Source organism: Macrobrachium nipponense, chromosome 16, assembly GCF_015104395.2.
Source record: "Macrobrachium nipponense isolate FS-2020 chromosome 16, ASM1510439v2, whole genome shotgun sequence".
Classification (NCBI taxonomy): Eukaryota; Metazoa; Arthropoda; class Malacostraca; order Decapoda; family Palaemonidae; genus Macrobrachium; species Macrobrachium nipponense.
In genome coordinates, this window is record NC_087209.1 from 13,831,493 (window position 1) to 13,894,561 (window position 63,069).

The 63,069-nt window shown below is 39.9% G+C and overlaps 1 protein-coding gene across 1 annotated transcript; it reads left to right on the top strand.

Annotated features, from left to right (window-relative positions):
- The first annotated feature begins 16,363 nt into the window (after positions 1 to 16,363).
- Positions 16,364 to 60,748, top strand: LOC135195576 (transmembrane protein 53-like). The gene is made up of 6 exons (XM_064221877.1): positions 16,364 to 16,899; positions 36,616 to 36,744; positions 40,864 to 41,129; positions 42,819 to 42,979; positions 43,193 to 43,347; positions 56,645 to 60,748. Exons 1-6 carry the CDS (start codon positions 16,826 to 16,828, stop codon positions 56,772 to 56,774), a joined length of 915 nt encoding a protein of 304 aa, XP_064077947.1. The 5' UTR covers positions 16,364 to 16,825; the 3' UTR covers positions 56,775 to 60,748.
- Positions 60,749 to 63,069: the final 2,321 nt, after the last annotated feature.

The window sequence follows — 63,069 nt, forward strand, 5'->3', positions numbered from 1 at the left end:
ATGAAGCTAAACGTCATGTAGTTGCAAAGCTTTGGTTAAGGGAGATAATGCGATTACAAACCTCTCATACCTTAAGAAAATTTAATTGAACACCTCAGGAATATATAAAACTACAAGACATACTTTACATAGTATTGAATAGCGTCATTCCACCTGTTGAAGAGATTTTGCGGTCGTGGTACATTCCACTTACGCCTGATAAGTGGATGTCATCAGAAAAAAAATTCTTGAGAGGGATATTAAGAATTAAGTGGTCGGAGAAAGCAACTAACGAGAGTTGAAGAGAATCAACTAAAGGGGAATCCTTTGTCCAGGAGGAAATGATCGGAGCATATTCGCAGGAAGAATAGACTATTGGAACAGGAAGTAACAGGTGGTAAAGGTAGGAACGTAAGGAGGGCAATTGAAAATAACGAAGGGGGAAGCGAATGAGTAATGTTTGCGTAACTGTAGGGAACTGGCTCAGTAGCCAAACATTGGTGCACCAGGAATTGGTTAGCTGATCAGTCAAACTATGAATACTGTTGTAAAATGGTGCGGCTATAACCACTTTATCATTGACATAACAGTACTTGGAAAAAAAAAAACCACAAGTTTATTGAGTATAACTTGTTTACTTGAATTTACATAGTATTTTTTTTAACACTCGAGTGTTACCAAAATACTATGTGAATACTTACAAGTAAACAAGTTATACTCAATAATCTTGGGGGTTTATTTTTCCATCTTCAGAAGAAAACTGAAAGAAGTTTTCATTACAGTACTTGCTACATTCTTATTTCTGTGTCGCACCTTCTCTCTCGCATATTATTTATTCAGTGTTTGTTCTTCTCTCTCTCTCTCTCTCTCTCTCTCTCTCTCTCTCTCTCTCCAACTCCTATTAACTACTGTGTTCGTACCCTTAAAACTAACTTCTTTAATGAGACTACGACCGTCCTCCCGACGTATTCTCTCTCTCTCTCTCTCTCTCTCTCTCTCTCACACACACACACACACACACACACACACACACACACACACCCATACCCACACACACACACACACACACACACACACACACACAACTTATTTACTGAATAAAAAGAAACAAAACGAATTCACTTCGTTTTTTATTAAAATGGAAATATAAAATCTTGGGACTTTTCATTTGTGCTGCACATTTTATCTCGGGAACGACCAGTTTAAAAGACCGTTTCTTCCAAAGCTGGTTCTCATTTCGTGTACGGCAAAGTAAACGAAATGGTCAGAGCTCCAGGCTTTTATATTTTTATTCGTTTTTAGCCAGAGTCTTCATCCACATAAAAAAAAAAAAGATCCACGGACCCAACTCTTGAGTACATATATATATGTAAATCGACACGCTCCCATTATTGCCAGGGCCTAGGAAGAAGATACAAAAAAAAAAAAAAAAAAAAAAAAAAAAAAAAAACTACAGCGAAGGCTTAACGGATACAGAATATTTTTTATGTGAGGGGAAGCATCTCTGTAAGGCGCCGTTTCATCTGGTACTCTTTGTTAGTCTATTCCTGTTTCCCAAACTGCTGTCAGTGTAGATCTATCATTTTCTGTGGATAAATACTATCCATTTGTCTTTTATCTCGCCACATAGCCGTCAAGTAAAGTCTTTTTAGATATATGTTTAGAGTTCTCATTGATAGTTCCCATCTATTTATTCGTATGCTTTCCCTAGAATCCAATCTTCTTATTCGTTTGAAAGTTGATCTATTCTCTTTACGAAACTCATCTTTTTATTGTCTTGCTTCACCACGAAGCGGTATAGTTGCCATTCTTAGTTCCTCGTTGGACGAGTGGTATACGTGATCCCCTACCGATTCGGTAGTCGCGAGTTCGATTCCCGGTTTGCCAACGTGGAATCAGAGGAATTTATTTCTGGTGATTAGAAATTAATATCTCGATATAATGTGGTTTGGATCCCACAATAAGAAGCTGTAGGTCCCGTTGTTGGGTAACCAATCGGTTCCTAGCCACGTAAAAATATCTAATCCTTCGGGGCAGCCCTAGGAGAGCTGTTCATCAGCTCAGTGGTCTGTTAAACTAAGATACACTTAACTTTGCGTTTATAAAAATAGCCATTACTTTGTTCTCTCACCACGAAGCCATCCTCAGTATTCCCATTTAGAGGCGATCTGATTTTTCTTCTATAAAAAGCCCCCAAGTTATCTCTTTAGTTCATCATTACTGTTCGAATATTCTTTTCATCTTGACTTAAAACAAAAAACAGGAGAGAAAACTAAGACCAAATATCACAAATCACATTAAGAAGTTTTCACTAAGTTTTCCATCACTCTGGACTTGATAGTTTTAAGGTCTAAGCAAAATGAAAATCTTGAGATAGAGTAAATACTAAAAGAAGAAAAACACGAATATATAGCGGAGAAGGATTACCAAATTCAATTGTAGATTCACATCAATCGTGGCTCTGATGTCTAGGCCCGTCCCTTACGACGCTCGTGATTGGCTGTTGATAAGCCAGTCACAGTGCTGGAAACTCTGTCTCTCTCGAGAGTTCACATAGGCAGGATGTATGTTCCACCTCTCCTGAGGGATGCGTCTTTAAAAGTATCACTCAGGAGAGGTGGAACATACACCCTGCCTATGTGAACTCACGAGAGAGAGTTTCCAGCCCCGTGATTCGCTGATCAACAGCCATCAGGAGCGACGTAAGGGACTGGCCTAGACATCAGATGCACAGGTGATGTGACTCTACTATAGTAGCCTAGCTGTAGCTTCTTTCATTCCTTTAGATGTACCTCCGTTTATATTCTCTTCTGTCGTCTAACTTTCCACCCTGTCCTAACAGTTGATTCATAGTGCAACTGCGAGGTTTTCCTCCTGTTATACCTTTCAAATCTTCTTTCTGGCAGTTTCCCTTTCAGCGTTGAATGACCTCATAGGTCCCAGCGCTTGGCCTTTAGCCTAATTTCTGGTGTTATTCTATTCTATTCTGTTCTACTAGCAAGAAACATAATGAACGTAATGAAAATCGATTCTTAATTTAAGTCGGATAAACTCGATAGAGTAAGTATTTAACTGTCAGTGGACCTCATGCGGTGCACTGTAGGCATTACTTGAGGTTCTTTGCAGCGTGCCTTCGGCCCCTAGCTGCAACCACTTTCGTTCCTTTTACTGTACTTCCTTTCATACTCAGTTTCTTGATACATAGTGCAACTACTTTGAGGTTTTCCTCCTGTTACACCTTTCAAACCTTATCACTGTTAATTTCCATTTCAGGGCTGAATGACCTCATATGTCCCAGTGCTTGGCCTTTGGCCTAAATTCTATATTCAGCTCAACTCGTTTAACTGTAACCTCTCCCAATTCAGTTTGGAGGGTCGAGTCACAGTTGGTAATGGGGTAATTTAGTGTCGATTTTGCATTGCCTCAACGAATTGTTTCCGTGTTACTTTGAACTTCTTCGTAGATTGGATTGAGGCACACGGCGAGTTTCGAAGAATCTAAGCACGTTATATCAAATTGAATGGGATGGAAAGGGTTTCATTCTATTCTCCAGTTTCTTTTCCAGTACAGAATATCTATGAAGTTTTGAAACAGTTTATCGTCTTTTCAATTGAAAGTCATTATAGCATCTACATCATTTATCAATATCTCATAAAACCGAAAAATAAAGTTGGGATTAAATGATTAACTTCAAAGCCGGAATGAAAGGCGCGCGTGTCTAATTTTAAGTTCAGGGTCTAAAAAAGGAATATTTGCAGCATCAAAAATTCATGAACTGTTGCAGGATTTGCTATTGCAAATAGAATTATTTGTGTTTGGGAATTGTTCTATTTCCGGAAGGTATTTATATCTGGAAATGATGGTCATATCGAATACGGCACATTGATCTCTTTTTTTTTTTTTTTTTTTTTTTTTTCTCTCCGAGACTATTTTTTAAAGAGCGATGAAATAAAATACTGACTGAATAATTACACCGTTTATATCAATGCTTCAGTTTTGTTATCATTTCCTTAACATGTTTCCTTTCAAATAAATTGAAGTATCTTTTATCCAGTAAAAATACCCATTGCAATTACATCGTTCCGTGATGCATTAACAAATATAAAAGAACCAAAAGAATAAACATAGAATGCAAATAATTATCCATTTGATATATGAAAATCTTGCTGCCATTAACCATTTTGGGTTTGCTTTTCATTTACTACGTAATTAATGTAAACGAAGGTCACCCCTCCAGGTTCAGTTTTCAATCAAATTTCGTTAATTTTTCCCGTTGAGTTTTCTATACTAAAAATGTCGTGAAATATAGCTACCAGCCAGTTTCATTTTTTCTTAAATTAGACTTTGTTTATGTATGAACTTAACAATTTAAGACTGAAATCTGTCGAGAGGCCACAGAAATATCCCGAATAAACATATCGTTTGAATCGTGAATCGAAATTTTCTCCGATGAACTCAGGAACGATCCCTCAGCTGCCAAGTAACTGTTGCTTACTCATTACTTTTCCGAGCAGATTCCTTCAGTTTCATGACAAGCAACGGTACTATAGTAGATTCACATCAACCGTGCATCTGATGTCTAGGCCCGTCCCTTTCGACGCTCCTGATCGGCTGTTGATAAGCCAGCCACAGGGCATTGAAACTCTCAGTCTCTCGAGAGAGTTCACAGAGGCAGGATGTATGTTCCACCTCTCCTTGGGGATACGTTTGAAAGATGTATCCCTCAGGAGAGGCGGAACATACATCCTGCCTGTGTGAACTCTCTCGAGAGACGGAGAGTTTCCAGCTCTGTGATTGGCTTATCAACAGCCAATCAGGAGCGTCGTAAGGGACGGGCCTAGACAGATGCACGGTTGATGTGAATCTACTATAGCATTTATGACAACGTATTTTTATTCCGGAGAGTATTTTGTAATTGTTCTGTTCACATCAGTCTTGTATATTCGTGCGTTTTTGTAGACTGTTCTTTTCGAACCTCTTCGTCATGGAACAAAATGTCTTCTTGTAAATAAATAAATAAATGAATATAAATATATATATATATAATATATATATATATATATATATATATATATATATATATATATATATATATATTTGAATGTGTGCATTCATGAGAATACGTGGTCTTGACTGTGTATATTAGAACGTGTGTATATTAGATAGAGAAGTAAACAAAACAGAATTAAACTGAAAAAGCTTTTTAGCAGTGCAACTATCGTAGATTGTGAAATATGGAGAGTTCCAACATTGTTCTTCCCTTTTCTCTCTCTCTCTCTCTCTCTCTCTCTCTCTCTCTCTCTCTCTCTCTCTCTCTCTCTCACTAGGTAAGGGATTCCTAGCAAGTTTTAATGGAAATGGAAGTTTCCTTTATTCTATTGGTGGACCGCAAGAAAAATCTGTCCTGCGTATAATTATGAACCTAGGGGCGCTTCCGGCCCCCCACCTCCCCTCTACCCTCTCTCCCCCCCCCCCCCTCTCTCTCTCTCTCTCTCTCTCTCTCTCTCTCTCTCTCTCTTCTCTCTCCTCCTCCTCCTCCTCCTCCTCTACCTTCTGTTTTCGTACCCCTCTGCTTTGTCTTTTGATTTCTATATTTAACTACATTTTTTCCATGATTTTCCTCCTCCTCCTCCTCCTCCTCCTCCTCCTGTTTTCGTACCACTTTACTTTGTATTTGGATTTCTATATTTAACTAAATTTTTCCCACGAGTTTCCATCTACACAGGAGCCCAGAGTTTAGGCTATGGACAGATAATGGCTGTCTATCTCTCATGCTTGAAATAGCTTGGATTACTGCCGTTTCAATGTTGCCTTTTTTCATTTGGAAACCGGTTGCTCAGTCATAGTGCCCCTGCTATTAGCTGGCTTCGAAAGTTAAGAAATGCATGTTGTTGTTTTTATAAAATTCAGTGTCCGAGTTTTATGGAAACGAGAAGAGGAAGGGAAAAAAATAGGGACTGAAATACGAGAAACTCGAAGCGCCTCAGTGGCGTGGTCGGTATGGTGTTGGCGTACCACCTCTGTGGCCGCGAGTTCGATTCTCGGGCATTCCATTGAGATGTGAGAGATGTGTATTTCTGGGGATAGAAGTTCACTCTCGACGTGGTTCGGATGTCACGTAAAGCCGTTGGGCCCGTCGCTGAATGACCACTGGTTCCAAGCAACGTAAAAACACCATACAAACAAACAAACAAAACAAAACAAACGAGGAACTCGATCGAACTTCTTTATGGAAGGAAACGTCGTCTTACGATCGAACTTCGAACTTCCTCTGGCTGACAAATGACGTTTCGTTGTGTTCCTAAATGGACTGAGATTACAAACTGACGTCTATGATACGTGGTCAAATAGACTGGGGGAATTCTTGTTGGTTTATATCAGACTTCTTTAAGCTAATTTTTTTTTCGAATATTATGGCCTAAAATCGATTTTATGATCAAGGGAAAAAATTCAAGGTAACATTCTTCTGAGCTGAGACAGACTCTTGCTGTAGTAGATTCACATCAGCCGTGCATTTGATGTCTAGGCCAGTCCCTTACGATGCTCCTGATTGGCTGCTGATAAGCCAATCACAGGGCTGGAAACTCTCAGTCTCTCTCGAGAGTTCACATAGGCAGGATGTATGTTCCACCTCTCCTGAAAGAAGTATACCTTAGGAGAGGTGGAACATAGATCCTACCCATGTGAACTCTCGAGAGAGACTAAGAATTTCCAGCCCCGTGAGTGGCTTATCAACAGCCAATCAGGAGCGTCGTAAGGGACTGGCCCTAGACATCAAATGCACGGTTGATGTGAATCTACTATAGTTTCTGATTCTACAAGTTCCCCGAAATATGATTACGATCTGTGACTCATCACAGTTCATATGTGATTGATAATGTAAATGTGAATTTTATTTTCTATGATATACCTACAATTTAAGTTTTATTTCAAAGGGAGTTTTTCCTATAAAACGATTAGGCACAATCTTGGCAAAAAATTATACAAGCACTGGAATATTTTGGGTTTGTTTTCTACTAATAACACCGAAGGTATTAAGAAAGTCAGAAGTGTAAGGGATTCGAATTCAGTTTCTTTAACGAACGTGAAATATAATTTGATATGTTCAGTAGGTTCATTTTTTGTCACGTGCCAGGTATACATAAAGGACGATTGTCCTTCGTCAGTAATCTTGAACACCTCATCAAGGAACCCTGCAAACAAAACTCAGAACATCACTGTTGATAAAGCGCCTCAGTGGCGTGGTCGGTATGGTGTTGGCGTGCCACCCCCCATTGGCCGCGAGTTCCATTCTCGGGCATTCCATAGAGGTGTGAGATATGTGTATTTCTGGTGATAGTAGTTCACTCTCGACTTGGTTCGGAAGTTACGTAAAGCTGTTGGTCCGGTTGCTGAATAACCACTGGTTCCATGCGACGTAAAAACACTATACTACTACTACATTACTGTTAATCACAATGAAAACAAGCGGATTTTCCTACTAACAGCAAAGATTATTTCTGGAAATAACCCTTAATTCGGAAGCCACGACAAACTATTTCTTATTTTTACGATCTATATTTTTATATATTTATTTATTTTTTGTATTGACCTCAAGTCTTTTAAAAGAGATATGCAGGAAAGTTCCATATCCCATCCACAGCATTTTAACATAATCTACAGTAAATAAAACGTAACCTAAAGTAAGTAAAAGCAACAAACAAACAAACAAACAATTCTGAGACTCATGGGCCATTAGCCCATTACCCAGCAGCTCTAAGCGAGACTCTCCATCAATCACCACTGGAGATGAAGGCGAAGGAGAAATAACGCCTGGTGGATGACGGATGGGTGAGTGAGCTGAAAGAAGAAAGGAATTGGATGAAGTGGCCAGGTGTCGATAGGAAATTGAAGGAACACGTCGATGGTACGAAAAAAAGGGAGACAAAAACAGATCAATGGGAGGGAGGAAAGGAAAGAAATGGGAATAAATGAAATGGAGAGGAAAACCGAATGAGTCGGCTACAGAGGGAAAGACATTGGATAAATGAATAGAAAAGGAAAAGTAAATGATTGGGTTAAGGGAAGGAAACAAAAAAGCTGATGAATGGAATGGAATAGTAGAGAGGAGAGAGGAATGAACGTGTGAGGTAAATGAAAGAAGATGAATAAAGGGTTGGGGACAGTAACATGACCGAGCGAGTTCAGAGATAAAAACAAAAATTGATAATTGGATCAAAAGAGAAAAATGAATTAATAGTTTCAAACGAAGGAAATGGATTGGAGGAAGGGAAAATGGATTGTATAAGTTGAGTGAAGAGAAGAGGATGGATAAGAGATAAAACGATTGAAGGTGAATTTTGCACGCCATACCCGTTTCGCCTTACGTTTCTTACTGTGAATCTCTCCTTTAACGTTGTACTAAGTGTATTTTTCACTTTTTATCATGAATCTTTCTCATTGGCCATTGTGTTGAAGAAATAACTTTTCAGAATTTCTTCCATATTTTGGCTGCTTCTTTGCCCTTCAGTTTCTCTTATTCTTATTATATTATATCCGCTCGTAATTTTTTATAATCTCTTATGTATGTATACGCTTTTACAAGAAAAAAGTAGTACTTACGCAAAATGAATTAAAGACGACAACTATTGTTCTGAAACATATATATATATATATATATATATATATATATATATATATATATATATATATATATATATATATGTATGTATGTATGTATATATATATATATATATATATATATATATATATATATATATATATATATGTATGTATGTGGTATATATATATATATATATATGATATATATATAAATGCATCGTTTTACGTTTACTATATATACAATGCTTTCTTGAATTAGGTAATAACCTTGAGAGGGCTTTTATATTTTTATGCTTTATGGTCATGGTTCCAGAGGAAAATATTCTTATTTTTCTTCCTTGCCTTTGTGTAAATTTTGACCTCATCCTTTCATTTGAAAAATGACATTTTGTTTTTCTAACAGAAAAACTTCATAATTACAGTGTATACAGTAACGTATAAAAACTTCGTTTATGGCGCACGCCATTTCAGCTTCCAGAACAATAATTGTCGTCTTTAATTCATTTTGCGTAAGTACTACTTTTTTCTTGTAAAAGCGTATACATACATAAGAGATTATCAAAAATTACGAGCGGATATATATTATAATAAGAATAAGGTTATTACTTAATTCAAGAAAGCATCATATATACACTAACGAATCACGATGCATTTATATATATATATATATATATATATATATATATATATATATATAGTGTATATATATATATATATATATATATATATATATATATATATAATATAAATGCATCGTATTACGTTAGTGTATATATGATGCTTTCTTGAATTAAGTAATAACCTTGAGAGATTTTTATATTTTTATGCTTTATGGTCATGGTTCCAGAGGAAAATATTCTTATTTTTCTTCCTTGCCTTTGTGTAAAATTTTGACCTCATCCTTTCATTTGAAAAATTACATTTTTTTTTTCTAACAGAAAAACTTTATAATTACAGTGTATACCGTAACGTATAAAAACTTTGTTTATGGCGCACGCCATTTCAGCTTCCAGGATAAGAAGCTGTAATGACTTTTTAGTAAGTTTGTAATGGATGCTGCATTGACAGGTTACTGATGCTATCGAGAGAGAGAGAGAGAGAGAGAGAGAGAGAGAGAGAGAGAGAGAGAGAGAGAGAGAGAACTATGGAACAACGTTTTTTTCTTTTTCTTTTTTGGTATGGGAAAAGATGAATGGTTTCTAGCTTAGGTTTTGACCAAACGAGGGAAGGAAACAAAAATAATTTTTAGGATTACAGGTGGATTACCGAGAAATCAAGTGGAAAATATTGTCCATTAAGAACTAGTAATTAAACAAATCAGTGGGTTTATTCCTTCATGAATTTATTATAGCAGAGGTAAGATTTTGGAATGGAAACAAATAAAAAAGCAAATAAGTTTTAATCATCAGTTTCTTTGCAACAACAACAGCAACAAAATCTAACATCTTGTCTCATGTGGCAATATAGTCAAGTCTGCCTCGCAATCATCCGATAAAGGAAAACGAACGTTTTCTCTGGTTTTGGTGCACAACTCTTATGTGATCGGGAAACGTAACTTTTGATAGCGTTTTGATTTACACTATGCTGGCCTCTCGTTTATTTGATTAAATAATTATTGTTATTTCCCTGTGATTATATTAGTCATGTTTGTTAGATTCCTGGTCGCGATGACGTTTGAAATTATATATATCCAATACTGCAAGTAACTTAAAAATGCTTATCATGCAGCGCTGGCGAATCTCAGAGATGTATGTGTGAGTGCTTAGTAATGACTTGCAAAGTTCTCATTTGGTTGTTTGATACACGCCATTTTGATCAGCGGAGTTTCTAGTTCCATTTAGAAGTCCTTCGGGTCAATGACCTTATAGGCTTGATCTTGATACTAATTATATGCGATTATATATTAACATTTATAGAGGTAACAATCTTATGTTATTTAATATAATAAGATGCAACGGTAGTCTACGGAAAATAAACTTCACATTTAGATATGCCATAGTCCAGCCTGAGAACAGATATTCTCTAATTCCACAGCCTCCTATAACGGGTATAAGTAATCCGAGATTCAGGACAGTTCTTAGTTCATAACGTACTTGGAATCTGGAACTGATGCCTCGACCCTCTCTGTCGTTGCCTTCATTTTTAACTGTATGGGTACGCTAGTTTTTCATTTTACCGATAGGAACGTCGTAAGTTCAATTTCTAATAAGCTATTTTTCTGGTAAATCGTATGCAGATGTGTTCAAAGAACTATTCGATGTTTTATTTACTGTGGTTATTACGATATTCCTCATACTAAGGTCACAAGGATAAATGTAGCAAGGAGAAGGGCATCTACAGTATATTGAAAATGCAAAATAAATATAAATGCATTATACATGACCCATCATAATGATATTTATAGTAACTCATTGTGCGTCAGCGTACTCCTATTTACCTTCATACCTTAACAAATATTTTGACTTAACAATTATCAATTATGCAAAGATTCCGTATCCGCAGTTTCGATCAGTTTATAGTACAAATAATAATAATAATAATAATAATAATAATAATAATAATAATAATAATAATAATAATAATAAAATGAAGGAATTGAGATGTCTTAGCCAGGTTCGAATGATTCGTCACCAAATCCTTTTAATAGCATTTTTCTCCATTACTTCCCAGAGCGCCTACGTGGCGTGATCGGTATGGTGTTAGCCTCTCACCTCGGTGGCCGCGAGTTCGAGTCTCGGTCATTCCACTGAGGGGTCAGAGATGTGTATTTCTGGTGATAGAAGTTCACTCTCGACGTGGTTCGGAAGTCACGCAAAGCCGTTGGTCCCGTTGCTGAATAACCAATGGTTCCATGCACCGTAAAAACGCCATCCAAACAAACAAACCCATATCTTCCCATCAGGAACTTTCTTAGTACAACTACTGAGAGTGCTGCCATCTGCATTCTGGTTCTTGTAGTTTTTTAAATGGTGTTAGAATAAGCCGGACCTGGCTTGGCCAAAGCCAGTGGCATCTTCAGCCACTTGTTTCAGAACTTTGCAAACGATTATGTAAGTGAATTTTATTCTCGACACCAAATATATATATATATATATATATATATATATATATATATATATATATATATATATATATATATCACCTTACGCAGTACCCTCCGTGCTCGACCCCGTTAGAAGGACGCATGGTGAAGAATAAAGGTAAATATGTCGATAGACAGGTATAAACAGATAGATAAAATAAATCCAGATAACAGAATGTGATAAGTAAAATCTACTCTTGACACCATTAGTGATATTAACTGAAAAATAATTCGTGTAATATCGTTTATCTATTTGTGTATCAATAATACAATGGAAACAGTAAGAGGAAAAACAATATAAAAGCATTTCGTACGCTAAAGTGTAGTAAAGTCGATACCTACAACCACAACGTTGCATTGTAATTAACTCCAACGACTTTGCTTGCAATGTCAGACACAAAACAATTAAATGGGAATAATAAAATTTAAACAACGTTAATCTCTGCTGGTGCAAAGAAACTATTCCATTCTGAATAGGTTTTACCTCTTTTTATGTTTGTCTCGTTTATAGCTGGATGAAAAGAAAACGGGCGTCATGTTATTGAACATCTTTTGTCTTTTGAGAGAATTTTTGTGCGCTGGCATTCTGCTGGACAAAAGTTGTAAGATATTTGGCAATGGCCGCTGTCATTATATTTTTTTTTCTTTTTTATAATTTTTTATGAGGAAAATATGAGTGTCGTGCGAAAGCAGTGCAACTTCTTGTGTTATTTAATATGCTTTCATTTAAAAAAAAATGTTATATCGGGATTATAACATAGACGATAATGAAAGAAATAAATTATTGTTTATGAATTTCTTAAGGCAATGTTTTGTCCTTATAGTTTTGCGTACTTAGAGGAAAAAGAGAAATAAAAAATTAAATGCTGCAGAAAAATTATAATTCGACATTGCGTTTTTGGCATTTAACCTCTTTCAGGAAGAAAAACGAGTTTGGTTAAAATTGTTTAGCCTAACATTAGGTTCTTAGCTGACAAGTTGCTATAACTTCTAGTTGGATTTACAGATTATAAAAAAATCGTGGGTAAATAGCAATACGGCGTCTATAAAGCTACATAACTTTAAAGTATTTGCGGTGATGTCTAATTAGATTCGTTGTTAATGAAATGATAGCTGGAATCTGCATCTTAATTCCTGAATGATTCCAAGAACGAAAATGTTTATATTTTATTCAAGTGATGAATGCCAATAAAGAAAAAAGAATTGGGGCTGTTAAGATTAATTATATAATAATACACGTAAAGATGGAAAAGTCCTAACATGTAGAAATAGGAAGTTTAAAAAAAACAAAGTAATTGTCTGCTAATTAACATGCACCACACTGTTTTAAGCTGGTATGGTCAGGTAAGGAGAATAGGTAAATTAGAGTGGTAAAAAAAATATTTTTCTAGTGTGGTGGGAGAAAGTAGAGTGGGACTTAACAAAACTGCTGGTTGGAAAGAGAGGTAGGGGAAATGTTAACGAAGGGACTTAATATCAGTTAGCACGAGCGCGCGTATGTGCGTGTGCAATGCAGATGTGATGATGCATTATGTGTATTGGGTGTTTGACATCCCGATAATGACCCATTTATATAGATGTGTAAATCAGTTGAAGGATGACTGTGGCAGTAAATATTTTTTAGTCACCTCCTATAATGGAAACATGTATATATATATATATATATTATATATATATATATATGATATATGTGTGATTATATATATATATATATAATATATATATATATATATATATATATCTATGTATGTATGTATTGTTCAAGATTTTAAGCCAGAACCAAGGATGACTGTGGCAGTAATATTTTTTAGTCACCTCCTATAATGGAAACATATATATATATATATATATCTATATATATATATATATGTGTGTGTGTGTGTGTGTGTGTGTGTGTGTGTGTGTGTGTGTGTGTGTGTGTGTGTTTTTCCATTATAGGGGTGACTAAAAAATATTTACTGCCACAGTCATCCTTAGTTCTGGCTTAAAATCTTGAACAATATATATATATATATATATATATATATATATATATATATGTGTGTGTGTGTGTGTGTGTGTGTGTGTGTGTGTGTGTGTGTGCGTGTGTGTGTTCATTATATTTTGAAGCCTCACATATCGGAAATCAATGAAGTTTTCATGCATCGAATGTGGTACCTTGTATCATACTAAACAACCAACTGTCATTAATTCATTCCTCCTGCAAGGAAAAAGTTGTGCATATACATACACACACACACAGATATATATATATAGATATATATATATTATGATAATATAATATGTGTGTGTGTGTGTATGTATGTATATACACAACTTTTTCCTTGCAGGAGGAATGAATTAATTAATGACAGTTTGGTTAGTATGATGCAAGGTACCACATTCGATGCATGAAAACTTCATTGATTTCCGATAGTGAGGCTTCAAAATAAAATATAATGAACACACACACACACACACACACACACACACACACACACACACATATATATATATATATATATATATATATATATATATATATTATATTGTTCAGATTTTAAGCCAGAACCAAGGAAAGTTAAGATTTCTTATAACAAGATTCATTCATCCCTGTCTATATGCAAGTTGCCCCCTTGAACTGAAAGCCTCCGTTCTCTAGACAAACTCTCTGCTCCCATTGGCTGTCCTGAATTTATCCCCCACAGGGAAAATCCGGATTTGGGCAGCGCAAACCGGGAGAAGTTTTAAAAGGGCAGGGACACACCAGTTCGTCCTCAGAAGCACCTCAGAACTAGTAGAGCTGGGGAGCTCCTGTTACCTCACCCTGCAGACACCACTTCACCCCTTTCTGCTCCCCACTGCCTCCTCTTGGGAAATCCCAAGTATTTTTATACTTCCATAGTGCACAGGAATATCAGCAGATAAGAAGACTACCAAGCCCAGGATTTCCAGGCACTGTGAGAGTAAATTCCAGTTCAGCCAGGGAATTGTTTTGCCTTTTGTCTGTATTTCATTTCCATTCTTCCAAGGCGACTTTCCCCCTCCTTTGTTTAGCTTCTCACTCCCCCCAATTTTGATTCAATGCTGTGATTGTGCCCCTTGTAATGCTAGCAAACATCCCCTAGTTAATTCAAGCAACGTAACAGCTCCTTCTGTAAACTCCCAGTCATTTCCATTCCTTCGGAGTGGGTTGTAAATTTTTTTATTGAAAGAAAGTAGTGTGCAACGCTCCCCCACGTGTTCCCTCGCCTCAGTACTCATGCTAGGATGCAATCTCTTTGCAGACAAACACCGTGACTGATTGTGGGAGACATTGGGAACCCCTTGGAATAAGTCTTGCATTACAATAATGTTTGCGCAAAATTCTGAACTCCGTGTCTGGTTGCCTGGCCACGTGTTTCCTGTGGATCGTCAATCAACCACCTTATTAGTTCCTGGACCTCTGTAAATTAATGTAAATATAGTGCATTTAAACTTAAGTCCAGCTTTTGCGTAAATTCCCCCTTTATCAGTAAAATCGGCCTTCTCCCACAGTTTTTTTTTTTTTTTTCTTTGTTGTGACCTCTCGTTCCTCCATTCAAGGCCAATTTTTTTTAGTGATAGATTAAATTTTCCAGGAGTGAACGAGCTGTTCAGAACAATATATATATATATATATATATATATATATATATATATATATATATATAACTTTTTTCTTATGGGAGGAATTATTTAATGGAAATCGGTTATGATACAAGACACTTTGTATTTGATACATGAAAATGTCATTTGTTTCCGATATGAGACTTCAAAATATGTAATGAACACTATCTGTGTGTGTGTGTGTGTGTGTGTGTGTGAGGCCTGTACCGAGACGGGGGTGGCGTCGGGGTGGTCGAACGACCCCCCCCCAAAAAAAAAAAAAAAAAACAATTTGGAGATCCATATACTCTTTGACTATCCTTTTCATTGAACTGTACTTACAAAGTAATAAATAACAATCTTTTGTTTTTTGGCAAGTCTTTTTTTTTATATAAATTTTATTATTAAACATTAACATCATTCTTTAGTAGTAGGAAATACAAGAGTGATAATAGGAATGTGTTATATACCTATATGTGCAATGGCATTTATAGAAGAAAAGGTCCAGTTTTGGAAAAAATAAAAGACCCCATAAAAAAAACTCTGGGTATGGCCTGTGTGTGTGTGTGTGTGTGTGTGTGTGTGTGTGTGTGTGTGTGTGTGTGTGTGTTCGTTACATGTTTTGAAGTCTCACATATCGGAAATCGATGACGTTCTCATGTATCAAATGTAAAGTATCTTGTATCTTATTAACTAGTTGTTATTAAATCATTCTGGTTTTAGATTGTTTTTTAAAGATATTTTGAATGTTCGTCCTTCCCCGTAACGATACAAGAAACAACACAAATGATTAAAGAATACGCGTGCAACGTATATCGCGACCGAGACCTTATACGAGTTACACCAACACCAGTTCATACCAGCTGAATGGTAAAGTCTACGTAACTAAAAAGTTAAATATAACCTTTTAGTTATTAGTATATGGTTTTTTAAAGCGGAAGTTCTATTCGCATAGCTGTCTTAGAGTAACTGACGATGGCAGGTTTATAAGGGGAATCAAAATTAAAATATAACGATAGTGCGTCATATCCCCCTCCCTAAAATCACCTTGGACACGGTCATTAATTTATCAAAAGCCGTACTGGAATGATGCAGTGACAGCTAATTCATTCACGATGATATTTTATGTGTTTCAGTGGTAATACAGTAATCTCGATAAACCTGTAGCCTTCAATCCGTAAATTCTCTTAAAGGGGATATATAAGATATAACCCAGCCAAACAACAAACAGCAACGCCAATATTGAATGAACTGACGTGCGCACACGTTGATTCATTTGTTCATGAAGACATACCAAAAAGTAAACAAACAGACGACAAACTTTTCGTTCCCGTTTTATGTTGTGAACTTCACATATTTGTGGGCTCAGTATCGGCATGGATAGCTGAAAAAATTCGAAGGAGGATTAAAAGACTGGAAAAAAGATAATTTCGAAGGAAACAAGAAATCTGAAGAGATTCAAGCAAGAAATCCGATAGGATTTAAACAAGTTAATCTGAGGAGATTTGGGGTCTAGCGAAGTACCTAGTATAGTAGGTATAGGCTACATAGGACGACATGGAGGACGATTTGGAATATTACATAACTTTTCCAACACCGACCCCAAAGGAAACGTATCCCGATGAATCCAAGTAAGTATTCCAAGAGATCATTTCAAGGTCACAACAGATTTACAAATCACTGGTTAGATTTTGATATTAGCCTAACGTCAGTTGGCTGTGTTCATTTACGGTAAGCTAGGCTAGGCGAGAACTAGGGTAAACAACCGCTTGGACTGGCCAACCCAACTCATCGACTACCACGGCTAGGCCACCCTCCGAAAAAGTACTTTAACACGTCCTGACAACGGAGGTGGTCATCAGTCACGAGTTGGTGGTGAGAGAAGGAGCTGAAGACCTCTACTCTCCTTTTGAAGTATAAGTATTTTCTCCAAAGTTAGAAATTACTAATGTCATATTTTAAGATTTAAACAAAGGGTAATGAAAGTTTGGCCAACGCAGTGCCCACAACCCCAAAACGCTTTCGAAATTTGGTAATTCTTCAGAAGCAATCCGCACTGGATATTAAAATAAATAATCACCTACATGGAAAGAGCATGTGAAAAGCAATATAAAAAGTATAGTCATTATATGAGAGATTGAACGGGGTGGAATTAAATGAGCTTGATAAGTTTTTACCTCGAATTTTTCCTAAGTCGGGAGAGGTGTTTCCTCTACGGTAATGTTTACTTTTAATGAGCCCTCTAACTTACTTTCTTACGGAAACAAAAGCAGTTCCAGTTACTCATTATTGGCTGAGAGGTGTGACATCGTTATGACGTCATGGGTTTCATAACCAATTACGAACGACTTTAGTCGAAAACTAAGTTTCACTAGCATTTCAGCGGAGTAATAAAGTTAGCTGTCCAGTGTCCACTGGTATCCTTGTTTGACTGAATACTCGAAAAATGAAGCAAAAACTAGCATTTTGTCTTCCTGTAGCTATGGCAGAGGTAGTGGCTGGCCCTTCTGGCATTAATTTTGACAGAGACCTTCGATTTCCTACCGATTGTTTGCAGTGCAATGTGGGTTACGGTGAATTTTATCGTTATTTTGTCTAGTGGTGGTGGTAAAGAAGTTGTGATTGAATATGTTCAGAGACATAATTTAAATCTTCAGCCAAAAAAACTGCGAGTGTTGTGGAGCTATTTGTCGGATCGACTACAACAGGAACGCCATTTGGGTGTGATCGCTCTGTAGTGACGAAAGGACTTGCGTAGGGCGGCCGTAAGCGATGCGACACCCAAATCTATCTGCACGGTAAGTAGCCTTACTGTAAACCCTGTGGGTAGCGCGCGCAGCGCAACATTACCTCTTGCCGTACATGCCGTGCTTGCCAAGAATCTTTAAATTTGCGGATAAGGCGCGAAGCGCCGTTCCGCTACGGCCTTACTGACAGCACACATAAATCGATGGTCGCCGATATGTAGTCGCTCCTTACTTTGTTTGTTGTTGTTTTGGTATCGCCGCCATATTGGCTTTGGTGTTCTTCCGCCGATTTCGGTCGGCGGTCGAGTGGGCCCGCGAATCAGTAGGTGCTCCCAATTATTATTATTGCTGCAAAGCACTCCTTTCTGGTTGTTTTGCGTAAGAAAATAAGTTAGAGGGCTCATTAAAAGTAAACATTACCGTAGAGGAAACACCTCTCCCGACTTAGGAAAAATTCGAGGTAAAAACTTATCAAGCTCATTTAATTCCACCCCGTTCCATCTCTCATATAATGACTATGCTTTTTATATTGCTTTTCACATGCTCTTTCCATGTAGGTGATTATTTATTTTAATATTCAGTGCGGACTGCTTCTGAAGAATTACCCGAAATTTTTACTTACAATTCAAAAAGTTTAGAAGATTGACACCATCTCGATATTTGCGGAGTTGCTTGTGTCAACAAACTTCCCATTTCCTGTGCTTAATCCGCTTACCACTTGTACCCATAGACACTTGGGCACTTTCATCACAACAATCGTAACCCTGACCTCTTACCAGCACTTATTCGTACTTATTCAAGGGGACTAAGGCATTCTTTGCGGCATTTATCAGTGTTGTCAATTGGTATGTGTTTACCCTCCAAACTGGGTATAAGACTTACAAAACCGGGGAAATATAAGTGAAATTAGCGTATCTATTTGTAGTAGGGTAAAAAACCGCATGGTACAGGGGTGGACCATGTACGATCAATGTGTACAACCCCAAGAAAAGTACACTATAACGCGTCCTGACACCGGAGTAGAGGTCTTTAGCTCCGTTTCTCACCAACAACAAGTCGCGTCTGGTGCCCATCTCCGATGTCAGGACGCGTTATAATGTACTTTTATTGGGGTTGTACACATTGATCGTACATGGTCCACCCCTGTACCATGCGGTTTTTTACCCAATATATACATATTACAGCAATTGTATCATTACTGCATTACTATGACAACTAGAATTCATGGAAACAGTTTGTCAATGCATCGGTGTATGTGTGATGCTCCACTAGATTGGCAACGATGAGTCATTTTTCGTTACGTCGTCTGCTCGTATGTTTACATCCGAAATATATTTGTAATTTTTTGGGTTAATTTGGTTGCAAAAAAGGGATAATAGACATGAATTAAATAAACATTTTGAAGTAAAGTTAAACTAAATAATGAGTAAAAGTAAAAATTAAGGGAATAAAGCTTTGCACCTCATAAAGTGTAGTCGTCTGCTGCTCATAACTGTGTTTGCAGAGTGAGTGCTTAGGAACCAGGAATAGCAACGTGGTTCAAGTGCAATGTGGAGTGAATTAAGACCAAAATGTGTATAATTACAATCAAATAAGCACTGTGAAGTTTCAGTTGTGATGGCTGTAGGGATAAAACCACTGATTACAAGGTCAAAATGAATTCAGTTCGAACCATGACCCCGGGAATAAAAAGTTGTTCCGACACGGCATACAAACCTTCGGTCCTTTTACAATAGGAAGGTTACTAGCGGCAGCTGGATAGGTCGTAAGCTTTCGAACAAGGGGTTCGGTAGTTAACTGCTTGTCCGACAGGTGCGCGCGCACGACTGGGAGGTAAACAACCACTTTTGCTTTCGGCCTGCTGGCGTGTAGACGTGTATCATCGCTCTCTGCCCGCTTCATCGTCGTTGCTTTCGCATGGTTGTTTTTCTTTTTCTATTTATCTAGTGAAACTGAATTGTAAGTACAATCATTTCATCTTTATTTCAATTGAATTCAATTGTGAATTAAAGGATCTTGGTTTCTCCACGCCCTCCGATTACCCGAGTGCCGGGACTGAAGGGCGAAAGTGCGGGAATTCATTTTTCCCAGAAATGATCCTCGTATTGTGTATGCTCGGTGCCGAGGGCAGGAGAGCGCTCGCTCCGAGCTTATATTTTGGTTGGAAATGTGTAGATGAAAATCGTAAGTAAGTGCCCTTTTCATTTATATTTTCGACCTGTATGCTCGTTGCCGAGCGAAATGCGCTCGGCACGAAAACTTATTTCTGTATGGAAGTGGGAATCGCAAGTACAGTATTCTTTTTCATTTTCATATATTTATTTTGATTGTAGCAATACTCATTTTGGATCAGTTTCCGCTCTTACCCGGAAACTGATCCTTTCCCCTTTTTATTTGAATGAAGTGAAATCGCAAGTGCAGTTCTTTTTCATTTTCATATTTTATTGAGATTGCATTATTTACTTGGATCAATGTTTCCGCTCTTACCCGGGAATTGATCCTTCCCCTTTTATTTTGTATGAAGTGAAAATCGCAAGCGCAGTATTCTTTTCATTTTTCATATATATTTTGATTGCATCAATTCATTATGGATCAAGGTTTCCGTTCATAATCGGGAATGGATCCTTTTACCCTTGCGCTCGGTACCGAAGGCGCAAATGCGCTCGCTCCGAGCCCTTATTCATTGTGAAGTGAATCGTAATGCAAGATTCTTTTTCATTTTATTCCTTTTATTATTGATTGCATCAATATTTATTTTGGTTCAAGTTCCGCTCAGTCAGGGAATTGATCCTTATGCCCTTGCATTCGGTGCCGAGGGCACGATTGCTCTCGGGCTCTTATTATTATTGTTGGGTACATGGGTGCTGTGCGGGGGTGGGGAACGAGAATCCCCCCCCGCTCAGCTCCCACAGATGGCCCTTCCCCTTCGGGGGGGAGGTTATCTGGGTTCTTCTCCTCGCCCGATCCGTCGAGCGCGGGGGAGGGCACTCGGTGCCCGATGTACAATTGTATTCGGGGTCTTCCGCTTGTTCGGTGTGGGGCTCACCCCCCCCGCGCGAGGGGACTTCCCCCCCACTAATCACTACTACTGTTATTTCCGCAGGTGCTACTGCCACGAGGGTGGACCTTGGTGAGGTATGGGCGTCCTTCGATTTGCAGGGCGTGCCTAGTGTCCAGGGGCGGCGGTTCTATGTCTGGGCCTGCTGCGGTCACCCATGGAGTGGTGACCACGACAACGATATCAACTCCAGGTGACGACGTCCCTCCTCACCTGGTGTACTCGCCTCACGTGGTAACAGTCTTGCCTACAGCCGCTGTGAAGTGCCGTTCGCCGTACCTAGAGGGGGCGTGCCGCCGCCGTCGTGGTTGCCGCGCTGCCCGCGACCACACTTCCCGCTGCCCTAGATCTCGCCCCTGGACCTGCCCCCGGTACCAGGATGTTGCTGGCTGCTGCTCCACCTCCTGTGTTTCCGGTGCTGCCTGCCGTACCTGCCGATTCTGTGCTGACTGTCCATGCAGTTGCTGCGCTGGCTGTCGGTGCTGTTTGCTGCGCTGGCTGTCCCTGCCGTTGCTGTGCGCTGGCTGTCCCTGCCGATGCTGTGCTGGCTGTGCCTGCTGTTCCTGAGATGCCCATACCTGCTGACGTCGTCCCTGTTTGTGGTGGTACTACCCAGACTTTGGTCTGTCCGTACAGGTGCGTCCGGTGGGCCCTGTGGCTTCGGCTACAGCAGCCCCGGCTCCGCCCTGGATGGCAGATCTTACGTCTGTCCTGAGGAAGCTGACGAAGAAGAGGAGGAAGGTGTCATCGTCGTCGTCTTCATCTTCTTCATCGTCGTCGGCTGCCGCCTCTTCCCCTTCGACTTCTAAGGCTTCACAGCTGAGGAAGAAGAAGGTTGCCTCCTCCCTCCTAAGAAGTCTCCCTCGGGAGCTTCTCAGGACCCGTCTCACCTCGGTGGGACGGGAGGGTTCCTTCCGCTGGTCCTCCTGCTCCTTCGGGAGCGGGGCCCGTCTCTTCTTTTCCGCAAGGAAGAAGACTACGGGGACCAGGTAGGGTACCGGCTAACACCGGTACTTCCTCGCCTGGTGTCAGTGGTTCTGCCACTGCATCAGGGTCCGTCTCGGCCTCTCGTTCGCGGGAGGTACCGAGTGTACGGTCGCCTACCAGCGACCGTGCAGCCAGGAACCAGACCTCTGAGCCCACTCAGCGTCAGGTTCACGGCACGGAGCGGAAGACAGGTGACAGCCGCTCACGGGACTCTCACCAGACCAGCTCTCGCTCTCGCGGCGACCAGCTGGCTACCCGGGCTGACGTGACGGTCCACGACCGGCCACAGGCTGAGGCTGGGAAGAGGTCCCCCCGTTCGCCGGTGCCAGCCACGGCTGGAACCCGCGACGTGACGTGCCGTGAGGACAAGCAACCGTCTCCCTCACCGTGACAGTGGAGCCTGTAGGTCGCCTGACCGTCGCTCTCACCAGCTCTTCTGACACTCGAGATCGGGCCGCTGTGCTAGTCCAGCCGTTCTCCACAGCGAGACGGTTCGACCAGGCCTGCAGCTCGATCGCCACCGCGGGTTGACGATCGCCTGCAGCCCTCCAAGCCTGCTGGTTCTGCCAGCGAGCGAGGAGGGAGCGTCAGGTCTGCCTCTCCCGTACCTTCAACCTCCTCGGGTTACACCAGGAGGAGCGAGGTATTGAGGAGTGATCGTGAGGGGTGCGCCCCTCATGATCCCACCACGACGCCCTACGTGCCAGGCACGGTTCTTGGACCGGCCAGGACGTATGCGCAAGTGGCTGGAGGAGACCGAGAGGGCTGTCGCTGTTCCCCCTTCTTAGGAGGAAGGTTCTCGGAATATGCTCTTGTTCGAAGGGCTTAACGGTCCTACTCTGCAAGATGCTGTGGCTTCCGAGATCCAGAGGAACTTTGCCGAGGTTATGGCGCTGATTCGTCAGCACAACGACCTCAGAGAAGGATCGCCGCTCCCACCAGCAGAGCCACGTCTCGGCTCGAGTCGTTTTGGGGCCCGAGAGGGAACCCAAATCGACGGTGGGTCTGCCGCGATCAGAGCTTGCCGACTGTGTTGAACCAGGTAGTCTCTCGTCTCCGGACAAGAAGGCTCTCTCGTTCTGGCCGATCGAACAAGCTACTTCACCTCCTCTCTACTGCGACAGAGGCGTTTCTACGTGTCTTCGGACACCGTATTTTGAACTACCCCTTCGGTCCTCCTGAGAGGTTTTCGACCTCGACGAGGACTGGAATGAGTCGGAGGATGGTATCGGCTCTCTCCTGTCAGGTGTCGATCAGCCCCACCCAGACGACGTTCACAGTGGCGGCAGACCCTTACCTACAGTGCGAGTTCGTAACCCTCCTCGGGAAAACGTTTTCTCCTGACGATACGTTTTCCCAGGCTCTGAGAGGCCATCGCCGTAAGGCGATGGCTGCTCCTTTTCTTCTCCAACTGCTAGTTTCCGCTGGGAAGGCGAGCCAGTATCCAATTCCTCCCCCATTCCCTCTCTCCTTACGGCTACGAGGGAAAGGGGAGGGATCCTACAGAGATTTCTCTGTAAGATCCCACCTTAGGGACTGCGCTACCAGGGGGACCTTCGGGTCCTACCTGACGTAAGCCCCGGTTGTTGAGGAGGGATCCTGCCCCTTTCTCGATTTCTACGGGAATCGAGAGGAGACCACCAGCCGATATCGTTTGACGAATTCGATGGGGTTTGTTTCGCAGAGTGCTTAGAATTTTACGGAATTTCTAGCGCACTCAGAGTGTTCGAGTTTTTTACGATCTCCAAATACTTAGGCGAGACCCACGGTCCAAAGTGAGCGAGAATCCCCGATAATTGTTACACGATAATCGGGAACCTCGCTTATGCTCGAATTCCTGTAATTTCTAGCATTTGGAAGAAGACTGCTGCTGAAAGAAGAGTATCTCACCGTAGGCGATTAACCTGGAATAGAGAAGAACAGACGGGAACTTCCAGTTTGGCTTGAACTATCGTCTTCGGTATTCTGTTCACCATTGAAGCTTTCCTTTGGGAAAGACTTCTCCTTCACTCTCTTGACTAGAGAACGAAGGCGGTCGATCTCCAATCCTTATTCTCATTCCTCGAGGGAAAAGAAATTTAGGATGGAGGTCGTGGTACAGAACCTACAAATATACTACGTATATTACCCTCGCGACATGATTCTTTTAACAGTTGAATTGTCCGGGGGGTAGGCGCATACCGTAGTTACTCTACGGTTTGTGACCGAGACGAATTGTATCTTAATTGAACTGCAACTCGGGGTTGCCTGCAACCTCCCAGCAGTTATCAGTTTCGATTTTAGATACTTGGTATTGTCACGACAACACCAAATCAGCTTTTGTATTTACCGAAATCCGTTTCGTTTAAATATAATTGCTCGAGCGTATTCTTTATGCTCGATGGTTCTAGCCGAACGCATTCCTTCGTGGAAGGGATTACCTGCAACTCAGGATGAACGAGTCACCGAGAGCTACTGCGTATTGAACTGCCTGATAGCAGCTCAGTATCAGCTAGGTCTCCGAGATGCACGGTCGGTCACGTCTCTCTATCCCCTGGTTTGATTGACTACCGAACCGTATCTCTACCCAACAATCATGGACTTAGGTCTCTGATTAACGGGGATTCTCGCAATAATGAAGGACCATCTACTGCTGTGACGCTCGATTTCATCGCCTTCGACAGTTCGAGAATTTTCAACAGAGATATCTCTTGGACTCTTTCATCTTTCTGTTTACCGCACGGTAACAGAAGTCTGTACTAGTCTCCGCTGCATCGCACCGCGATAATGCGAATGATTTTTGCAGACATCTGAGTTTGTCTTCAAAATATCTCGTATTCGTAGGTGTGCAATTATGCATTGTTCGCCCCGAATTAACAGATGTGTCAGAAGACATCGCCTACTCTCCGACCTGACAGCTCTACTTCCAAATGTTCAGCCCATGAGAAGCAGTTCTTCAGGCAGTATTTCCCTGTGTCTTCATTACTGAAAAGCGCTCCGCTTTTTATTGCAACTACGATCCTCACCGGACAGCAATGAATAGCGGTTAGCGTTCTCAGTCTTTGTAGCATAGGTTCAGAATCTTGAGAATCCTCTCGATTCAGCTGTGAAGATGTAGGTTGCATTTTCTGTACACCTTCGTCTTCAACGAAACATAGTGTTGTTTCTCCTTAGCTGAGAATCAACTATACTATGAGATCTTGCCATCAGGGACCTCGGTCTCTAGAAGGCAATTGACTTTCGCCTGTTGGGCACATGCCTTAAGAGAAATCATCACTCGCCTTCTGGCATCGGTGACGAACAAATTATTTGTTTAGTCTCTTGGCATAACCCTTTTAATGGCGAAGGTCACGTGACTTGCTCGGGTGCTTGGACAACTTGCCTCCTACCGAACGCAGTCAGTCGGCAGCTGTCAGAGCGCCCAAGTCAGTTACGAACTTCGCTGTGGACTTAGTTCGGTTGTTCCATAACAGTCTTTTCTTCGTCCTAACGGCTTGTCACGTACCCATACCATCGCACCCACCATTGAGTGTCGGTGTCCTATCCACTACCGAGAAGAAGAACTTCACTGCATGGGGATAGGAGAATGTGAGACACTTCGCTGCAGACGGATAGACCAGTATGGGTACAGGACATCACCGAAGTCGAGAAGAGGGATAGGTCATACAACCATTCCCTTCTTTTCCTCTGAGGTAATTGCATGACTTTTTCCTGCGAAGTCAAGCATCCAGGGGATGGGGATTCGTGACGCTCAATTTCGTACCGGAAACTTCGTAGCGAGAACTTCAGAACCCTTCGGTTCCTGACGATCGTTTTAGAGTCCTTCCAATCCCCTCCCTAATGGACTTCACCGCCTTCGATGCGAAAGAGATGCTGCTTTGTCCTGTGAAAGCGCGACCGCGCTTTCTGAAGAAACTCGACATCCAGGCTGAGTGTTGAAGACTCTTCGTCAGCACAAGATGACCTAGAAGTACACTCCCTCGAGTTACACAAGAACTTCTCCGTGGCGCAGGTACTGAAGGCAGGGGTCTAGTACAACCAGACCACTGGCACCTCCTTCTACCTTTTGGATATTGCCCACAGGTCCTTGGATCGTTTTCCTTTGGGACCCGTGGTGGCTGCTCAACATTGTGTAGCTAACCCGAGACCCTAGCAGGCTGAACAGCATCGAGTCCTGGTATGACTGTAAGAATAGATAGTGAATGAGAGAGTGACTGGCTTCTCTTCCTATCTTTTTCTCCCCCTCTACCTGTGGGTAGAGGGATACGGTCATCACCTTGCTGGATAAGGACGAGATGCAGGTGAGCTACTCGACAGAGCCCCATCCTATCCCTTTCACTAGGGATGGGAGCGAATATCCACCACTTCCTCCTACAAGGGGGGGGGAAGTGGATGCCAACAAGAGACAAACCATAACTTTATGTTGCCTCTTGCAAATAGGAACTTGTTCTTGCTTGCTGGTACGAAGAGATACGCTTGCCTCTCTCTTAGTACTTGGTCCAGAGGTCTGACCATTGATCCTGCGGTGCACACCCCGATCAATCGGACAGAGGCTTGGATCCCTCCCTCGCTCTTACGACCAGGGAGTCATTCCAAGGTTGGGCGAACACCAGTCTGTTCACAAAAGACTCAGATTCCTCCCACCAAGAAGTGAGTCTTCCTATTGTAAAAGGACCGAAGGTTTGTATGCCGTGTCGGAACAAATGACAATTTGTCCAAAATTGCATTTTTCCTAACTATACAAACCTGAGGTCCTTTTACACATAGTCCCACCTCATGCCACCCCTCACTCTGCAGTTTTTGCTTGGGCCAAAAGCAAAAGTGATTGTTTACCTCCCAGTCGCGCGCACGTCTGTCAGACAAGCAGGTAACTACCGAACTCCTTGTTCGAAAGCTTACGACCTATCCAGCTGCCGCTAGTAACCTTCCTATTGTAAAAGGACCTCAGGTTTGTATAGTTAGAAAAAATGCAATTTTGGACAAATTGTCATTTTCATACATTCACTAATATAAGCAACCAAATGTTGTTTTATTGTGCTGATTACAAATGCAATCTTGAGGAAGATCAATAAACGTTACATATATACGCTAACATTGTTCAAATGAGTGCTGGGAAGGCTGGGAAAGATGGTGGATTGTCTTTGGTTAGACCGGCCAGCCACATGATTGCCGCCATATTGGATTTCAAAACTGCCTTGAAAACATATTTTACGAAGACCTCACATGTTTATTTTAGTTTGTATGGGGCTTTCATATATCACATTATGTTGAAGAAACTTCAATCTTTTGAATGGTATGCTTAAAGTTGTAATTGTATTCTTGTTTCACAAATTAAATATCGAGTGAATAAGGCCTGGCCAGCGTGATGACGATGGATCGTCCGCGGTTGTTTACCCTATTCCTATTCACAACGTCTATAAATTGCTTGCATATAGATTTAAGGATAGATCTGATTTAAGTATAAGTGATTAAAACCAAACCTAATTTAGTCTAGTTAATGTTATGTTAGTGCCTATTCTCACTACATTAGGCTAGATTGTATCATAGATTAGGCTAGTTGATTATTAAGGAGACCCAATCAGTTTCTGGTAAAACTATGGATTAACGTTAATTTAAAGGAGACAGCCTCACAAAGACATCTTATATTTATGTAATTTTGGTTGTATTAATGCAATACAGGTGAGATTAGGGTAAACAACCGACTGGACTGGCCAACTCACTGACTACCGAGCATTTGGCCACCCTCCGAAAAAGTACTTTGTTCATGCCACTTACCTGACGAGATATATATAGCTGTATTTTCTGACGTCCGACAGAAATTTCAAAACTCGCGGCACACGCAGTGGGCGGCCAGGTGGTAGTACCCATTCCCGCCGCTGGGAGGCGGATATCAGGAACCATTCCCATTTTCTATTCATATTTTTTTCTGTCGCCAGTCGGTAAACATCTGTTTACAGACCTCTGCTCAGGATTTTTTGGAATTGACTCGCTTTTAAGTATCTGATTGATTTTTTTTGGTATTGAATTGGATTGTTGAATTGGCATGCGCGATAGTGGACCGTTTTTTGATTTTGGATTGACTTTTCTATATAAGATATGTCTGGATCAAGTGTTGTGAGTTTCAGAGTGTGTGTGAGGGCTGATTGTAAGGTGAGGCTACCGAAAGCATCGGTAGACCCCCACACAGTATGTATGAGTTGTAGGGGGCTTAATTGTTTGATTGATAATCGGTGCAATGAATGTGAGAAATTGACCGATGATGATTGGAGAGTATATGAGTCCTATCGCCTTAAATTGGAGCGCGATAGATCAGGAGGTCTTCCTCCAGGAGTGGTTTCTTCCAAGGTAAGGCTAACATCTATCTCCTGCATTAACACCTGTAGTGTTTACAACCCCTAAACCTGTGTTGCCTTCGGGCTCTGATTCTGTGTCGGGAGAAGCGAATGCTCTCTCTCTGATTTTGGAGTCTCTTCGCACTCTGGAGACCAAAGTGAAAGCCTTAGAAACTGGCTCGGTGCAAGTGTGTGATCGTGCCCCCAGTGTTGTGGAGGGGGCGTCAGATCGGCCCCATAATGCCTCTAGGCCTAGACCTCTATCAGACTCCCAAGACCCAGGGAGTAGGTATGTCGAAAGCCGCAAGAGGGTTACGGGGGCTTCCCACCGATCTGGCGTCCCTTCGGCAGGCCTGTAGCAAAGACCCAGGCTGCCAAGGAGCGTGCACGAGCGCGCGTCCTGAAAGAGTGCTTTTCGTCCTCCGAAGCGTCCTCCCGCGCAAGGGGTGGAGCGCTCGGAGAGACTCTCGTCCTTTGAAAAGGACGTTTCGTGCGGAGGACGCTCACGCCTCTTTCGCCGCTTTCGTCGGAGGACGCTTATGACGTGTTTCCCGCCTCAGAAGAGAGGTAGGATCTCCTCCGATGAGGACGCTAGGTTGCGTGCACAGGCGCGTATACCTGAGAAGCAGGTAGCTGTACCTGTGAGAAGGAAGGCGGCGTCCCCTCGCCCCTCGTCTTCTCACAGGATCAGTCCTGCTTCCTCTGTTCATTCTTCCCCAACGAAGAACATTCTTTTGTCCCTTCAGGACCAGCTATCCTCGCTTATGGCTCAGAGGACTCGCCCAGCAGCAGTCGAGCCTAAGCGGAGGAAGGACCTTAGACTGCCTGTCAAGAGGTCTAAGCAGTCTTCTTCTCCTTCGCCGACTTCGTCTCGCTCGCCGATCGCTTCTCCTTCGGCGATTCGCCGATCTCGTTCGTCCTCTCGAGGACTTACGTCAGGACGCTTTTGAGGAGGACGCTCTGTACGAGGACGTTCGGCAGGACGCTCGTCAGGACGCTTGTCTAGACGCTCGTCAGACGCTTGCAGGACGCTAGGCAGGACGTTCGTCAGGACGCTTGGCAGGACGCTAGGCAGGACGTTCGTCAGGACGCTCGCCAGGACGCTCGGCAGGACGCTCACCAGGACGCTCGGCAGGACGCTTGGCAGGAAGCTCGCCAGGACGTTCAGGCCGCCTTTCAAGACGTTTTTGGGGATTCTGACCAAGAAGTCGTAGTTTACGCGCTAGTTTACGCGCACAGGCACGTATGCCAGCGAAGAAGAAAATGTAAGGACGCTTCTCGGGCGGGAGGTGAGACTGCTGCGGAAGGCGCTGAGGACGCTCGTCCTCCTCAGGACGCTCTACCTTCATCGAGCAGTAAGCGTCATAAAGGAAGACAGCCGAAAATAAGGCTGCCTCTAGCAAGGATAGGGGTCCTTTGATCAAGCCAAGACCTGACATTAGGACGCCCTCTCCTGACAGACGGTCTCCTCGTTCCGTTTTAGAGAAGAAGGAGAGCTAAGTGGTTCGGCTGAATCGGTTGAAGAGGACCTGCTGCAGCCCCGTCTATCTCGGACTATAAAGTCCTCGTACGACTCTTGCGTTCTTCTTTTGAAGACAAATTTCAGCCCGCAGCTCCCAAGTCTCCTCCTTCGCAGTTTTCTTCATCTAAAACTGGAAAAACCCCGGAGTTTGTAGAGATGAAAACTTCTCTCTCAACGAAACGTGCTTTTAAAAGCTCCAGGATTGGATGGTACGAAGGAGAGACCAAGGCAAGACGACCTTCGCCTTGCCTCCAACTAGACTTAGTGGAAAAGGGGGCATTTGGTATAGAACCAAAGATGAAGTGGGAGTTCGTATCCCTTCTTCGGCTCAAGGAGATTTCTCCAGCCTAGTGGATTTGCAGAGGAGGTCGCTTTTACCCTCTGCTAAGGTAACCTGGACCTCGTCGGAGACTGACCATCATTTGAAGGGTCTGCTCAGGACGCTGGAAGTGTTCAACTTCCTTGACTGGTGTTTGGGAGTTCTGGATCTGCAAGCGAGAAGCCCAGAATCTCTCAGTCTGGGGGAGCTGGTCCCGCGTGTTAGCATGTATGGACAAAGCCGTCAAGGGATGGTTCGGAGGAGCTCGTATCTCATTTTGGAACGGCTTTATTAAAAAAGAGAGCTTTGCTGTGCAACTTCACAGCTCGTTCGGTGACTCCAGCTCAGAAAGCGGATTTGCTGTTTTCGCCTCTTTTGAACCATCTCTTCCCCCAGACTTTAGTAAAGGACCTGACGAACAGCTTACAAGAGAAGGCAACTCAGACCTTTTGGCCCAGTCTACAAGACGGTCAGCCGTACCTTCAACCTCTTCAGCTGCGGTTAGACCGCCGAAGAAAGTTAAGCCCTTTCGTGGGGCTCCCCCCTCGAGAGCAGCTCCTCGAGGGAGAGGGTTTTCACGAGGAAGAGCTTCCTTTAAGCCAAAGCCTTCCAAGTGAGAAGCATGTCCTTCAGACACCAGTCGGAGCCAGACTGAAAGTTTTTGCGGGAGCGTGGAGAGTGAGAGAGACACGGACTCTTGGTCCCTCAAGATCGTGGAGCAGGGGTACAAGATCCCCTTTTTTAGATCTTCCTCCTCTTTGCTCTTTCCTACGACTCCCAGAGACCTTTCTCCATCCTATCAGGGAGAAAGAAGAAAGTATTGTTCGATCTCCTTCAGCAGATGATCGATAAAAAGAGCGGTGGAACAAGTCGCGGACCTGAGGGTGGGGTCTCCAGGTTTTTACAACAGAATCTTCCTAGTACCGAAGCAGTCGTCAGGTTGGCGTCCAGTTCTAGATGTAAGCAGGCTCAATCTTTTCGTGGAAAAGAACAAATTCACGATGGAGACGCCTCATTCTGTTCTGGGAGCATTGAGACCGGGCGACTGGATGGGGTGTCCCCCTTAGACTTGCAGGACGCGTACTTTCACATCCCGATCACCCTCTTTCAAGAAAGTATCTAAGGTTTGTCTTAGACAACAAAGTATGGCAGTTCAGAGCTATGTGCTTCGGACTGACCACGGCTCCGATGGTGTTCACAGTAGTAATGAAGAACGTAGCGAGGTGGCTACACTCTTCGGGAATAAGTTTCCCTGTACCTCGACGACTGGCTGATCAGAGCGTCGTCGAGAGAGAAGTGTCTGAAGGACTTGCAGTTCACTTTAGCCTTAGCGAAGTCCCTGGGACTTCTGGTCAACCTCGAAAAGTCGCATCTGACCCCAACACAGTCCATCGTGTATCTGGGGATTCAAGATGGATTCAGTTGGCTTTTCGAGCGTTTCCGTCCCAGGAACGTCAGCGGCTAGGCTTAGAAAAGATCTCAGCCTTTCTAAGGAAAGAGACTTGCTCGGCGAGGGAATGGATGAGTCTGCTGGGGACCATTTCCTCTCTAGAATGGTTTTGTTTCCTTGGGAAGACTGCACATCAGGCCTCTCCAATTTTTCCTTGCGGACGAGTGGAAGGCCAAGGACGATCTCAATGCCATATTGAGAATATCGCTTCCAATCAAGAACCACCTAAGATGGTGGCTGGACCCTCAGAAGCTTCAAGAGGGCGTGTCCCTAAGTCTTCTGAGCCCCGACCTAGTGTTGTTTTCAGACGCTTCCATCACAGGATGGGGAGCAACACTAGGGGGAAGGAAGTGTCAGGCTCCTGGAGAGGGGAACAGGTAGCCTGGCATATAAAGTCAAAGAACTGCAGCAGTTTTTCTGTCCCTGCAGTTCTTCGAAAAGAGTTTGGAGAACAAGATTGTTCAGATAAACTCGGACAATACCACAGCACTCGCTTATTTAAAAAACCAGGGAGGAACACACTCCAGAACGTTGTTTTCCCTAGCGAGAGAGATTCTGCTGTGGCCAAAGAGAAAAAAGGTGACTATCCTGACGAGATTCATTGCAGGAGTGCAAAACGTCAGGGCAGAACCTTCTCAGTCGTCGGGACCAAGTCCTACCGACGGAATGGACCTTGAACGAAGACGTTTGTCGAGACCTGTGGACGTTGTGGGGACGTCCACTGGTCGACTTATTCGCAACGTCAAGGACCAAGAGACTTCCTCTTTACTGCTCCCCGGTCCTGGATCCAGAAGCAATCGCGGTAGACGCTTTGCTTTGGAATTGGACGGGCCTAGACTTATACGCCTTCCCACCATTCAAGATTCTGGGGGAAGTCATGAGGAAGTTCGCGGCCTCGGAAGGGACGAGGTTAACCCTGATCGCTCCGATGTGGCCAGCGAGAGAATGGTTCACAGAGGTCATGTCTTTCCTTGTAGACTTTCCAAGGACATTGCCCTGGAGGAAAGATCTACTCAAACAGCCTCACTTCGAAAGGTTTCACCAAAACCCTCTCCGCTCTGGGTCTGACTGCGTTCAGACTATCGAAAAGTTGGCCAGAGCGAGAGGTTTTTCGAAAGCAGCTGCGAGAGCAATCGCACATGCGAGACGTGCTTCCACAAGAGCTGTTTACCAATCGAAGTGGGCTTCCTTCAGGGCATGGTGTAAAAAGGAGGGAGTTTCCTCTTCCTCGACCTCTGTGAACCAGATAGCTGATTTTCTGCTCTTTCTCAGGAATGTGCAGAAATTAGCGGTCCCTACCATCAAGGGATATAAAAGCATGTTGTCAGCGGTTTTTTAGGCACAGAGGCCTCGACCTGTCTGACAACAAGGATATTCATGACATTTTAAAGTCTTTCGAGACCTCGAAGGTTCCTCAAATGAGACCTCCATCATGGAACCTGGATGTAGTCCTTAAATTCCTTATGTCAAGCACTTTCGAACCGCTTCAGACAGCGTCTCTTCGAAACCTGACAAGGAAGGCTCTTTTCCTAACTTCTCTTGCGACGGCTAAGAGAGTTAGTGAAATCCAAGCGTTTAGCAAGTTAATGGGATTCAAAGGGGACAATGCTGTCTGCTCGTTGAACCCAACTTTCTTGGCGAAGAATGAAAATCCTTCGAACCCTTGGCCGAAGACTTTCGAGATCAAGGGTACGTCAAGTCTGGTGGGCCAAGAACCAGAGAGAGTCCTGTGCCCGGTCAGGGCTCTCAAGTTCTACGTGCATAGAACGAAAGAGGTAAGAGGTCCCTCAGGTAACCTCTGGTGCTCTGTGAAGACCAGAGTTACCTTTATCGAAGAATGCTGTTGCTTTCTTTCTAAGGGACACCATTCGGGAGGCTCATTCATCTTTCCAGAAGACTGATTTGAGCCTCTTCCGAGTAAAAGCGCACGAAGTACGAGCCGTCGCTACCTCTCTTGCCTTCCAAAAGAACATGTCAATCAAGGACATCCTTGATTGCACCTTTTGGAGGAGTAACTCCGTCTTCGCCTCACATTACCTAAGGGATGTGAGAACGATTTATGACGATTGTAATGCACTGGGGCCATACGTTCTGCGGACACAGTATTGGGTCCGGAAGTAGCTCTTTCCCTATCCCTTAGTTAGGTTTAGTTAGGTTGTTGTGTTTTTAGTTGTGTGAGTCTTATGTGAAGATCTCCATCCTTTAGTTAGTTTTAAGGGGTTTTTGTGAATAGTTGGTCAGGTGTGGTCAGTTGCTTCGTTGCCCTCATTTGTATGGCCTCGATGGTCTTGTCACGCTGAGGTCTCGCACCCGTTGACAGATCATCCAGAGCGCACCAGCACTACAGGTCTCCACCTGGCTGGCAACACTGTAGGTGTGCCTTTATCTCCACTGGAATGGGAAAAACGTCCGACAGTTGTCCGTTTTTCCAGCTCCAAGACTTCTTGAGGAAGAATTGAAGTGGACGGATATGAAGTCTTCCGAGAGGGAAGAATTGTTCCAGCGAGGAAAGCGTCCCAGAAGGCTCAACCATTCCCTCGCTGACGTTTGTTGCTTCTCTAAGAGAGAGAGATTATCCTCAACCTTTTGCGGTTCTCTCTTGCGAAGGAAAAAACTCGAAAACCGAGAATCCATCCGAATCCCCGATAGACTAGGTCTTGTCTGGGGGTCAGTAGGAAAGTATGGTTTATGGGCAGATTCAAACCAGATACTGTAACTGGAGGATATTGAATATGGTTGTTATGGTTTAACTTGGCCACTTATTGCCTTCCTTCATTTTTTATCTGTTGCTAACGTAACTTTTTCTGTGAAATTCTACATTTACTCCATGTACACAGGTCTGTCCCATCTTATTTAGTAGTCATTTAATTTGTGATGAATATCAACTAATTTTTAGTATGTACTGTCAATTGCATCTTCATCACCCGTATTGCTTTTCATTCATCAGACCTTGGAGTTAAAAAGCTACCAAAAGTCCAATTCATACTTTCATTTTGATATTCAGCACTAGTAAAACTGGTTTGAAAATACATATGAGCATACTGTCATGTATATAAAATATAGGGAAAGTCAGTTTTTATAGTACATGTATGCAAACTTTAGTATTTTGTACTTTACTACAATACCCTTTCAATTAAGATTGTATTTTTTATATGCAATAAGGAACTGAAGTTTCTTTATATGTGCTTTCCCCCCTCTGCATTATGCATTATGTCTGTGAGTAGCAACATAGAACTTAGGTTCAGTTGTTTATAGTTTTTTTATTTATCCCAATCTCATTGTCAGGTGAAGAATGGAGTGAACAAATGCAGTACCAGGGTTTGGATTCTGTGATACAGTACAGTATTACCTCAGGATACGAAATTAATCTGTTCCAAAGCGGCCTGCGTAACCTGGTTTTTTTGTATCTTGAACCACATTTTACATGTAAATTGCCCAATTCGTTCCAAGGCCTACAAAAACACCACAGTAATTTTTATAATAAACCTAAATTGACCAATAAACAATGAAATACAACAATTTAGACCATTCAATACCTAACATAACCTTTATTGTAGTACAGGCAGTCCCCAGGTTACAACGGGGGTTCCGTTTTTGAGACGCGTCGTAAGCTGAAAATCGTCGTAAGCCAGAACAACGTGAAAAACCCTAAGAAAACCTTACTTTTAATGCTTTGGGTGCATTCAAAGCTATGTAAACTGCATTCTTATTGCATTTTTCATCAAAAAAGCCTTCAAATATTGATTATTTTGCATTTTTGGTGTCATATTTCTTCTGCCAGATGAGTGTTGTAGGTGTCGTAACCCTGGAACATGCGTCGTAATCCTGGAAATAGTTTCTGATGAATATAATTGAAAAGCGCCTTAACCTCGGAACGTCATAAGCTGAACCCGTCGTAACCCGGGGACTGCCTGTACGTACCTGTAAATAAAGTGTATTAGTGTACATGGTATAAGAAATACTTTACGTACATGTACGTACATATGTAGTAAAATGTGGAACCTAACCTTATCTTTCGAGTAAGGCAATCTCCGAAAGTGGCGACAGAGGAGGAGGACAAATGGCAGAAAACATGAACACTTAACTTTACGAAACACATTAAAAAATGGCAGAAAACATTAACACTAAACTTTACCAAACACATTAACAAATGGCAGAAAACATTAAAACTCCTTCATTATCTCCATCTTCGTTCTTCATAGAAAGCATCCTCTTCTTTCCGTGAACTTCAGCAACATTCTTGGGACCCATGGCTAATAATTAAGTTCACACACAAGACAATAAAGTAACTTACAGTACAACAAAAGCGAAATCACTAACACGAATTTACGTTAACAAACGAAATATGTATATGTGAAGGAATGAATTCCAGTGTTTACGATAATGCTGTCGCAAAAAATGGTCAAGGAATGCCTTTACATAAAGGCATGATGCTGACCAATAGGAGAGCAGGATCTTATGGCGGTGACTAGCATCAGGAACCATTGGGAGAGCGGGAGGATGGTGGCAAGTCTACTTAATTGGCGGCGCGCGAGTTTTAAAATTGTTCTCAGTGGTCCGGGCAAATCTCGGGACTTTACAGTAACACCCTTTCGTAACCTGAATTATTTTAGTATGCAGAGGCAAATAAATCTTCGTATTCGCTTTCGCAACTTGAATTTTTCGTAAGTTGTGACTTTTGTATGTCAAGGTTCCAATGTATATTGAAATATTTAATGGTTGAATCGATATGGTGTTAATTTTGTTTGAAAACTGATGTTCTGTATCTCCAAACAAGTAAGATATCTTAGATTTATGTTTGCAATACTTCAGTTCTGTAACTTTTTATTCATAAATTGAGGTGAAATATTAACATACTCACCATAACCTTTCAGATGTTATTCAGCCATGTGTACTGTATATGAACTCAGCAAAATCAAGTACTGATTTTTATGCTTTAACTTCAATTCACAGGGAAGATGATGATTATGTGTTCGTGAATGGAGCAAATGGAGAGAAGGAACCTGTAGTCTTCCTCTTGGGATGGTTGGGTGCCAAAGACCAACATCTAGCCAAGTACAGCAGCATTTATAATCAGCGAGGGTTAGTGCTACTTTAGAAATTTTAAAACCTCTACATTTTATATAATTTTATAAGTAATAGACTGTGAAATGTATGAAGTAGTATTAAAGAATTACTTACTAGGGTTACAAAAATTTGTAGTTGCATATCAGTTTTATTTTAAAATTCACAATATGTTTTAGCATCATGTGTAACAGACTGGATATTATTTCGGAATATATGTAGGGTGAATCTACTTTTCTTACAGTTTTTTTCAGTAGTCTTACTGACAGACTGTATACGTAGTATACAGTTTTATTATGGAAAATTGCAAATAGTGTTTAATCCTCAAATATGCTTCCTAGTTTTGCAATAACCTTTAGTATTGCCAGTGCTAGTGAGGAATGTCAGGAACAGAAGTCAATACCATTGTTAATGATGCCAAGCACAATACCTAAATGTTACCCTGTTGCATTTATTTAAAAATCAATTAGATGGTTTTGGAAGTACGTATTTTGTTCAGTTTTACTTTTATAATCGCTGCTTTGCTATTTTATGAGAGATAATTCCAATCTAGTCTTAAATTGTGTACCATTTAAATATGCTGCTGTAAGGAAGAAAATGCTCATATTGTGGCAGGATAACAAGCTTAAAAGTAAGCGGGCAAATCCCCCCCACATAAACTTAATCAATCCAGCTGCCCAACTCACCCTCAGTCACACTTTCCTCTTTACATTACGGAATGTGGAGGACAATTGACCTACCTACACACAGAACAAAATAAACACAAACACATGTACTCACCCAACGCTGGTCGAGGTCACTGAGCCACTTAACAACAGCAAGATATGCTGCTGTAAGGAAGAAAATGCTCATATTTTTGTGGGAAGTATGTCCCATGTTTATGTCATCTGAAGAGGAATCACAGAAAACAGGTTTTGTGGCTTCAACCTAATGTAACTAATGCTCATGTTATCTTCTAAGCTTTTTACTTAGGAGGAGATAATACTCAGAGAATAGGCTTTTGGTTCAAGGAAGTTGACTCATCATATGAGAAATAAAATTTTTTACTTAATGATCATGTTAAACTATTTAACAAAATCAAATCCTGCTTCTTCTGCCACTATGGAGACCCTAAGTACTCCGCTAAAATATAGCCTAGTAGTTCAGACATGATAGCTAATGTGTCATTCAGTTTTTCAGAAATATGTTGTGAATATGAAGAACATTTTGTAACACATTGCAGTTGGTACTATAACATAACAAACCTGTATTGTACTATAACAGTGTTTGGTAACATTGGCGGCCTGGCCATTCTAGTCTTACAAGTACGTACTGTTTTGATAAGTCATCAGCCTTTGGATGTGACATAGTATCTTGTATCGTGTCCCTATTTCACTTTAATATGGGGCCAATGATAAATTACAGAGGTGCCTTCAGAATGATGATGACCTTTCATACCATGTCAGTCTAATGCCCTCATGACATCAGAATATCTGTCAGAAGATAGTACCTGTTTCATCTCTCAATTCCCTATGAAGAAGCTTCTGTGGTTTGGCTTTTGTGTCTAGTATAACAGTAAGTTACTTACCAGTGTGTTATTATATTCTGTATTGTCAGATTTAAAAACTTAAACCCTGATATTGGCTGCAGATAGTCCATCTAGCCTAAGCAGGTAACCAAGTAGTGGTATGGAGCACTAATCAAGATTTTTGAGAGCCAATTTTCCTCTCAACAGCACAATTTATGTTGCTCCCACTCAACATGTAATTTCCCCTTAATCATCAGAAAATGCTATAAAGCCTGGGGAAAGAAACAGGCTATCTCCCTTCCCTATAGGGGGGGACCTCCTTTTGATTAACCCTCCCAGTGGCTACAGCTTCCTAAACTGGTTTTCTCACCTCGTTATAGCGAAGCGATTTTTTGATGAAAATAATTGAAAAAGCGCCATTAGTCAGAACTGCCATAACCTGGGGACTTGCAGTACTTTCCTGTTTGGCCTTGGCTATTGTACAATGGCTTTGCAGTGATAACCAAACATTAGCCAGACTAGGAAATGAACTGGATGCAGTTCTTTAAAGTTATTAAGAGAGAAACTCAAGCATAACTGTAAGAAGTTAGGATTGATAGTTAATATAGATATAGTCACATCCCTATTAAAGAACTTTAGCTGTTTCAGAAGGCTTTCCTATAACTTAAGATTCTTTCCTCATGAGAAGTAATGGGAATAGGATTAATCCATTCCAGACCTCCTTAAGTACAACAGATAAAAGCATTTTAACTCAAATTTAACAAGTTTAGCATGCAGAAATTATATCAATAGATGAGATAAATGCAAATTTGTTCTTAGTTTTGCTGTAATTGGGAGAGTTGATGGCCTATGTGGCAAGTTGTGAGAAAAATAAAAAGGATGAGAGAGGTTATTGTTTGGAAAGGGAGTCCCCTTTCATAAAAATGGCAGGCAGCCATACTTTTTGGGTTGTTTTTCTTTTGTCTCTGCATACTGCTTTCATGTTGAGGTTCACCATGTTTATCTTACTATAACCTCTCGTGGTATATGTTTGCCGACATTTTAAAATGTTCTTAAAGTGAGAGATAGCATGGTATTCAGGAAGTTTGTAACATAATTTGTTTCTGGTTTTTCATGGCAATTTTTTCAAGGAAGCTGTGTATTAACCCCCTCCCTGAAGAGCATATATTTCTTTTATTAATGAACTCAGGATATTCTCCCTTTCTGCTGCCTTCTTCTCTGTAGACACTTCCTCAGTTTTTTGTTAATGCTCCCTCTGAAGTCCTGCAGTTCTTCTGGTGCGATGCATTCTGCTTCTCCACTAACTCTGTATCATTATCACTGACCTTCAGAGACCTTGGACTTGCCCAGACACACTATTTTCCACAATAGGCTCAGCCTTGCTGGCATCTCTAGCCTTCTCAGGGGTTTCAATGACTTACATACAGTAAAATTACTTTGCACCATGTGTAATAAAAAACAGACAAAGAGAGTATAGCAGAAATGTGCATTTAGCAAAATCCTTGTGTAAACTGAACCCTTCAATTTGTTTCAGCTGGGAACCACACATTGTGACATTTAATCCCATATGTGTTCTAGCCGGGTGTATTTGTGTCTTTAAACCACGTAAATATCCGTTAACTGCACAGATTTTTCGTTTGACAAAACGTGCATTAACCAATTTATCCGTTAAGCAAGATATCCAACTTAGGTATGACTGTATAATGCATGGATATTTATTAGAGCACAAATTATTCTAAGAAAATCTTTGACAGATTCTAAGAAAACAGGAGCCCTCAGAAAATTGTCAAGTGTGCAGCTTAAAATAGTAGAAGATTTTCCTATTCACTGCAGACTTCTTGCTGTAAAATGTTACAAAATATGTTTATCAAAGAGTCAGTCCTTATTGCTTATTCAGTGTTACTGCTACTGCAGCCATAGGCAACTGTGTGCTCACTGGCCAGAAGACTTACTGCCATCTTCTAACTAGAGGGCAAGTGATTATGGTCTTTGAACCTGCCTGATGAGTGGTCTGGAATGGACAAAGGATGTCTGGAGCAGCATCATTGCTGTTTGTCTTCTGCTTGCACCACCACTGGAGTAGGGCCAACAGGCAAAGGCAACCTTTGATAACTAGACCTGGCAATGGGATATCATTTAATCTTAGTTGTACAAAAGCAGGCTAACAGGCATATAAACTAGAAGAGATGGATCTGTTGACCAGGTGAAATGGTTTGAGGAGAGTGTTTTAACAGCAGTCAAGGCAGGTGAAGGTAAAGGCACAGGCACAGGAGTGACAGAAACATAAATAGCTGCAGGCATAGCCAAAAGCAGTAGGTTCATTTGGTGGTGCAGGCACAGTTAGGGCAGCAGGCACAGCCAGAACAGAAGCCATGGGAAGTACATCAAGAGCATTTAGGCACATATCAAGCCTGTTTCTTAGGGCATTTTTTACTGAATTTGGGCTTGATATGATTGAGTTACATGTCTGCTCACTTTGGTTTTGCTAATACTAACACATACTTAAGGGAACTAGCTCAAGCATCATTCCCCCATGGTGTTGACAGTGAAGATATGGTAATATTACGTGGTTTTAAAGTACCATGCAATACTGAATTGTAAATTATTTATATGTATATTTTTTTTTCCAGATGTATTACAATCAGGTACACATCTCCAACATCATACCTTTTCGTAAGACCAGATATAAAGCTTCTTGCAATTGCTCGCAAACTCTTGTCCTTGTTGAAAGACATGAGTCTAGATAATCATCCCGTCTTTTTCCACATGATGAGCAATAATGGATCTACTCTGTATTATTACATAAGCCAAGCTATGGGAGAAACAGATGCTCCAGCCATCAATGTTAGAGGGTGTATTTTTGACAGCACACCAGCACCAAGACGCATCTTTACAGGTAATGTCATGTAGCTAAAATATTAAGATGCGGATATCATCTTAAAATAATGTCGTTTGTAACAGACAAAATCATAATGTATTTTGTAATGCTTTTCAAATTTGTAATTTATAAATTAATTGGCTCCTTTTAAGAATTTTTAATTAGATTTTTATCTTTTATGAAAGGAATGGTTATCATAACTTTCATTATAAATAAAAATGCTGACATTCACTTGTTAATGCACAAATACAAATTATTGTTTTACAAAATCCAATATTTTTTTTTTTGTCATTTGTGGCAAGCTGCCACCCCAAGAAATTTTTCTAAGATGAGAACTGAAAATTATACCAATATAAGTTAGTAAAGACAGCTCGGTGGGAAGAAACTTAAGGAACTAAATATTTCTGTAATAGAAAGGAGAGTAGCTAAGGTCAGAGGGTTACTGTGAAGAACCTTTAGTACATTGTACAGCACAGTGTGTTGTTCAAGGCACACTGTAAATGGTAACCCTCTACAATGTCATTCACAAGAATGAAAAACTTCATCATTTTTGTAACTATCCAGATAGGAGTTCATGCCAAAGAACAAATCCCTTCAGGAAGATTACAGCATAATTCTTATATGAGTTGTTGATGGTGTAGTGTGTAATTCCATTATCATTTATGGTGGTTTTATTCATTTTTCTGTTTAACCTACTCTTTCTCTTTTCTATCACTTGACTAAAAATCTGATGATTCAGCCTGCCTTATTTCTTCTTACTTCTTCTTGCCCTCCTCTGTGGTTTGCTGTTCATCTTGAATTGGTCTTTCTAGAATGAGGATTTTGTAACTTAGTAATGTTCTGTGTTAGTTTCATTCTATTTCTCATTCTTCTCTCCCATCCAAATCTTCTGGTCTCTCTGTGAATAGTAGAATAGTAAACTCCAATTTCTAAATCTGCTTAAAAAAGTTTTGATTATGTGTTTGACCAGTTGCAAGCTCTCTTCTTGAGTATGGTACAAAAATATTGTATGGCTGAAGAAGAATGTGAAAAACAACTTTAGTGAATTTAAATATATGCCAGAGAAAGCAACAACAGAGGGTAGCCTTTAAAATGAGGTACATAAAGAAGAAGTATCATGCAAAGCTATTTAAAAAGGATGCAAGACAAATATCTAATTAGATACCACAAAAGCAAAGGATCTATATTTTACTTAGATATAATTAGCATTCCATTCTTTTAGGATGACTGCATATAAAAGTAGAAAATTATTTATAAATTTATTAGTGAGACTGCCGCCATGTATATGACTTGAAAGTTTTTTGGCTTTTGAAAAAGTTCTCTCCCGTATGTTGGTTTTGGAATATGTTGTACATATTTCATTATTAAATCATAACTAGTTTTTCATCCCATATAAGTAGACTGACTTAGGTGAACTAGATCAAAAGTAGGTTAGCTACTGTAAGAATACAAAATTAGCAAATTTCAAGTGTCAATGAACCCTTTTCCTTTTTTAATGTCAAACAGTAGAATAAAGAATAAATGCTTCAGTCAAAAATACAGAAATACAAAGTTTCCCGTGTAACTAGAGAAGGTTGGACATTGAGTCATTCCTATCAATATGAAATGTCAAGACTGACTTCTCAAATTTTATATGAGTGTTCTCTCCTAATTTTTTGGAGGTTCATTGCACAATTACTTGTAAATAAACAATTTTCAATTTTATAGCTGCAACTGCCATTTATGAAGTAACGCCAGGATCAGTGTGGATGAAGCTTTGTGCATCATTGGGGATGGTGATTTACCTGGTGGGATGGGGAGTGTTGTCAGTACTTTGGACAATCATCTCAGGCAAACTTCCAAAACATCCTCCTTGGGCATTAGTCGAGGTATGTGGCTGTGTTTCTGTATAGCTTAAGTGCTTGAAAGCAAGTTAAATTTTAAAAACAAGTTAAATTTTAAAATCATGGTGCAACCTAAGTGTTTGAAAACAAGTTAAATTTTAAAATCATGAAGTGGATTAATGTTTTTCAGTTTGTTCTTGTTTTTTTTATTTGTATTTATAGTTTGTTTTGTAATTTTCATTTTTCTTCTATCTTTAGGAACAATCTAGATGTCCCCAGCTTTTCTTGTACTCTAAAGCAGATAAGTTGATAAGTTCTGATGATGTTGATTTTTTCATCGCTGAACGTCAAAAGTTAGGCATTCCAGTAATGGCAAAATGCTGGACTGACTCCCAACATGTTCAACATTATAGGTAAGTAATACGTACTCTTACTATTTATAAGGTGAAAGACCATTCTGCATGTGATGGTTTTTTTTCTATAACTGATTGATATAGACAAACATAACAGATATTACTCGTACAGGCATCATTAATGGAAGTGGTAATGTTTATTTGATTCTCATACTACATAAACTGTTTTAAAGTGAATCAATGGTGGTATAATCACAAACTGACAGTGAATCATTATGAATCATATTTAGTGGTCTTAGAAATCTAAAGGTATAGTTTACGTGCTGTGAAATTGAAACTATGATATGCTGTCAATAATATTTAGTTTATTTCCATATCAAATAGAAAGTTTTGAATCCTTTTAAAGCTTATTCAAAGAATATTTTTAATCCAATATAAAAGTACAACGGAGTAAAGAAAAGGATTTTAGCATAGCCTTGATAACCTAATCATTTATTCAAGATCATGTATGTGTTGTAATAATTAGGAAGGCTATTGTAAGCATTAGTACAAACCTCTGGAATGTTTATTTTGTTTGTGTTTTCAAGTCTTAATGTTCTAGATCAGCTACAGCGAATTAACACTACTTTAGCCTTTACTAGCATCATCATTTGCTTGGTGTCAGTAGAGATAAGATTACATACCTACTTTTTTTTAAGCTGACTACTTTTCAAATAATAATTAATAACCTTTACATCATTCTTAATTATTTTTGTAGTAAAATGTGCCTATTTCACTGATGTATCTCATTTAAGTTTATAGTGTGACTGATAGATCAAGCTGGTATTGTTTAGGTTTTTGTAATGATTTTCTCATACCTTTCCTCACTCAGTGTTGTGATTGGCCTCCCCTCGTGCTTGATGGGAGTTACTCACTTTACTGTAATCTCTGAATAATTTTAAATTTTATGTAATATTTCTAGTAGTTTTGTCCAGCTGCTTTTACTTATCTTTCAGTCAGTCTCTATGGTGACTAACAAATTTAATGTTAGGTGTGCTTTTCATTGTTTTTACAATATTTCTTATGTTAACAAATATGTTAACCATTTGAGAGTACGTATACTGAGCCATGCCAAAATTTATCGGTAATAGAAATTACTCTTCTTTTGTTTATGGCTCCACATGAGCTGAACTATATTTTTCTTTGAGGACTGGTGAAATGACTTTCTATGGTTTCATTTTAAACCCAAGTATTTGTAATTTATTCTAGTATAGTATGGTCATGAAAAGGGACATTCTAAAAATTAAATTTCAAAAGGTGTAGGCAAAATAAGCTGAAAGCAAAAATTCTTTTACTTCACTATCAATAGATGTTCATCAAAACTTAGGAAGTAAACTTACTGAATATTTTTTTTAATATTGAAGGGCTAAAAAATATTTTTCTATTGCATTATACAGGCAGTCCCCGGGTTACGACGGGTTCGGCTTACGACGTTCCGAGGTTAAGGCGCTTCTCAATTATATTCATCAGACATTATTTCCAGGGTTACGACGCATGTTCCAGGGTTACGACACATGTTCCAGGGTTACAATGCTGATCTGGCAGATGAAATATGACACTACAAATGCAAAATAATCAATATGTGAAGGTTTTTTGATGAAAAATGCAATAAGAATGCAGTTTACTTAGTTTTCAATGCACCCAAAGCATTAAAAGCAAGATTTTCTTAGGATTTTTTACGATGTTCCAGCTTACTACGCGTCTCAAGAACGTAACCCCCGTCGTAACCCGGGACTGCCTGTATATGTACTGATGTTTAATCTCTTTTGTCTGTACTTGCCAAACTTGGATTGCATGTGAACTGATTGAATTTTGAATAATTGTCAGAATCTTTTTGTTGTTTTTGAGGTCTGGTAGAACTTTATTCCATAGTTATAGTATGTAATATATGCAGTACCATTTATTGCTTTCTGAGTATGTTAGTTGACATCTTTCCTGTAATATATGTATAGTACCATTTATTGCTTTCTGAGTATGTTAGTTGACAACTTTCCCTTCTCTATGTTTGGTCATAAAATGAACTGATTACTTTAATACTCCCACTCCTTGGTCACTGCATTTAATTAATTACTCTTGAATTCTTTAACTCTATTCATCAAGTATAAGCCAAATTAAATAGTAGATGCTGTTACCAGTAACTACTGCTGATATTGATTAATTTTGACAAAAGTTTGATGGATTTTTAGAAAATGCACACATAAAAATAGTTTGTATGTCATAAACATTATAAAAATTACTCCTGTACTTTTCAAGTTTTGTCCACTTGAAGCTATTGTCGTCATAGAAATCGGTGGGTGGAATGAGACATGGTGCAAGCTCATTGGAATGAGACATGATGCAAGCTCAACTAAAATGTTGGTTCGTTATTAGCCCTCTTACGCCGATTGGACGTATTATACATCGAGATAAATTGTCTATCGGGTGCCAATTGAACGTATCGTACGTCGACATAGAAAAGTTTTTTTAAAAATGTGCGGAAAAATACTTATAGGCCTACCAGGCTAAAACTTTTGAATCACACGCCTTGGGGGATGCTGGGAGCTCATAGATCAAGCCGTTGTTTTGTTTACAATCGTTACGTAGGCGCACAAGCACGAATTTCTTTCTTATCGCACTAAAAAGTATCAGTGACACATCTCAGAAATTATTTCATCACTTTGACATAATTTTTGCACCATTTTAAATCAGCCGTTACAAGGAGTATTATATATGAAAATGTGCGCAATTTCATGTAGAATACAACCAAAAAATACTCATGATTGTAGCTTTTATCAGTTTTGAAATATTTTCATATAAATAACGATAAGTGCCAAAATTTCAACCTTCAGTCAACTTTGACTCTACCGAAATGGTCGAAAAACGCAATTGTAAGCTAAAACTTATATTCTAGTAATATTCAATCATTTACCTTCATTTTGCAATAAATTGGACGTCTCTAGCACAATATTTCGATTTATGGTTAATTTATGAAAAAACTTTCCTTACGTCCGCGGGGTAACTCTTCCGATAAATTTTTTCGTGCGATTGTCATAATGTTTGCACCATTTTAAATTAGCCGTTACATAAAGTTTTATATATGGAAATGTGCGAAATTTCATACACAATACATCCAAAAACAACCCATGGTTGTAGCTTTTATCAGTTTTGAAATATTTTCATATAAATAACGATGTGCCAAAATTTCAACCTTCGGTCAAATTTGACTCTACCGAAATGGTCGAAAAACGCAATTTTAAGCTAAAACTCTTATATTCTAGTAATATTCAATCACTTACCTTCATTTTGCAACAAATTGGAAGTCTCTGGCACAATATTTCGATTTATGGTGAATTTATGAAAAAAAAAAAAAAATTTCCTTACGTCCGTGCGGTAACTCTTCCGAAAAAAATCAGAAATTTTTGTGTGCGATTGTCGTAATGATTGCACCATTTTAGATTAGCCGTTACATAAAGTTTTATATATATGAAAATGTGCGCAATTTCATGTAGAATACAACAAAAAATGATTGACGGTTGTAGCTTTTCTCATTTTCGAAATATTTGCATATAAATCACGATAAATAGAAAAAAAACCACGTTCGGTCAACTTTTGACTCTATCGAAATTGTTGAAAAACACAATTGTAAGCTAACACTCTTACAGTCTAGTAATATTCAGTCATTTATCTTCATTTTGAAACAAATTTGAAGTCTTTAGCACAATATTTAGATTTATGGTGAATTAAAAAAAAAAAACTTTCCTTCCCTCCGCGTGCGGATTCTCCGCCGCAAATCTCCGAAATGCGTACGTTGCATTCTCATAATATTTGCTCCGTTTCATAGAGTTTTATATATGAAAATGTGCGCAATTTCATGTAGAATACAACCAAAAATAATTGAAGGTTGTAGCTTTTCTCATTTTTGAAATATTTGCATATAAAAAAAATTATATAAAAAAAATTCGACATTCGGTCAACTTTAACTTGTCCGAAATGGTCAAAAACTGCAATTGTAAGTTAAAAATCTTACAGTATAGTAATATTCAATCATTTATCTTCATTTTGAAACAAATTGGAAGTCTATAGAACAATATTTAGATTTATGGTGAATTTTTGAAAAAAAAAAAATTTTGTCCGCGCATTACGAATTCATGCATCATTTTGCGGTAATATTCTCTGTGTGTTGCTTTGATCGTTTTACAATGTGTTATGTACCAAAATGATCGCAATTTAGTGTACAATACAAAAAAAATTAACTTGTTAGCTTTAACCGTTTTGCTTACAGTGCGATTTGAATACAATTATATATGAAATATTGTTTTTGCGTTATCATATATCGCATTATTTATATATGATAATGATATTTTTTTCATTTCTGACGGTTGCATACTAAACTTCAGGCAATGACAAAAAATGGAGCCAAAAATGAACTCTTAATCTTGAAAACTAAGCCTGCTGTGATTTTTTGAAAAAAATATTTTTTCCGCTTCCGTGCTCACTCCGGCATACAGGAGACAATTTTTATTATACCCCTTCGGAATAAGAGGGTTAGGTAAGGTTACATTATAGCAAGGACAATGAGTGTGAGCAACCGAGCTGGGAAGCAAGAATAGTATGTTCTTTATTCAATGACAAATCCATGTTACATATAGATTATAGTATCTACACCTCCCTCCCGTCTTCATGCTTGTAGTTCCAATCGTGGGTTCTTCATCTGTAAACTTGGGAGATCTAAATGGGGCTGTCAGAAGACTTTTGTGTCCATGTGAAGGTTCACAGAGATATGAGGTCGAGGGTCGGTTCCAGGGGTTGGTACTGGGTACAGGAAGTGCCAGTTCCTCCAGTATGCTTGGGTGACATACTTCATAGACCCTTGACCTGCCATGGCTCATGACAATCTCTTTTCTTGTCTCAAAGTTGATGATGCAGGACGGCGCTGTCTTTAGTGTAAGATGCTTCACAGCCTTCATAGTACCCTTGGCATGGCCATTGGACTACAGGTAGTGGCAGGAATTAACAAGATGATGCACTCCCCATCACTTCATGAAATCCATGAATTCATGGCTGGTGAATTGAGGACCATGGGGCAACCACAGGCCAATCAGAAAGCCTGTCGGTCACAAGGAATGACTTCCCTGCGACTTTAAAGAAGTCTGCTGACAGACTGAAAAAGCCTAGTAGGGTGGTTGTTATTTTGCATTTATTTTCCTGCTGGAAGCTGGGTTCTGAAACATGGCAACTGTCAAGTTTGGACAGTCCTGTACTTGCGATGTCGGTCACTTTCTTGCCAGTAAACAGTCTTTGTTCATACGCGAACAAACCTTTGGTCTTAACAATAGGATACTTTCTAGCGCCTAGCTGGATCCGGTTAAATAAACAGATAAAAGCAAGGAATCTTGTGATATCTGGCAATGCATGCGTAGATCGGGTGAAGAGTGGTCAAAGACCACTCACCTACGCCACCGCGTCAGCCTTTTCTTTAACCGCCTGAGCGAGAGTCGTCGTTAACTTCTCTTGGCCTTTACCTGGTTCATTGCCCGTTTTGCTTCTGTTTAATGTGTCTGTGTTTGGCTGACATTATGGCTGCTTCTGCTCCTTCTCGGCCTCGTCAACATGTGTGCCCCAGAATTCCAGGTTTTCCGTGTTCTCGTTTTTTGGCTTCGGCAGTGACTGATCCCCACACCATGTGTAGCAGGTGCCGTTCTAATTTTTGTACTAAAACGAATCTTTGCACAGAAGGCTGGGCATGGCCTAAAGAGCAGTGGAAGTCGTTTTATAGCAAGAGAGATCATGGGAGGGTTTTGACTCTTCCTTCACGGGAAGGTTTTTCGCCTCTTCCCGATGCCGTCTCCTGCAGTATTCATCCCCCATAGAAGCGTTGTTCCTGTGTCTCCTTCCTTTTCTTCAATTGATTTGTCACTGGAAGTATCGGGAAGCCACCAGGCTGATGTTTGTAATGTCGCCCCTTCTTCTTTAGGAGTTAATTTGATTCCTGGGAAGGGGGAGGCTTTTTCATCATTCTCATTTATTTCAGAGTTGGAGGCATCCAAGATGGCGGCGATTTGGAAGACGCTCGTCCTTGGAGGGGTTGCAAGCGGACTTTATGGAGGTCGCTACCCACATCCTCAGGCTGGCCAGGCCTGAGGATGTGGGTAGCTTTGTGGGTAGCTGAGGTCTGCCATCTTCTATTGCTCCGCCAGTGACTGCTGCCGCTTCTTCGAGTCGGAGGGAAGCTGTGGCATCAGCCCCGTTGATGATGTCACAGGATCCATTGTTGTGTGTTCCTCCGCCAGTGGCGTCTGATTCCCCTTCACACCGAGGGGAAACTGTGACGCCATCACCACTTGTGATGTCACTCCCATTAATGACATCACTCTCAGTCGTCTCCTCTGCACTGCTTCTCTCAGCCATGACGTCATCCCTGCCGCCCAGTTTGCTACATCTCCCTTCCATGTCATTGCAGCCTTCTCTTGCAGATCAGTCTGAGGTTATATGCCAGGCAGTGCTTAAGAGGTTGGACTGTTTTGGATGATAAGTTGGCTGCCTTGTCGGTTGGGAGGACTGGTAGGAAATGTGTTGCTTCGTCTCTGCCTCCTGTGAAGAGATCGCATAAGAAACCAGTGCTGTCTTCCTCTCCCTCCGCTACGCCACATCGGCGTATCAAGCGTTGGAAGGCTAAGGACTTTGCTCTTTCTTCGCCTACGAGGGAGGAACAACGCCGACGTGTTCTCAAGAGTGTTGGTGTTTCAGAGTGTTAGTGTACCTTCCCTTGTGCAATCTAGAGTGGCTGCTTCGTCTTCTGCTTAGAATCACGGGCGTGTTGCAACCTCCCTCATCCATGCACATCGCGAGCATGTTGCAACCTCCCCCGTCCATGCACATCGCGAGCGTGTTGCAACCTCCCCTGTCCGTGCACATGATGCAAGTGCCCCTTCTTCTCCAAGGCCAATTCGTCGTCGTAAGGATCTCAAGGTGCCTGTCAAGAGGTCAAAGGTGGTGAGCACGGAGTTGGTGCAGCAAGAGTTTGCCTGCCCCTCACGAAGATTTTGAATAATCCTGTCGTCCTCTTGGGGTGAGGCGTTGTCCTCTTGGGCTGCTGCATGAGCGGTAGCAGTGGTCCTGATGTATGTCCCAGTGAGCTGGCTGACGGGGGCACACAACAGGGCATTGGGTATGCCAAGCTGCTTGCCAGCACACCACACAGCTGGGTTCTGGTGAGAGAAGTTCACTCTCGACATGTAAAGGCGTTGGTCCCGTTGCTGAATAACCACTGGTTCCATGCCAACTTAAAAACACCATACAAACAAACAAAAAAAACAAAACCACATGGCTGGGAACAGATAAAGTAAAGAGTATAATGGTTTTGAGAATTGGCATCACTGAGCGATGATCTGTCATCAACGTAAATAGTTGGAGGTCTATCAGGTACAGTTCGCATTTGGACATAGCCCAGGTTATGGGTAACATCTCCAACTCTATTGTGGCTTAGCTCGTCTCAGCATCTGTGAGGAAGTGAGAGCCACACTGTACTAAGCAGTCTTCCATTGCTGTGGTGCTGTAGAAAGGTCATATCCTTGTCCATTGACTTGAGAAGCTTCAGTCTGTAGGATAACTGGGAGGGCTGGATCATAGGAGGCAAGGACTGGTGGGCTAGTCAGGGCAGTCTTCACTCGGCTAAATGCTCTTCTGATCTGATGCGCTGTCCATACAAATGCATGCTTGGGGCTCATAAGGAGTCGGAGAGGTTGAGCTGCTTTAGCTGTCTCGGGGATAAAGTCAGCATGCAGAAGGTTACGTTGGAGGCAGTGACCACAAACTTGTCTTTGTTAAGTGTGACCCCAAATTTGTGGCACCATGTCAAAATCTCATAGATTCGGTGTAGATGGTAGGGGAAATCCTGTCAAACAGCAGGAAGCAGTTGGCTACATTGACACATCTCTCGACACCTTGCAGAGCTTTGTCTCGTCGAAGGCAATAGATGTCTCCTGTGGACACAAATCCCATTGGACCTCTGCAATGCTGTTATTGGCTGTAGGATGTAATGAATGTGGTTAATTCTTGATCCTTCAGTATCCGTGCAGGGCATCTGCAGTGGTGGAGAACTTGGCCTTTGGATCAATGCTGCGGACGCTACTCAACGGTGAGAGTGACAGGTGGGCTAGGTGTTTTCTTGAGAGCAATGGTGACTTGAATGCCTTTTGTCCTTAGGTACTACAGTGAGTGAGTGACACTAGTCTTGAGGGTTCATCACTGGCAGGCTTAATGATACGAACATGGGCTCTGCATGGACTTGTTCCTGAAAGGCATATGGTATCTGGCGAGGTGTGTTGATGGCGAAAGGTATAGAATCTAACTTAAAATGGATTCGCACTGGGAGTCCTTCCATCGGTTAGAGTGGGGCTTTCTTCAGTTCTTCCTTGAAGAGTAAGTCCTTGACTCTCATAAAAAAGAAAAAAAAAAAAAAGTATCTGGCTTTGGCAGGCAATGTGGTGGCATAAAGAGGCAGCCTGAACACCAATTGACATGGGTAACTTCCAGACCTATATGGGTGACATCCAGAATAGGTCTGGAAAACTGGTGGAATAATGCAACTCTTTGTGGCTATAGACAGCAGTGGTGTTTGGACACCTTCATGGCCTTGGATCCTCACTGAACAGGATCTCTCAGCTAAGGTGAGAGTGGCTGTAAAGGATCCTAAGGCAGGAGCCATTGTAGATCCATCTGCAGTGAACATTGGGTTAACTGGTGGGGGTTATAGTGTGCTCTTAAGATGCTGAGGGTCCATAACAGATGTCGGCACGTGTGTCTGCAACATCTGAATCCTGGATGTGATTTCACCATATGAGGGGAAGCGGAGATTGGCTGCATTGTATTGGTAGAAGAGGGTCTTCCCATCTGACGACAGCTGGGTTCTTCCCCAGAGAGGGTGGTGTGGGCTTGATACTGGAAGTGGCTCCCTGTTTGGCATCCCTTGTCTTCTTCCAGCAGCACTTGTCATTATGTCCCTGTTGATTGCAGTGTCAACACTTGACCTGTCTGGCAGGGCACCTCTGTGCCTTGGCCCAATGTCCTTTATGGGCACAGTTACTGCAGGACACTTCCCTGTAGATCAGTATGTGTGGTTGCACAACTGGCATGAAACACACTGTGATGGTGTAGTAGGGGTGGCAGCCTTTCCATGTTTCTTCTGCTTTCTGTAGTCTGAGAGGACAAAGCATGAATTGCAGAAGTGGCTTTCCTGGTGACCTCATAGGTGTGACACATGTTGATAATAGCCTGTAGAAAGCATTGGTTTCTCAGTCAGTTCTTCATCCCTGACTCCCATGAGGATAATTTTCATTATCTGGGTTTGCTCACAAACACATCTACCAAGACAGACGACTACTTCCTCTGCAGTGTTCCTGAGTCTTGTAAAAGTCTGAAAAAAAGACTAACTGTTTGCAGGAGAGCAGCTCCTTACGGCATAGATTCTCAATGTGAAGGCTCTTTATGTGTTCTTGAGATTCATCCAACACTTTGTCAACACATAATCCAGCGTCTAGGGGTATGTCTACGGTGTGGTCGAGGATCCTTATCTCCAAGGCAAGACACATCCTCATCTGGATTGTTTCTCTCTGGGTAACTTGGCCAGATCCACCATGACTGAATAATTGTCCCATCAATGTTGCCATTCATGGAAAATATGAAAGTTGCTTCTGTTTTCTTCTTCTCTCCTCTTCTTTTTGTCTCCTTTCCTTCTCGTATGGTGTGACATGATCATCGTCTGGGGATAGAGAGTAGTTGGGGGACTGTGGACAGTAGACAGGGTCTTGTGAATGTTGGGCGAGTGGGGTGTCGACACATTCATCCTGAGAATGTGTAGAATCCATTGTGAATATTGTTCTGCATACTCTCATACAGGCTTAAAACAGAATTTCACAAAGGTATGGCATCAGTATTTTAAGTGCCATGCGTAAAATATTGGTATTACATAGTTGGCTCATTAGCACCACCTTACACCCCACATACTAGCAAATAAAGTATGTTGTAGAAAGAGAAAGAGAAAATAAGTGGGTAGCTGTTGGTTTAGGGTCCTCATTTTCATCTTCCGGTTTGCTGTAAGTCTTTCGTATCTTCACTTGCTTCTTGTAACTTCCTCCTGTATTACCTTACTGCGCCATGTTGGTTGGAACAAGACATGAAACAAGCTCATCTGAAATGTAGGTTCTATATTAGGTAGGTTACAATATAACAAGGACAATGCATATGAGCAACCAAATACAGAGGGGAAGCAGCATACTTTCAGGCATTGGATTTGAATATGTTCAGTTGCCATTTATCAATATACATGCGAGAAAAAAATACAGTTGCCACTTATCAATATACGTACAATGTTATATACATTAGAGGTGAGAGTATGTTATACAATAACAAATACATGTTACATATAGATTATAGTATCTACAGGACCTTCAAATGAGAGATCATATACTATATCATAAAGAATTTTATCAAAGATTAGGTGTCATAGGAGAAACACACAATCTAAATATTTATTTAATAAAAATATTTTTTGTTTTACTTGTACATATTGAACTTTAACTGCCTTGGTAACTTGAGAAAGATATGGTTTTCCTTTTCCCAGGTGAGCACCTGAATTGTGTTTTCCCTTATGCCCAGGTACACATTAGACTGAGAGGGCTTAAAGCAAGACTAATTTTCACTGAACCTGATGGCCTTGTGACTTACATGCAAAAGAAGGCTGCGTCCAGGCACAACCCAGGGAGGCGATTGTTGTACAAGCACAAACAGTTTAAAACAACACTATCTTCACTTGATCCTGATGGCTATATAAATGGCAGATATTGTACTAAAACTTCTGTAGAAGTCATGGATATTCTTTTTCGGATGAGTGAGTCTCCTGGTGCTGAAGACGTTAAGACTGAAACCACATAAGCTACAACTGCTTCAAAAGCCATCAATTTAGAGAGTACTTGAGGTGTGGAAGGACAGAGCATAGAACCCTGACCCTTGCCAAAAAGACTGCTACCTCCAATGACAAGACAAGCAAGAAGGGAAAGAATAAACAGGCAGACTAAAATGGTCAGATTTTAGTAAAGCCATCTGTCCTCAATTTGGAATTACAGTAAAATTATGCCAGACAATGCTACAAAGGCAGACTATTCAGATAATTCAATATACGTTAACCCGATTTTTTTTTTATAATAATCATCACTCACAAAATAGCCTGAATCATGATTTAGTTCGGAGGAAGAAGCAGATGAAACCAGGAGGACACTCGTAGCTGTAAGAAATCTTGTTCCAGTAACAAAAGATTGGGAGTAAGCAAGGCCAAGTCCAAAAGGTGTGTTTCTATGAGTAATCAGAAAAACTTTTGACAAGGGGCATTTCCTTTAGCAATGGGTTTGCACGGGGAGAAAACCCAGAGAATGTCCAACCAACTTTTTGTATAAAAAGACACCTTTCACTTTCATAAGCACTTATATTCCAGAACATTTCAGAACCTATGATTTTGGTTAAACTTCATACTCACTAATGAATATTTTACTCATATTATCTACTCTAATTAATGGTGAACAATCATTGACAAGACCAATCCTTGTCTGAGTCCTACCTAAGAAGCCCTTGCCTGTCGTACTAAACTATACTCTGTTTTTTTCCATCTGTCCATCCGCCTGTGGTGTTTTTGTATGGTAACACTGCGTCCCGGGCTTTAAATAGTTACATTCAGCTTACATTCAACGATTATAATAATATCCTATTTCGAATATTAACGGTGTAACTCGCATACAGTAAATTATTAAAACACTTTTCAGTTGCAAATGTACACCCAGATATCCTTTTATTTACCTAAAACTTACACATAGCGTAACTATCTAAAGCCCGGAACACAGTGTTACCATACAAAAACACAACAGGCGGATGGACAGATGAAAAAAAACAGAGTATAGTAACTTTTGTATATACACTCACCAAATTGCTCTTCAACTCATGTGCACATTACATCCCCCATAATCTGTTAACTTATTCCTTATTGACTCTATCATAACCTTCTTATGGGCTTATGTATGATACATAGATTTTTTCATTAACACTTAAAACTTCTGAGTGTTGTTTCATCTACTTAGATTTTTTCATTAACACTTAAAACTTCTGAGTGTTGTTTCATCTACTTACTGTTTATCAAGGCTTACCATCTTTTCTCAACTAAGCCATTCAACTTGACTCCTAACAATTATAAGTGACTGTGTGATAACAGTGTGCAGTTAGCAAACTTTCTTGCATTTTCTTATTGTAGGGTAACAATGTACAGTAATCCTGGAATGAGAACCTATATACTGTACTGAAAGTTATTTATAGTTTCGCATCTGCATCTGTTTTTTCCATTTACCCATTCCATGTGGTCTTTTCCACCTACCTGTCCAACTTGTAAGAAGTCTGCCATTTTTTGCCCTTGTATAGACAAATCTTTTTGGCCATTCCTGCAGGAATATAAATTCATGTGAAGAAAAATTATATACAATGTGTATATATATATGTAGTATATATATATAGTATATATATCTATATATAATTAAGCTATGACTTATTCATCCTCCTCAAGCTCCCTCTTTAAAGCTAATGGAAAATTATTGATTGATATATGAACCTTTGGCTGTCAAGCCAAGCACTGGGCACTTTTGACCATTCAAAGCAAAGGAGTTGGAATGGTTGTACAGCATAAGCAGAGAAAGAAGCAGGAACTGGAAGTAAAGTAAAAGGCTAAATATTGGATACAGCTGGGGGCTAAATTGAATTAAATTAATATCAATCTAGCACCTGTCCTTGGAAACCATATGGTGCTATGTTATGCTGAATGCAGATATGGTATGGTTAGAATTATTGGTTGGTAGAGCTAGGGGCTGAAGGGATGTCAGTGGTGTACCATGTAAAATACACTTGACAACGCTACCCCCTTACAAGGCTAATGGACAACGAATGTTAATACAATTGGTAGAAAGGAACAATGCTATACATACATTAACAGTGAGAGCTAAATACATTACATATTTTTGTACTTATTTATAGACAAAGGACTTTTGTTCTTCACATTTATAGTGGTCTAGTGAGGTTAAGGCAAAAGCTGGCCAAAGAAAAGCCTCATTGTACATGTAAAGATTAACTAGTGGTTTATAGTGAATGAACAGTTTTGGTTAAAATTAATTTTTAGGGGGCATATGATGTGACAGTAGTAGAAGTACTGCACAGTATTGCAGAGAACCACTGTATGATGCACAGCTAAGGGTGTAGATATCACCACACTGACTTTCTACATGATCATACCAAACATTTTTGTCCACAGGCAATATCCAGATGAGTACACCAACTCTGTGTACAACTTCCTTACAACTTGCCTCAGCAGGGATGTAGCCAAAGATGAAGAAGTGGCTTGCAGCAGTAGCACTGATGCTGACAAGGCAAAAAGTGACTAATTTTATTCTATGTTTCAAAAGTGAAGTCGCCTAGTCACTTTACACCTATATTGATATCTAATTCATAGTAGTACATATAGTATATAGTTTATTACTGTATTATTTAATATATCATTTACCAATTTCTCTTGAAACATTAGATTTTCATAATTATATAAATTTTAATGTTACATTACAACAATGTAGTAAAAGTTTTTTCTAAATTTGCAGTATGCTGAAAAATTTAATGTGATACTAAGGGGCTAAATTTCATTGATTGCAGTTAAGAGTAGGTAAATTGAATGTAAATATGTATATATTAGATAAATAGGGGTATAAGGAAAGAAGTTTAACACCAATAAGTAATTTAACATCTAGTCAGAGATGATGTTATTTAACTAGGAATGTCAGATTTTTACCATTCTGATTTTCTTGTTAACCAGTAGTAACTGCAGATATAATTCAGTACATACTATGTTTTTGAAGTCTGGTTTGCAATTTCTAGTATACCGAGTGAGTTTGCAAAGTGGTTTGTTATAACATTGTTGCAATTGCATTATTAAATTTAGTACATGTATAGAGCATTCCACCACTGTTACCATTCTTTGACCAAATTTTACCAAGTTCCTTGCAATAATTTTTATATAATTTTTAAAAATCATATGAATATTGCTAATGCTGTAAATAAAAATTAAATTTAGTTTCAATTGTTCTTGGCAAGTTCCCTAGTCAATGCCTTGATTTGAAAGCAATGTCATCTTCAACCCACATTAGAAATGTAAAGTAATTAAATATTTTACCACATTTCATGCAGAGATATCTATTTTTGTTTTTCCTAATAAGTTATTTTATTGCTGTGGTATTTGTAATGCCTTTCTCACTTTAGTTCCTAATTAGGTATAACATTTGTGTAGGTTGTATTAGTAATAAGTCATATGCCTATATTGTATGCAATGTGTTTGATCACAAACCAAAGTTTTATAGTTTATTTTCTTGGTAGCAAAGAGTATTTTTGCAGTTTGTAAATTATCTGCTATTTATCAACATTGTAATGTTGTTATGAATTAGTGAGCGGCTCATTCCTTTGTAAATACTAAATGCTATGCTTTCCAGTGATTTTCTGTGATTCAGATGGTTAATTTTGTGATTTAGATAACCATTCTCATAAAAAATGAAAAATGTCAAATTACCTAACAAAAATGACATTTATTTCAGTAGTTCTCATAGGTTAATGCACTTATGACATTAGTTTGGATTGGTTTTGCTTCTACAGGACAAGTGTAACTTTGCTCTGGTATCCCTCTAAAGAAAAGGGCTGGGGGAATATGTGGGTCATAAATTGAATAGTGTTATTGGGCATGAAGTTTGTTCTTTTATTTATTTTATCACTGATTAGAACTGACTTAGGAAGAAAGTATGGTTGCAAGATAAGAATTTTGGTTTTTGTAACATTAGTTTTGCTTATAAAAAAAATAACACCATAGAAACTGCACTGGGGATGGTCATTAACTACACAAATTTCACACTGGCCCTTGCTTCTCATTGGACTGAGTCATCAACAAAAATTTTGACTGGGGCTACATTCCATCAAAGCTTGGAGAAAAACCACTAATGCTTTCAAGGCCAAAGACCTAGAGGTGGATGGTGTTTTAAAGGAACTTTCAAAGATCACCTTACATCAATTTTGACCTTGCAATGATTTCATTGTAAACAAATGCAAGAAATGCATTCAAAACTGGTTTGGATCAGGAGATGATCCAACTATTAAGCATTGGTGGCCGTAAAGCCGCTGGTCCCGTTGCTGAATAACCACTGGTTCCATGCAATGTAAAAGCACCATACAAACAAACAATAAACTGTTAAGCATAAAGAATAGACTACAGAAACATGGACTACTACACCATAATACAAGGCCCAATTAAAATCAGTATTGGTCAAGACCATGATCATATATCTATAGTCAACACTCGTAACTTGTGAAAATATGTATCAAGAAACGTCACTCTAATGGGGCCCAGAGAGGAAGACTAAAGCAAACAAACAAGTCACTTGAGACTGCAACCTAGAGTCCAACAAGCCAAAACAGCAGCAGAACAGAGTTAGATGTAAATATGTCTTATTTCTAAATTAAACCAAAATAACATCACTGTATAATTACCTAAATTAACATCTCGTAAATAATAAACTAGAATAATATTTCTTTAGCCTTCATGGAAGATTATGACAATTCAAAAATAATGAGGATTAATTTTGACACAAAATGACAAATTTTAGAATTATTTGCATTTTTCATAGCTAACAAACCTGAGGTCTTAACAATAGGATGTTTCCAAGCGCAGCTGGTAAACCGGTTAATACAATCGGAGATTGTAAGCAAGGAATCTGTGAGATCTGGTAACACTTACGCATACTAGGTGAGATCTGGTTGAAGACCGCGTCTCACCAGGGAGATAAGAAGTGATTTGGACAGGTCCATTTCTAAGCTAACCTCTGGTCTATTATTAGACTTTCTCCTCTTAATTGTGTTAGTGCAGCATGTCAGTGGAAAAATCAAATCCGGCAGCCTACTAATACCTTCAGGGGGTAAATGACTGAACAGTAATGCATTAGACCTATACTGAAACTGGCTTCAAACACCCAAGCTTGCTTTCACAGAACCGATATCATGATACACGAGTTTAAATCTTGACTCTTCTCTCAGAGAGTTTTACTTGAGCACCTGAACTCCATTTTTCTGAAAGGAAAAATGTCATCCGTTCCCACAACCTACAAAGCTGTAATAAATAATTTCCAGATAAAATATTTCATGTCAGCTAAGGTCGTTTTCCACTTAAGTTGTGTATTAAACATGTTTGCTGCTCGGCTGTTGATTGAAAGATTGGACATGGGAAATTTTTTTCCCTAACATCCCCAAGACATTACAAATATACACAATTTCATGGGCCTAGTATGCAAGACTACCTAGCATGTGAGATTACCAAGTTCCAGAATGCCTCCTTACCTCATTAATTTTGTGGAAATTTTGAAGAACTGAAAAGTCTACTGGCAGCTACAACAAACCACAAAGACAAGAATTGGTTTTTGTGTTGCAAGGCATAAATACTGTATAACTGAATCTACAGAATAGCTGTGACATATCTAACAGAAAAGAAGTAACTTTAGCTACAAACATTATTGTTTCAACTTACCTTAGTTCTTCATAACAGAGTAGTGTTGGATACATCATTCACTTTCCGGAGCATTAAGGGTTTAATTTCCAAAATGCACTGATTAGTTTTCTGGAAATTAGAACTATGCAGTTTTTTCCTCGGTGTTTATGGGATACACACAAAAAAAATCTCGCCATACAAACAAAATATTTCATCATACAAACATATATTATTTCTTAGGATATACACTTTTGTATATGTAATGACCTCCCTATCTTGAACAAGAAGACCAAAGCTTTCAAGATCCTGGAAACCATTAACATTGCATTAATTTTTTTGAAATCTAGTAAAAATTCCCATGGCTATCAACAGGTATAGTTATCAACTGAATATGACCCTATTTATAATTTTGGCTTGTATATCATAATTTTAAGCCTACCAAATCTAATTAAACTTGTATTATTTTTGTTGTTGGATCCAACTCAATTTCAGAAAGCACAATCTTATTTGTACTACTATAGCTTTAACTTCTGCATCACTTAAATTAGAAAATTAAGCATTAACATTGTAGTTTTCAACTACAAAGCTTGAGGTACCTAGTGCAATATGTAATAACGTTTTCGTATAATTCATTAAAATACTTAATTGCCTAAGCCATATGTTTAATGGAAATGTTATAAAAGTAAGTTGTATGTTATTGGGAAGTGGCCTTGAATGAGAGCAAGTGAAATAAGAGAAAAATCATGCTTACAAAAAAGGAAACCAGAATTCATCTAAGTGTAATAATAACTACTGGGTCCAATTAAAAATGTCTCCCAACATTAAAATAGTTATTTTTATAACAACTAAACTCAGTTCAACCAAACTTGATAGTAGTAGCTGAAAACATCTTTTAAAACTGTTTAGTATTTTACTTCCACATTATCATGTTGAGAATTATTTCTGTGATAAAATATAGTGCATGGTACATAGGCTACACCAGAGTGTATCACAAACGGAATGGGCTTGTGTATTTACATTTTCAACTTCTATCAAAACCAGTCACTTGTGTAAAGCAGTATTTCAGTATACACCTCCAAAAGGATTATGTATTCACAATTATTATAAAATTATAAAATAATCTATACGAGATGAAAAATGGCTAAAACTGGACATTTTATAATCATGTTCTTTCATTCATAAAATCAATTAATGATAACACACTGAAATGGTTTCAGACACACAAAAGTCTCAAATCTTTAACAAAGAAATTTATGAAATGGGACCAAAGTCCATAGTATGTGCATGGAGACATTTTATCACTTCTAGTAACGGAGATAATTGGAGTCATAGAAGCTTTACAGGATTTTAATCTTCAACTCCTTCTCCTTTCCCTAAAACATTTCAATTTTATTAACCACTTTATCATTTCCAAGGCTACTCTAATTTTTTTCAAAGTGGGTCATTAAGGTGAAAGATTTTACCCTATTTAATGTAAAACTAACACCACAAGCTTTACTTCCAATAACTATTTTTATTACAGATCTTGATTTCTGCACGAGTAATCATAAATATTTACAAGGGGGAAATGTGTTACTGCTTGAAAGTGTAGTAATATAATACTATGTGCAAACACATAACACAAAATGCAGTAAGCTATCTGTCCACATAAAATTCAACCTAGAACAACTAAAAATGTATCAGCATGTACTTTAAATTTGTATATTTCAGTGTCAATTATGTACTAAATTTTTTAGTCTTCAATTTTTGTATAGATGTTGCAAAATTTGGTAACATTACAAGGATTTTAGACTACTGTGGTTAAACTGTACATTATACGGTATACTGTAGCAGTATATTTGGTTATTCTGTGGAACTTTGGGCTTCGTGTGCTACTATTCAACAAGAACTAGAGGTTTTTGCAAGTGTCCCTTCAAACCCTAGCTGTACTCATTTCTATCTTTTACATATACATCTTTCTACATGCCTCTCCATCTTTAATGCCTTTAAGATCAAACCTTCACCCCTCAACTAAGAGCACATTTTTTAACCAGCCCTACTGACATTTTATAACTTGACAAGTCAAACTGCTTTAGAGTAAGTGTGGATTGAAGTTCCTATACTTTGGAATTTGTACAATAAAGAAATGATGTACCGGAATTAGCATGTATTGTTGCAACAACTTCATGTTACTCTACAATGATCAGTGGTCAAGTTCAATCAATTACATTAGTAATGTTGGTAATAGAGAAGCTATTTTAGGAGTCAGTATAAAGTATATAACAAAAATACTAAAGTATGAATTAAAAATAATATTCAAGTTAATACATTAGTGCTCAAAATAATGTTAGAATTACATTCTATGAAAGGTTACATTATGTTCCTTTTATCTTCTTTTCTTTTGTCTTATGCATGATAAGAACATAAATAGGGTTTCTTTTGGCTTCAACATAAGAGGTGGAACATCCTTTATACCGTATATATATATCCTACCTTGCAATTACTTCTTTTTAACATAAAGAATAAATAGAAATATATTTCATATACATTACTGCAGTAATGAAATAAATGAAAAAGATTTCTGTCATTAGATTAAATGTCTAATATGCATTTCACTATATATTTTTTAAACCCATTATTTAATTATTAAATTAATGAGTAAAGGGTAAAAGTCAAGCTATTCTATTGGACTGGTTAATTATTAAATAACTTTCATGCCACTACATTACTGTACCATACAAGCATGTACAGTGACTAATTATGTGATTTCATCCGGTGTTCAAATAACAGTAGGTCAATTGGGTTGTATGGATATTCTTCCTCAATTCACAAGTTGTTCAGGTTTCTTTGGCTTTTTAAAGTATGCTGTCATGAGCTTCATTTAAATAGGATGACGTAAAACCAGTTCCACATATACGTACTATGTGCAATGAGATCAACAGCAGTTTCCTGTGAAAGTACCTGACAACATTTCGGATATTTTGTGACAACTGTTATGAGTGTTTTTCAGATAACAAGACTCCCATTACTTTTATCAGTTTCCTCTGAAGTGGAAAGCAATCTTTTATGTTTATGATTTACAAGCTTTAATATTGTAAATGTCCTATTCACTTGAAATAGGAACTCAACTTTTACACAAAACTGTAGGAGTGCATGTAGTAGCCACTGTGAAACTTGAGCACTTTCAA

Excerpts from the sequence above, each read along its gene's own strand:
- LOC135195576 (XM_064221877.1), top strand. The coding sequence starts at position 16,826 with ATGGAGGACGATTTGGAATATTACATAACTTTTCCAACACCGACCCCA. Across the intron at positions 16,900-36,615 it reads ACGTATCCCGATGAATCCAA|GGAAGATGATGATTATGTGT; the intron begins GTAAGTATTCCA and ends TTCAATTCACAG. Across the intron at positions 43,348-56,644 it reads CAACATGTTCAACATTATAG|GCAATATCCAGATGAGTACA; the intron begins GTAAGTAATACG and ends TTTTGTCCACAG.